Below are 72,089 nucleotides of genomic sequence, written 5' to 3'. Positions count from 1 at the left end.
TAAAGCTGCGACAAGGGTCTCTAACCTCTTTTATGGTTCTGCTATCTGCACTAGTGAAAGACAAAAGCTATTTTGGACTGAACATGATTTATGGTTGGCTTGATTTTCTTTTTTACCGAATCGAAACATGACTCGTCTGGTTGTATAAACAGTCCAGCGATCATTTTTCTCGGTTGAATCAAGCCAGTTCGTATCAGTTCATCAATATTTCTGAACCTTTATTTTGACCAAACCAGTTTACATAGTCAGTTCACAATCCGGGTTTTGTGACTTTGCTTGGTAATGGCTTTCATAAAACACTCATTTATGTAATAGTTAAATCCAACGGTACATATATGCACCATAACATAAATAAGGTGTATAGTGGTAGCACTCAGCATGTATGAATCGCATTCTGTAGAAGATAAATCGTCTCCGTCCACAATCAAGACACAAAAATATGATCTAGCGGTTCACCTTAAGCAGTTGGAAGATATTATTACTACGCGTGATATAAGTAGTTGGAAAATATCGCGAAGGGGAAGATATTTTAGCAAAGAATGGCAACAAAATGCCCAAGGTAAACATGAGTGAATAAACATATTTTCCTCATATAGAGCCCACTAGACCCTTCTCTGTTAGTCCTATTCTAAGTTGAGATCATGTCCCCTCGAGATTTTTAACCTCAAACAGCATTGATTTACTTTGACGTGGTTATGAACAATTAGCAGGAAAAGTTCAGAGGAAGACAGGGTACATCAAACAATAACAAGCAGTTCATTATATTCTTTTAAATCAACAACTGTATCACTTGCCTTTATCTTCCCAAATGACAATGGATGCAAATAAAATGTCATCTGCTTGCTGCCAAGGAAATCAAATCGTGTCAAAACTCATACAGAAGTCTTCAGATTGGACTGGATACGCTCAGTTGCACCATGAAGAGGCCAAAAAATGCTATAAGCAAACATGAAAAAGTTTGCAACATAGATACACCAATCATAAATCATATAAAAGCTAGTCATCCTTATCCTCTGCAAAACAATACATGCATGCTAACATGCGGTGGTTTCCAATCCATCCAATCTAGAAATCCAGGACAAGTTGAAACAATTCTGAGCACTTGTGCAGTAGGCTAGGGGATGTGAATATTAATCAAGACAAAATTCAATAGAGTAAGACTGTTTAAAAGATACAAACGAGCCACTGCATATGATTGAGTTTTTATATTCCTACTTTTTAAACAGTATAGTATTACCCTGTATGTATATGAGTATGATATGATATTGCCCTGGATGAGCAAGTGGACAAGTAATGAGTATACCAAACAAGTATAGAGCAAGAGCACCATCTACAATTGTAAAGAGAAAGGAAAAAAATGCGATTGTCAATTGCAACCGTGAAGCTTCAATTCCAAAGGCAATAAACATCACACGGCATAAATTTCAAATTTAAGTACAAGAAATATAAAAATCAAATGATACGACAACCAAAAACAATGAAAAATGGTCAAAGACTCAGGTTTTGCTTTGGCCCTGTCCCTAACCATGGCGTGCACTAGTGCTACCACCAGACCATCTCCTAAAAGTGCTAGCCGCTGAAATCCTCGTAGGCAAAAGCCCTAACCTCGACGAACCAGACCGAGTGCTCCTCAATGCAGCCGCTGAAATCCTCGCAGACATAAGCGCAAACCTCGACGAACTAGACCGAGTGCTGCTCGATGCAGCAGCGATTTGGGCAGGCATTTGAGGGAACTCTACACCATTGTCCTGTGCCCCTCCATCACTAGCACTGGCTTCCTGAAGCTCTGCCTCACCAGTATCTAAATTAACAGCAACTGACCCTCTAGTCCTCCTCAACCAATCACCACCCTCAGGGGTAACCCCTTTACACTTCTTAACCTTCACTTTCACCAAATTCGGACACCCATTCCCCAATGCCTCCATCCCTTGATCGGAAACGGGACAACTCTTAATACACAGTTTCTTCAAAGCCACACACTTTGCAGCAATGCAAGATATCTCAGGATCACCAACCGAATCACTTCCACACAAAGCCAACCGCTCGAGATTCTGGCAATTAGACGCCAACATTTCCAAACTCGCCTTAGTAGGGTTAACCCCAATTAGCACTAATTCAAGCAAATTAGGGCAACCTTTTGCAACAGCTATCAAACCTTCGTCCCCAATTCGATTCGCCTTCCATCCATCAATATGAAGCTTCCTCAAAAGCTTGCACCTGTCTGCAATAGCAACAAGTCCAATATCAGAACATTCAGGTGTCTTAACAAGATGCAAAATCTCCAAACTCGAATAATTCGCTATCGCTTGCAATCCAACGTCGCTAATCTGAAGCCTTTCGAGGTGAACCTCAACAATTTTCGTGACTCGATCCACCAATAATTGAAAGAGCCGGTCCCAATCGCCGGAGCACCGGAAAAGCTTCAAGGTTTTCAGATTCTTCGCGCCGAGAATCAGCGTTCCGAAACACTGTCCGTTGTATAGCTCCTTCAGGCAAACAGTTTTGAGCGACGCCGCAGCCACGCCGGGACCGATCGGCTCCGCCGCTGCAGTGTCAGCGATTCCACGGAGGCGCTTCACGGAGAGCTCCTCCAGCGCGGCGCAGTTGTCGAGCACCGCGTTCATGCCTTTGGATCCAAACGTGCACGATCCACACGAGAGCTTCTTCAATCCCTTGCAGTTCTTCGCGAACGCTTCCATTCCTGCGTCGGTGAGCTCGCGACACGCGCGAAGCTTCAGGCGCGTGAGGTTAGGGCACCGCTGCGAGATCAGCACGAGCGCGTCGTCGCGTATGCTCACGGATCTGCGGTCGCACTTCAGCGCGAGCTTCGTCACCGAATCGAACCGAGAGAACAGCGACGGAATCGCCGGAAACAGATCCAGTTCGGCGTTCAGAGAAAGCCTGTGGCGGCTCTGTCCTTCGATCTGGAGCCACCGCCGGCAAACGAGCGAACAGCGGCTCCGATCGGCGGAGCTGAGAAACTGAAACACCGAAGCCAGGCACTCGTTCGGGAGATCGGAGATGTAGTCGGTGGATTCATCGGCAACGGCCTCCACGCGATGGTTTTCGCCTTCTTCGGCGGCGCCGGAGGAATAACCGGCCATCGGCGAAACCGAGGCGGTGAATCTGGTCTTGGAAGAGTTGACGGAGCGGTGGCCTTGGTCCCTCTCGCGACGGCTAGCGACGGCGGCGGAGGAAACAGATTGTCCCATCCACGGCGGTTAGGGGAACGAAAGAGAAAACGAACGGTTGAGAACTTGAGAAATTGAAGGTCCTCACCGTTCCTCAGAGGAACCACTAACTCACTCACTCACTCAGAAGTAACTAACCCTCTTCTTCGAGGTTCATCTTCTTCGTTGGAATGGTTTTTTGGTTTCGAAATTCAGTGGCGGAATTGAAATCGATATTCATTTCACCTATTTTATTTTCTGCGCTCTGTTTGGTGTGACCCAATAAAGTGGACAAATTTTTTAAACGGTACTGCCGCGACCAGCCATATATGATTCAATACGGTATGGGCGACCCCACCGTGTTACCGTGGGGTCTCGCTCGTTTTTTGCGGCACGTGTGAAGAGACGAAGCGTGTTTGTGCTCTCAAGGTTTGCAGGTGAGTGATGGAGACTTATATAGCACGGAACGCATGTCACTAATCAGTAATCACTAAACAAAAAGCTTCTGGTTGCACGCATTTTAAGAAAATTAAAGTTATTTTATTTTGAGGGATTTTTTTAGTAACGACTAATAAGAAAGGATTATTTGTTTTTTGAAAGGATAAGGAAACATTATTATAGTACACTAAAACAGTGCATCTGAAATTAGGTCACGAATGACCAATAAATACAAACCAAATCAAAGAAAATTTTGAGTTAGTTTAAAATCATCATTCTTTCAATTTGGATCTTAAAGTTAGGAATTCAATAGGATCGGTTGGGTATCAAACCAACCTAAACTCTTACTAGTATTACTTAAAAAAAATGTTGTACAATTTTAGAATTGTAGAATTTTTTATGTTGTGTGATTCTATAATTATTACTTTTAATATTATTCATTAGTTTTTTTATTTTATTTTTATTATTATTACTATTTTATTAGGTGATCCATTGACTAAAAATAGGTAAAACATTAATTAATTTTTAAGAATACAAATAAAACTAAAGATTAAAAATGGAAAAAAAATTAAAAAGATTAAAAACACTAGTAAAAATTGATGAGAAATTAGAAGTTATCCGAAGAAATTAAGAGATTCAAAATTAAATTTAAAAAACTGAGATTAAAAATTTAATTAATCCAAAGAGTATATCAATGGAGCTAGGTACCACAGATACCCCCAACCCATATCGTAAAAAAACAAGACAGTGTTCATCAACGTGAAAAATCCTGTATAAGCAAACTTGTAATATAAATACTACTCCACCTACGTGACAGAACCAAATTAACTGAATATCAGTTGTAACTTTTGTGTCCATGTGCAGTTCTATCAGTATACCTTCTTGCCACTTCCTACAATCACTTCACAGCAAAAACTCCACCTACATGACAGAACCAAATTAGCTGAATATCAGCAACCCTCTAACCTGAGAATGATCATTGAATCTCCCCATTTCCTTTTAAAAACAAAGTTATTGATTGTGTAGGCAGTTTAATTTATTTTTCCAAAAAAGAATTTCATGTGGTTATCTTTTTTTAGATGTACATGTGGTTATCTAATGCATGAGGTATTTAAATAATTATTATGAAGAATATTTTTTTAAAATTTAATAAATTCTTCTCTTGACAGAGTTACAAACTCAAACTCATGATTACTAGTTAAGGTAGGATAACTTTGCGTCAATTAATTTACCTAAAAAAATATAATAATATTATTCATAATTGGATCAATGAGTATTTTCTTTCACCAACGAGAATGAGTTACAATGTTAATAGTTTAATAAATACATGTATTTTCATGATAAATAGCATATATCTCATTAATAAACTTCACATAGGAGTATGAAAAGAAATTAAAACTTAAAATATTTGAAAGTGATGATATGCTTCTTATAATTTAAAATAAAAATTATTATTATTGTTTTTTATACAAAATAATAGAGGTAGTATCTAATAATTATTCATTTAATAGTTTAAAATATTAAAATATTTAGATTAAAATATAATTTTTCTTCTTCAATTTTCTCAAATTTGCATTTTTAGTCCCTCTATTTTTTAATTGAAACGTCTCATTTTTTACTTTTAAAAAGTTTATAATTTTAATCATCTTATTTTTTAATTGAGGTATTTCATCTCTCACTTTTAAAAAGTTGATCTTATTTTTTAATTGAGACATTTTATTTTCTGTTTTTTAAAAAAATATATAATTTTAGTCGTTATGATCAATGCCAAACATTAGTCTATGTATTTTTGTAAATATTTACTTACAACTACTTGTTTATTATATACATAATAAATATTTTTCTAAAACTATTCAATTGTTAACAAGCTTAAATTATTAAAAAAGAATTAAAAAGTACATAATTAACAAGTTTAAAATTAGTCACAAAGATTAAAATGGTATATTTTTTAAAAGTGAGAGGTGAAATGTGTCAATTAAAAAATAAAAGATTAAAATTGTAATTTTTTTAAAAGTAAAAGACAAATATTTTAATTAAAAAACAGGAGGACTAAAATGGAGAATTTAAAAAAATAAATGGATGAAAATTACATTTTAACATTAAATACATTTGGATTTATTTATTTTTAATTAAACTGGTTAAACACATGCTTTAGTCCTTGTACACGTTGCGGATTTTCAATTTAATCCTTGTACATAAACATTTATTAAAGTTTATGCATTCTTAATTTGACTTTTATATGTGAAACACTTTCTTAATTTAATATCTATTACCGTATAATACTCCCTTGTTATCTTTTATAAAGGAAAAAACACAATTTTTTTTCTTTTATAAACAAATTTTGATTACTTTTATTTTATTTAATGAGATTATATTAAAAATATTTTTCATTAAATAGGAAATTTGTGCTTAATGTTGAGTTTGAATGAATGATAGTTTTAAAAAAATATTGTTTTTAATTAAAAATAAAATAATTTAATAAAATTAATTAATTTTCTTAATAATAAAGGGAGAACCGATGAAAAATGTGTTATATGTATAAAAACCAAAATAAAAATATGTTACATATATATGAATTAAATTAAGAATGCACAAATAGCGTCATAATAGCATATAGCATAAACCTTCTGTAAAAAAAAGCATAAACCAAATCATAATCGATAATATTTACATATACAATTATTGATTTAATAATTTTTTAACTACAATAACTAAATTGAGAATTCAAAGCATGTACATGACTAAATTATGCAATTAGCCTTAAGTTAAATACAGTACTGTCTTCCAACATAAATGGGTGGAGTAATTAAGGGGTAAGCAGGCGCCGGCGAGTGGTGCTAATAAATTTCGAATAACAATGGAAGATTGCAACCCTTGGGCCAGAACAAACGAGAAAGTGAGATTTTAAGTTTCAAATTTCAAATTTTAAATATAAACATTAATTCAGTCTTTTGCAGAAATTTAATAGAGCATGGACTGGACCGTGCCTACGTTGACTACTGAGTAGACTTGGGATTTGTTTGATTTCTTTTTTATTTTTTAAAATAATTCAATGTTATTTAGCAATTAAATTTTTAAAATTAACTGTTACTTAAAAAAAATAAAATATTTGAAATATAGTGTGTAGTATCTAATATCCACGAAATACATATGAAATCTTATTGACACCTTGAGGCACATGTCAATCCTTTGGGTGAATCCTAACACATTTTATCTATAAGGTACAAATTATCTATTGATTTTTATCTTTAAACTATATATTATTTCTAACTTTATCTATACACTACCACTTATTATCTACAAGTCCATAATTATTTGTAAGGATTGTAACAATCTCTACAAATAAGGACTTTAGTTCCATTTCGTTCCTCTAAGTACCAAGTTCCTTTGAATCTTTAAGACACATCTCAAATATCAGTTTCCATACTCATATATTCATATTTTTTTTCTCTTATTTTCCTAACTCATATATTTACTTGAGTGTCAGAGTTCTTTATTTTATAAGTCTTTCTTATTCTCTTAACAAACGTGACTTTCAATCAACTTGTAAAATTCATGAATCTACCTTAGCTAAGTTCATCCTCAATTTTAGATTTTAATAAATACATAGTGCTTTGTTCTATTCTTTTTTTTTTCAAGTACCTGTGAGACAAACTTCTTGAACATGAACATATCTTTAAGATACTATTTGCTTTTAAAAATGTTAAAGAAACAAATAGATTTTTTTTTAAAAAAAAACTAGTTAAAAAAAAAATAAACTAACAAGTCTCCGTTTTTCTTTTCCAACTTCCTCTGTTCACTATGTTGACTAACATAGAATGATAGAATACTCTCCAAGTAAGTAAAACACGGAACCATGTAGAAATTGCATATTGTTTTTTTCTTCGTAATAAGATCATTGATAGAAAGAATATTTTTTTAATCAGAATTAGTATTTTAACATGTGTAATATATATTATAAATGTTTATTTTTAATTTAACTAAAACTTGTATTTTATCCATATCATAATAATCGTCGTAAAAAAATAAATCTTAAAATAATTATTATTTTAATTTTTCAATTTAATATTAATTTTAAAAATCAATTAATTGTTATATCAAATTAAATTTGATTATGATATAAGACATAGACAAATATCATCCATACATAGTACCTCAAGCATCAAGTCTAAAATACATAGATTATTTTAACGATCGGTCTCTATAAGGCAAATGGTCCTCGATACAAAAATATGGGTATTACATTACGACTAGATTATGGGTACCACATAGTGTATAACCACTAAAAAACACGTATTTATTAAAATCAACAGTTCGATTTTAGAAATGTCAAACAAAATCTGAAGTAAATCGATCAACTATACAAAAAATGGTTCCAAGAAAATCTAAAGAAATTCGTCAAATTTCAATGATTTTTGGTTCCATTTGTTATTTGTCTTTTAATTTATCAGATTTGAACACCTGTAATACATAGTGAGTGAAAATAAAATCAAAAAGGTCATTACTGTGTTTATTTTGGATTATTTGAAACGGAGAGATTTAGAAAGGAAAAATTTAGGAAAGTGTTGTATATTTCGTTTTTTGTTTGGAAGAGGAATCAGGAAGGAGAAGTTGTAAAAATTAAATAATTTATATAATATTTTTAAAATTAATAAAAAATGTTAAAAAATAATAGTGAATTTTTTAATGATATAAAAATATTTGTATGTAATTTTTCTCTTTCTTTTTATTCATCCAAATAAATAGAGATTTTTTTCTTACTTATATCCATCTAAACAACACATTTTTTCTAAACTATTTTTTTTTATTTTAACATTTTCATTTCTTTATTTCCTAATTTTTTTTTATCTCTATTATTCTTAATGGAAACAAACCATACGTGATAATGTGCATATGATTTGAGGTGCACAAAAATTAGTTTCTTTCTTTGAGTTGTGAGTCATGGACGAATGGTAATGCGTTGAATGATAATGGTAAACTTTAGAAAAATCAAATGGTGCGTTTTAACTGTATTTTTTGGGTTGTGACTCAGTCATGGACTAATAATAATAGAATGAATGATAATAGAGAACCTAGAAAAATCAAATGGTGCTGTGTTGATCCCAACTGCCATTTCATTCATAATAATCTTTGGGACAACTATTCACCTTCTTTGTAGATTGTTCTCTAGTAAGCATGATACGTGGATCCATTGACAATGGACCCATTGTTACATCTTCTCTGTGGTTTGCTTGTGAAGAGAAAAATAATACGAGTTATTAAAAAAAATTTCTAATTTTAGTCAATAAAAAATAATTTTAAAGTAACTATTATAAAATTCATAAACTTATTAGGGGTAGCAGTAGAAAAATATTATTAGGAGTATATACAATAGTTTGTAATTAAATAATAGTGAATATATACAAATTAACTTAAAAAATAAAATGGGAAATATATTATTTTTTAATAAAACTATTAATTTAGTCTTTTATATTCTGAGTTTTAGTTTTGTTTTTAAAATATAAAATTAACTTTTCTTTTCATAAAAACTAAATTATTTTAAATTGAATTGTGAATACTTTTGTTAGGTGATTAAAAAATAGAGAAAACTTAAATAAGATGATTTTGATTTATTAGTACTATTTCATAATTAAAATTATATGTTATATCAATTATATTAATTGTTGTTTTGATGTCGATAACATAAGCACTAGTTTTTTAAAATTAAATATCAATTTTTGTTAATAGATAACATTGCCAATACTTATGGTGTTACATCTAGATTTTGTCCTAACAATCTTGATAACAAAAAATGTTGCAATTTTTTTCCCGATATTGTTGCAATCTTCTATGTTTATATAGAATAGTTATTTTGAATGAGAATATTTTTAAATGTTATATTTTAATGATATTTTTTTGGAACTTTTTTAAACAATAACGTTTTTAGATATATTTTTTAATTTTTTTAATCCACCACTTTAATATTTAATTTAAATTAAATTTGAATATAGTATTTTTAAAATTTTCAATAATTAAAAATAACTTTATATCACAATATAAATTTTTTATGCCATATCTAGAATATAAATTTTATGATAACAAATATTTACTTATGATAAATTTTTTAAATAAAATATTTTATATATTTAAAAAGTATTTATTTATTAAAAGTTATAATTATATAATTTATTGTGTGTTGCAATGCTAAAATACTTGTTAAAAAATTAAAATTCACATTAACAAAAGAAAGTTATAAAACAATTTATAAAGAATATTTAAAAATAAAGAGAGTGATAAAAAAATGAAATTGAGATTTGAGACTTTGAATAACCATACAAGACTAAGCATATATATTTTTATCTAAAATTATAAAGAATATTTTAAAAATTGAATTGTAGAGATAAAGTTGATATAATTTGGTATATAGTGCCAGGAATTAAAAATTATAAATTTCAGACTCAAACTTCTAAAATTATATAACTATCACTTAATTTTACACAAACTTTTTACACGAGTTGTGATATAACATAATAATCAACATGAGACCACTTTATTTATACAATAATTAAATGGATTGTTCAATATTAATGACTTTTCACTTACTTCCAGCTCTTATATTTGTAGATTTTTTTTCAACAGTCTGATATTTATAGATGAATATGCCAAATTAGGAGTTTGGTCCGATAGATACCTCTAATCTCTGACTTGCTAAATATTAACTCATAACATAAAAATATTCATGTAACTTTCATGTAAATAGAGTTGGCTTACTTGGTAAGATTTTCACTCTAAGAAAGTCAAAACATGAATTCAATCTCATTAAGATGGTAATATTTTCTCAACTTTACGTGGGAGCAAGTCTTCCCTTATTATATTGATGAATCGTCCTAAAAAAATATTAATAGTTATGTATTATCAATTTAAAAGAAATTTATATAATCTATTAATTATAAATCATTAGTAGGACTTTTAATGTAGTTAATTCATTATTGTAAAACATAATAAACTTATTTATACATGTGATTTATGATTAAATGTCGATATAAAATTATTTTACATTATGAAGATATAAATTTTTTTAAAGTCATTTTTCATTATCATTGATCTTTTCACATGTCAAGTTTTATATTTGCAACCCACCACAGGGCTCTTTTTATCTCTTGTTTTTTGGTTAGGTTACTCATTATATTTATTACTTTCCCTTTATTTTTCTCTTACCTCTCTTTTTCCTCTCAAAGTATGCATGACACTACTTCAACAAAAATTAATCATGAAATATGATTTAAATTGAAGTTGACTGGTTTAAATGAACTTTAATTGTAATAAATGGTAGTCTAAATTTTACTAAAAACACTTACACTTTATTTTTTAAATATATTTTATCAAGAAAGAAGTTGGACCAATAAAAATAGAGGAGAAAAATGCAATTATATCACTAGGAAAATAGAAGAAATATGTGTAAAAGGAAGAAAAAAAACATGTGCAATTCCTCGTCATGGTGAAAATTTGGGAAAAAGTACTTTGGGATCAAGTTTTCATGTTTTTTTAGGAGAAGTTTTCATGTTATGTTAGACTTATTTGGTATAATTATATTCACTTTTTTATATTTATTTTTATTTATTTGAAATAAATAAGCTTAATTGCATAAAATAAATAATTAATATATTATTTAAACAAGTCAAGAATTTATTGATATTGATAATGATATTGATATAAGAAAATATACTTGTACAATGAAATATACAACTAAAAGAAAAAAAAGATAAATTTAAATTGAAAATGTAATAAATGATAGGACGGGGGAAAGAGATATACAGAAAACATATTATTGTATAAATTTGTGCACATATATCACTTCTCTATTGAAATAGGTTGACACCTAGACATTGATAATTGATATAATAATTTGTGAAAGGGTTGTTTGATATTCAGAAAGAAAAAAAAAAGTTGTTTGATATACGTTTATTGGTGAAGGGAGTATTTGAAATTTACTATACATTTTTTTGTTGTGTATGGTGAATTCACAGCCCCAGTTTTCGTTTATAACACAACGAAAGCAAATTTTCATCAAAAGTATTTTTGTAAACAAGAGATAAATAAAAGATAAGGACGTGAAGTTAGCAAAAAGGAGAGTGAGAACAACAAAAGTCGTTATTCGGCTGCAATAACTTGTCTCTATATGGACTTTTTTCATTTGCACCTTCCAATTCAGTAAGTACACCTATTACTCTCTCTTTTTTTAATAATTTTTTTTATCACCAAACATAAATTTTGTATAAAAATAATAAAAATCTTAGTTCTGTATCTGTATTGTTATTCTTTAAATCCCATTTTCGCAACCTCCATTTTAATTATTTTTTAAACTCTAATTTTGCACATCCATTTCATTATTCTCTAAAATCTAATTTTGCACCTCATTTTCATTATTCCTTAAACCTTTTACACGTATTTTTTGCATTATTTTCTTCTCTATAAAACATAATAAATTTTCATCATAATTTCATTCCTTACATTGAATACGATATTATTCACCAAGCTCAATATTAATACCATGCGGTTTCCATCAATGTTATGTTGTGCACATTTCATAAATCCCGTAGTAGTACTATTGCATTTTTTCACAAGTCACTGTAACAATTACTTCATTCAAAGGAATGCACTGCATTGTATTTGTTCGACAATATTGTAAAAATGACCACGCTGCAATGCTATAAAAATTTGCTCTCTAGAAATATATATATACCTAGTTTAAAAACTAATTCACGAAACTATACATTACCAAATTTTTTCTAGAAAAATACTAACTAGTGTCCTTAAAACATTAACAAAAAAATTTAAAAGTAAATATATATATATATATATATATATATATATATATATATATATATATATATATATATATATATATGAATACATTACCACGTTTCTAGAAGAAAAGGACGTGAAAGAATAAAGGGGATTAACAACATTCATGTAAGAACTAGGGGAGTAACAAATGAAGTAAATGAAATTAGTAAATTGAAAGGTGTAATTAGTAAAAGGCTTTCATTGTATAATCGAACAGGGCTCTATTCCAAAAATAGGGAGTTGAACCCGCTGTTCGCCGAGCATCACAACCAGCAATGGCCGCTAGGCATTTTCTGCTTCACCGCCTTCGGTTGCGTAGCTTCCAAGGGTTCACCGTCGCGGCGCCCAAGGGCCACCGTCTCTGGTGCAGTGCCACGTCAGCACCGGAGGAAGCAGCTTCCAACGCGGAGGTGGATGACCCCGAGTGGAGGAAGAAAGAAGAGAAGATCGTGAGGGACGTTGAGCCAATCGTTTCGTTAACCATGCAAATTCTCTACTCATCAAGGTATTGTCAGATTATTAAATCAATTCATTATTGTTAAGATTGCAAGTCTCTGAAACGACGACTTGTCTCTTTGCCAGGTACATGAATGGGGAGATACTGACTATGGAGGATGAAAGAGCCGTGGTAGAGAACATTCTCATTTACCATCCGGATTATGAAGATAAGATAGGAAGTGGGCTGAACTCCATTATGGTAAGTGAAGTTAATAATTGCATGTTTATTTGATTTGTAGGTCTTAAGTGAAATTTTAGATACAAATGAAGGAAATTACTCAAATAATTTAGATAAAAAAGTATAGTCTTACAATCTTTTGCAGCCTTTGTCACATTGGCAACAATTCACCAAGTCAAAGTATTATCATAAAAAACCAGCTTGTCATCATCAGCTTCTCCATCTCCACCTATTTCTCCTACCACCAACTCATTACTGTCATCAATGTCATATAGGAGAATGAGATTAATTCATATCACAAGTATCAAAATGCTTTTAAGAGCTTGGTTAACTTAATAGAAACCGAGTCCGGCAACTTTTGTTGCTCAAGAATCAAGCCTCCTCTTCTTAGTGTGCATGTTTATGTATGTAATAAGGTTATTCTCACCAAAGTTATCCAAATCTTATGATTTGATACAATTTGGCTACCTACCTATTTGTATCCATAAGATGAATCTTAAACGAGTGTGTGTATCTTACGATACATTAATGAATCTATTCAACGATTCACTTTTTTTTTTTTTTTTTTTTACTTTCCTTTCACTGATTCTCATGAAAAAATTGAAAAGTCATATAAACTTAAATTGTTAAATAAAAAGGAATTGAAGCAACATTTTTAAGCTTATCTTATTTGATTATTTCACTGCTTTATTTGTCACTCACCTGTTACTTTATCTAGCTATTGAATTGCTTTCTTTCCATCCTTCTAAATTAAAATCTTCACAAACTCATGTATAACTAATGTTAAGTTGTTTTATCTATTTCTAGTTTAAATTTTTTACAATGAACACAAAATATCATCTATCATCTATATGATATATTTGAAGTAATTTTTCATTGATTCAATCATCAATCATCAATTTGATAACCTTGATTTTCACAATCACTGTATGAAACTCTTTAAAATTTGTCATTTAACATTCTATTGATGACAGCAAAAATGTCTTTGTACTTTACTTTATTTCCATTCAAAGTTTTTTGAATAGCTTCCTTGGCCATATCCATTGCTTCATGTGTAACATTTTGCTGACTTTTTTAAATTATAAACAAGACTAAGAACATTCCAAAGGTTCCATAGCCTTAAAAAAGTATATAACATCATTCCATTAGGGTTATTAGATTTCTTAGACTTTAACAACTCATTCGAAGTGAACATCTTTTCAAAGTTTCTCCAATGCCAGTGTGCCATGCCATGTCAAGGTTATGACCTGTAGTTTTACTTGTGCACAAGAGTCTGAGGCAAAAGTGCTCTGTGAAGTTGTTTTGTTCCCTGTGGCTTAGTAGATGATATCACTGACTGGTGGTGACTGATGAGAAGTTAAGCTCACTCTGAACACATTAAAAAAAAAAAGGGCAACAAAATAGAACAGAGACTTTTGCTGCAACTCACAGGAATACAGGATGTCTACTAAATACACCAAAATGAAAGGCAAGACTGCAACTCAAAGGAAATTGATAGGGACTAAGGTATTATTGGGTGCCTAAGTTCCACATCGAGTGGTATGAGATGCTCAGTTTTAAGTGCTTGGTTCTCCCCCCTTGACAGCTAGCTTTTAAGGGAGGGTTTCCCAAGTGTTCGGGTGCTTATCACCTTCACACTGGGCTCAGACTGCAAATATGCAAAATGCTAGTTCTCCTTTTGTTCTTAATACCATATGCTTTTAAAAGTTGTACATTATGTGTCTTTCTGATAACTCTTCAAATTGGTGTTCAAATATTGTTGGAAAAAATGTTGGGCTCAATTATAGTTTTAATTGCAACATTGTTTTCCATGTAGGTTTCTAATTGATGAAATAAGTTCCTGTTGTCAGATATACATGAACCTTGAACCATGAACCTGATGCTCTTTTTGCTTATGTGGCATTGTGCCCCATCATTTTTGTGTAAGCAAAATCAGCAAGAAGATCTATGCATCCTAAAGAAGGATTGTTTTATAAGAAATAACAGAATACACCACCATCAAACTGACAAGGATGCTTGATTTAATCAAGTAGATGTTGATGGATTGATAAGTGTACCGATTCGTTCCAAGTAATAAAGTTAAAACGGAAGATCAAGTATCGTATCTACAAGAACTTTGTTTGTACTTAGGTAGATAAATATTTGATTAGTAAAAGAAGTTAAAGAAAAATTGATTTAAAAAAGGTATGAAAAAAACAGTAATTTAAGTTGGTAGAAAATTAAATTAAACAAAAGAAAAAATTAAACAAAAATTTAAATTAATTATTTAAAAACAAAAAGGAAAAGAAATACCAATTATTATAGAAGTTAAATTTAGAAGATGAGAATATTGGAAACTTAACTTACCAGAGCTATTCCTTGATGTAATGTTAATGATTTTTTTTTCTATACATAATTATTCCAATTTACTATACTCTAGCTTTGGTCCCCCGCATGAAAGAGTCGAATTTATCTATTTTGTCTCCTAAATCCCTTTGCAGAGCTAAAATAGTAAATTGCATTAAGAATAGAGATGTATAACAGCCTAAACAAATATCAACCTATCCATAGTGATGACTTTATCTAGATACCATTTTCTAGTTCTATTAGAAAATAACGTTTCCCAACCCTATCCCTAAAACTTACCATGCAAATGGGTGATCAAGACACAAGCAATAATATTAAGCACAAAAAAAATAATGCAAATGTAATATTCATAAATAGATAGGAAGACAAATTACATCAAGAGTAGTTGACTGTCAAGTTTCCAACAAAGGAGGTTTAGTCTCTCATAGTTATAGGAGGCTTTACAATTGAAGGGAAATATTTAGTGAAGGGAAAAAGATAAGAAAAGGGGAGGAAAAGAAGGAATGACTCCTAATGATTACTTCTCATTCTTTTGGTATTTATCTTCTATAAGGAATTATATTCTCTTGAAATTTATGTGTTTTTCCTTTTTCTCTCTTCTTCTTTTATAGGTGTAAATTAGCTTAGCTAACCGAGCTTTTCGCGCTAAACCCGCTTTTACTTTCCTGAATTAGTATGCTTTCTTTAATTAATCATGTTTTTCTTAATTAGACTGTTTTTCTTAATTAAGCATGTTTTCCTTAATTATCCTATTATTTTTTTTACTTTATTTTACTCACAAAGTATCATAAATTCATCACTTTTAATATTTTGTGCACAAAAACTTAAATGATGTTAATTTAACAATTATTTGCTCAAAAAGAAAAAATTAGGAGAAAAAAATTACAAATTTCTATATAATTTAACCTCAAAATATACTCATAATTAGCAATTATTAATAGATGACAATGTAGCAATTAAAACCTGAGACAAAAATCAAACAGTGAAAGTAGAGGAGTTCGTGTGTAATTAAGCTGAAATGTTACACATAAAAAATTGATTATCACCTACTCTTAGAGGAATTCGAGTGCATTGGTTTTCTACTCTCTTGCTTCCTGAAACGGTAATAACCACATTTTCTTCTTTGATGTAATGCATTTTAAAGGAGCACCTATCATGTATTATCATCTAGGTTATCACTGCAATCAGATAAAATGTACTAGTATATTGTGCTGCTGATAACATTAGGTGTGCATAAGTATTGCGCTGGAAGCTTATGAATATGTAGTTATGCTCAATTAAATTTATACACTTTTAATCTCCTATGCATTTGTTGGCTTGTCAATACAATTTATTGGTCAGATAGCATTTTGCTAATTGGTACGATGACATGAGAACAAGATAAACACCTTTGCTTTCATGATACTCAAAAGTTTGTCTCCCAAGTTCCAACTATCAAGGAATGGAGGCCCTCTAAAATTAGATGTCAATTTATCCTTCGTTACTTGACTTCGAATATTGATACTGTATTTGATAAGCTAAAGCCTGAAATCCAATTGAATGTTCTTGCATTCTCATTCACCATTTTTTTAATTGTAAGCTTCTATGTTTTTCAAATGCATTTCCTATTAAACGTAGATTTACATGATTGGCACCTAGAGTATTAAGCTTCAGCCACTATTGTTTATATATTTGATCTATTCTATCTCAAAGCTGGCAGTAAGTGCAGATTGTGTGACTTTATTTTCTTGTAGGTTGATCAACATCCCCTATATCTATTCCCAAGATGCCTTTTTGTTGTAAGAACTGATGGTAGCTGGATCGACTTCTCCTATCGGGTGTGCATTGAGGAATACATTAAAAATAAGTACCAAGTAAGTGCAGAAAGGTTTGTTAAGAGAAGGTTTCTTAGAGATCTTATTAAACGTTGGGGTATTTGATATGTATGTATTGGAACTTACAATTTGTGTAGTTAATGGTAGTAGATGACAATTGACCGGGATGCCTAGCTTGTTTGTCAAGGGAACATAGAAAATGATTGAAGTTAACTTGCAGTTTGTTAACTAGCGGAACACTTTGTGTTGTGGAGAAATTCATGATTAGGTAACTTGCAGACAGTAAGTAATGATGTTTTGTTGATTGGCAGCCTTTAGTATAGTTGAAAATTTGCTTGTATTTAGCCTCTGTCTTACATCATTTTTTAAAGAGGGGCTAGGAATGCACTCTCTTACACACTTCTTTTAACACTTATATTAATGGTTTAAATTTATCAAAAACTATAAAATTATGTGAGACTCATTAATTAAGAAGTGAGGTTCACAAAATTATGTTTTTCAATAAGTCAGTTAACAGTGTGTGTTGTTAGGATTTATCTTTTTTAAATGTTGCACTGCATTTAGCATGGAATGTTGAACTGCTAAGATGTTTGGAGGATATTTTCACCATATATGAAACTATGGAGGACATAAATATAGTGCTACCACATCTCTCATTTCAAGTCACCACTTCATTTTCTGCTCATGTACAGATTCCGTCACATACTCTTACGAGACATGGGATGTGCAACTAGACCTTTTTGGTGGACTAAAGATAAATAGCAAGAATTTATAAAATTTCCTGAAAATGAGTGGGAAATGGGAAGCCTAGGATTGTACTGATTCTTGTTTGTGTCCAGCTATTGTTCACGGGTTATTTTAGGAGTGATTGAGGACAGACAAATAGGAGTCAAAAGGGTCTATATCATCTGGGGCCTGGGGCAACTAGGTTCATTGTTACATTGCACAAGTCAAAATTGGGGAGAAATTTTACTTGTTTTTTAGATGTTTAGTTGCATGTGTTTCTAAATCCGAAGACAGAGTCACCTTTCTTTCCATATATTGGTTTGATGATTGCTGACAAGTCTTTGCCATCATTGCATCATCATCATTTTCTTGTGGCAAGGTGTGATAGATTAAAACTTAAACGAGTATTTTCTATTACTACTTTTAATCTTCCATTTCCTTTTAGTTGAATTTAATTATTTTTTTAATTTACAGGATGCAGAAATAGAAATCTGTCTTTCCTAAAAGAGAGGTTGATTCTCTCTCTTTTTTTGGAACGACGATTCTTTCTTTATTCTGTCAATGGCACTGCATCTTTTTTTTCACTTTTGGTTCCATTTTTCTTTTTCCCATGGTCCAACTATTGGTTCTTCAGCTCACGGTAAGTTTCATAGATTGCTTTAGTTAAGAGAGTGTGTTAGATTTGGACAATCTCTTAAGGACAGTGTTAAAGAGAAAAAGACAAAATATTGAGCCAATGAAGCCTTAAGTAATGATGGGTTCCCGTAAATATAGTTTTTATATTTTTTATGGGCATTCGATGACTCAAGAAAATCCTCAATAACGTGATAGTGTGCTGTCTTCTCCAGAAAAAAGGACTATTCCATCGAGTTTTTATTGATATTCAAAACTGATGAGTGTCAATGCCGTAACGACTAAGGTTGATTTAAAATAGGGGACAACCTAATGGTTGACAAAATTTTGGGACCCATTTTGGTGCAAAAATCTCGGCCTCTTGAATAATTTCCTAACTTATGTTTAGCTGTGTTTCATTTAAGAACCACAAACAATTTATACCATCCGAATCTACATAACGAGGAACATCATTTAATTGAAACTACACTCCCAACTTAGGAGGCAAGTTTTTGAATTGACCTTGACTTTCATTCTGTGGTTTTAGTGCCATCTTTTCTGTTTTTAAAGAAATGATTATGCACCAGAAATTATCAGTTATGAAGTTGGGATGTCTTGTCTTACGAATTAATATTACGAATGAACAATAGAGAATTGTATTATTCCCGTTCAGAAGTTTTCATTCCATGACAAATGCTGTACATACTTTTAAATATATTTTTATTGTTGAATATATGTGGATCTCACTACAAAAGTTTTGAATTCATCGGCTCAGTATTAAAAACACGTAAAAAAATATATATTGTTAGTCTTTAATTTACCTAATCCTTGTACATAATTCATTGTCATATCAAAATTTTGTTGTTCTCCCTAATATGCGTGAATGTCAGTTCTTTTAGCACATGTAGATGTTTAACTGTAAAATAACTTTATTTATAATTTAAGATTATATATATATATTAAATAACAATTACATGTATATATAATCTTTTTTTCTTAAAACCGTTAAGTTTATGTACACATGCTTATGTTTAGCAACTATAATTATTATTTTTGTTATTATGTTATTGATGCAAAATATTTATTTGTGATCATGGAAGATTTTCTCATATTATATTAGGGTTGTGGTGTCTTTAGTATAGAAGAGAGAAATAAAATGAATGAAAAATTAAAAATAAAAAACATCAATAACAATAGCTGAGAAATAAAATAAAAATTTAAAGTATTTTATTAAAAAAATAGAGAAAAAAGATAATGATTTGAATAAAAATAAGTTAAAAATAAAATAAAAAAGTATTAATGACCCTATTCTATTACTACTCAACCAAATAACCAAAAACATTTTCTAAATAGTTTGTAAAAAAAGTCCTAGATCGATCAATCACGCCAATAACTTTTTGTATCTTAACTTTGTCTCTGTAAAGGAAAATGAATTCTCTATGTTACTTTATTATTCAAACATCCAATCCAATTGGATTAGCAGAGTTTACTCTCCTTTGATCCCTTTTTTCTTCTTCTAAAAACCTTCAAAAAACAGCACGGTGAAAAGTGGGTAAATAAAAAATAAAAAAGAGTAAGAACAAAAGTAGAAGTAGAAGGTAAGTGGAGATGAGTGATGAGACAGAGTTGAGAAAGGTAAACCCAATGGCTATTATGTACTGTCATGTTATTTTATGATTAGGGCAAAAACATTATGATTAACCTCTGACTATGTGTTGTGGGGCTATCTGAGTGGTCTCGTGGACCGGACCCTACTGGAAGACGATCCATGTGGGACAGTATACCACAAATCATATTTTGATCATCATCATACAGTTCGGCTGATGGTGAATTCTTGTTTTTTAAGAGTCAGCTGATCTTTGCAATTCCACCACTTTACCTTTTTAGTAAAAGTAGCCAACATCTGTCATCACACTTATATCAATCGTAATACTAGTATTGTACAAGTGTACAACAACAAAATCAATAAAAATACATGAAATTATATGCATGGGGTGCTGGTGTACAAAAATTTATTTTTTAATGTCAATGCCTTACCAGGTTATAATTAAATATTATCTTATAATATATAAATAATATTATTTGTTAATGTATTCATAATTAAAAATATGAATATGTATACATTTATTTTTTTAATACCAGAATGTTATCAATTTTTTTATGAGATATTATCTGGTTATAATTAAAAATTGTTTTAAAGTATATAAATTGTATGACTTGTTAAGACAATTTTTATTTAAATTTATATGCTTTAGTTAATGAGTCTTTTTCATGAATTATTTGATAAAATAATATTATCATGATTAAAGACTATCAACCATGCAAATAGAGTGTGAATTTAGATTATATTAAGTTATCCATGTTTCATTTAAGTTTTACCTCAAATTTAATGAAAAGCAACTAATTATTGTTTATCCAACTTAATTATACAGTGTGTGGACAAGAAATCCAAACACACTTAAAATAAAATTAGAGAATTTTAGTTATGAATATTCAACTAAAAACAATAATCAAATGATTAAAAATAAGTGATTAATGTGTTAAAGTTAAAATTGAATTATTTGAGTACTATTCAAGTTTAATATTTGACAAAAACAATTGTTGATTAGGATTTACTTATCTCTCGGTTAAATTTCGAATTAATCAGAACATCTTTCTCTTGATAAATCGAAGGATTAAGATAAAAAAATTAAAAAATAAAAACTTATATTGAGATAATTGCTTAACCCTATGTGTTTGGTAGAAAGAAAATGAAAATGGAAACTTTAAGTGCAAGACTTACTAGCTTTGTCATATTTTTTATTTTCTTTTTAAACCAAACACCTTTTATTTTTTCACTTATTTTTTGTTCACCTTTCTTATTTTTATCTATTCTAATTGTCATCTATTATTTTCTATCCTATCAAATAGACTCTAAACAACTTTTAGATGAAATAATATTCTTTGATAAGATATCATTATTGGAGAAGCAATAAATTAATTAATAAAAACAAAAATTTAATAATGCTTTGAAAAATTACTTTCATTTTCTTAACTAAGATGTTAATTGGTATATTTGCCTAAAAATATGTATGTCAAAGACTTTTTCCATAACGTGCATGAAGTTGTTCTAATTTAAACCGTAATCACAAACTTGAGTTAATTACGTTAAAGTTGGGTAAAGAAAATCACATATTACCTTTGTTTCTAAATATATATTTTTTCCCGATTTTATTTGTTTCTTATTATAAGATTTTTTTTAAGTTGTTTTTTTTACATTAATTGTTTTTTTTCTAAAATACTTTTGATTACTTTAAAATAAATGTTACTCCTTCCTGTCTTGATTATAAGAAAAAAAAACCATACTTATTAAGAAAATAAACTAATTTTAGTAAATTATGTCATTTTCGATTAAAAACAAATACTTTTTCTAAATTATGATTCATTGGAACTTGATATCAAACATAAAAAAAATGTTTAAATCACTAAATGAAGAATATTTTGGTGAGAATCTCATTAAATAAAACGTATTTAATTGAAATTTGTTTGTATTTGAGACAAAAAGAAATATAAAATAGTAAAAAGATAAATACATTCTCTCTAATAAAGATTAGAAAACAAGATTAATACACATTAATTGATTAGGTTGAAAGTAACTAATTGGAAAGAAAAAGATGATGAATTTCAATAATTTAAGGGTTATTCTGGAAAATAATAAAAATTCCAAATAAATTTAATGTCATGAGCTAAATTAACCAACTTTCTTGGAAGAATATAAATTAGTTAAAAGAGTATTGTATTCATTAACAAAGATAACGGTATTCCCTGGGATCTTAAATACAAGAGAAAAGAAATATTTTTCTTGATGTCAAATATAATTTTTTTAAACTAATTTTATCTTATTTATTGTTAGTATATCTAAAATATTTTTTATTTAATTGAGGTGTTAGTTTAAATGATGATTCTTCTTATTCTTAATATCAAGTTTTAATAAGGAATAAGTTGGGAAAAAATATTTTTTTAATTGAAATTGATTTAATTAAATGTGAGTAAATATCTATATCATTTTTTTTTCTTATATTTCATATAAGAAGGAGTATATATTTTATCTGATCTCAAATATAAGAAAAAAAAAACATTTTTCTTGATCCCAAATATAAGAAAATTTCAATTAAATTTATTTGATTTAATGTTATTATCTTTAAAACATATTTCATTTAATTGAGGTGTTAGTTTCACTGATTATTTCTTATTTTTAATATTAAGTTCTCACGAAGAAAAAGTCAAAAAAAATATTTTTTAATTTAAATTGATACAATTAAATGTGATAAATTAATTTTCTTAATTAGTATATCATATTTTTTTTCTTATATTTGAAACCAATCAACTCATGTAAGATTCTCTATATAAAAATACTTGTTATGTGAGAGTGAGTTAGATAAATTAATAGTGAACAAAAAGTGGGTAACTTATTTTTTCTCTCTCTTAAATATAAGAAGAAGAAAAAACATGACATATTAACTAAGAAAAAGTTAATTAATTGTATTTAATTACACTAATTTTAATTATAAAATAATTTTTATTAACTTATTTTTCATTAGAACTTGATACTAAAGATAAAAAAGAATCATTAAAACTAATACTACAATTAAATAAAAAAATATTTTAAGAATCATTACATTTAATATAAGATAAAATTAATTTAAAAAATTATATTTACAATAAAAAAGAATCTATATTTTTTTCTTCTAAGAATAGAAAAAATACGCATTTTGCTATTGGTTGGCCGTACAACTAACAGAGTAACAGTGCTGTGCTGTTATATTGCAAATTGGTAACTAGAGGAGAGATGACAAAGATATTCCAGTTGTTGAGTTCCCCGATTACTACAATCTCTCTTTAGCTGTGTGAGTAGCCACTAGCCAGCTAAATCCACTGCATTCTGCATTGTACTACCTGCACCCTGCAGCAGCAGAAAGGATTTATGAGTCTCAATAAAGACTTTTTCTTTTTCTTTTTCATTTTTTTCCTGCATTAATAAGGAAATCATCAACCACTTTCTGATTCTTCAGACAGTGGGGGCTTGTCTGACTTTGACCACAGTGAAGTGGGAGTTGCTGTTTTTTGTCTTTATAAAATCTGAAATATACTAGACAACTAATACCTCATTTTTTTTTAATAATAACTCATACTAGTACCTCTTTAGACATAGGAAAAACAAAGAAAATTAATTCTTATCTTGTCATAAGAAGAGAAAATAAATGCTTAGTACTGGAGAGTTATATTTGATTTGGCAACTCACTGAAAAGCTATACTAAAATAGTGACAACCTTGGATTATTATAAATTGGACACGAAAATATCATGGGTGGAGAATGAAGTAAAAGATAGTTTTATTCGACGGCTGTAACAATTGTCTGCTAGTTAAAAACTAAAAATATGTAATGATTAAAATTTTATTTTGGTATTTAACTCCTATTTATGTGTTAAATATTTTTCATCTTGACTAGATATTTAAAAATTACAACATTTTCAACTCAAATGATATACTTAGAAATAAAAATACTGTCAACTACCCTGATGATCAAACTGCAAATTTAGAGATAATAATGCATATTTGAAGGATAATTGGGGAGGCACCAAAGTTATAATTGGATAGGGCATCAATCACCGGTCAAGAAAGGTTTGTCTAAAAGATTGTTCTACAAACTTGGACCATAAACAGTTCCATATTAAACCATAATTGCATTACACTTATACATAACTTTAGGTTGCACGCCATGCATGATTTTAGTGATATTGATTTATAATTTTTGTATACAACTAATAAAATTAATGAAACTGAAAAACCTACCACAATAAGTAAAAATTGAAGACCATATTTCATACTGAAAACAAGTTGGTCCATGTTAGAATGAGGCGACAACCTTGGTTAGGTGGTAAAAATGTGTAAGACAAATGAGAAAAAGTAGTTTGTTGCTTGGTGTTGGCTGGAAATCACGACACAAATAGCTTAGCTTAGGTTCCAAAATCCACAACCACCGCAATATACTAAGTATCATCTACCATTTCATACCCCATCACTTGCCATCATCGATCCCTGTCGCATTGCATGCACTTGTTTGCTATAGTCACTTCTTCTCTGTGCATTTCTTTCTCTTTGTTTCCCCACCACGCCCCCACTTCGTTTATTGGAGATTGAGCCTATAAAAAGACGCATGTAATAGAATTGGAAAAAAAAAGAAAAAAAAAGAGAAAGTAACTTATCTGCGCAGAAAATTAACTACACGCACGCCTTTGTCTCAGTTAATAGACTTGACGCACGCTTCTGAATTTCCACTCTGCTGCAAACACTGTTTTTTTGAGAAATTCTGATATATTATGTTATTTGGCTTGGCAGAAAATATTTTTTATTGAACCCGCTATTTTTAAAAAAAAAATTTCTCTTAATCATTCAATCGAATATAATAAGTTGTTTTTTTTATTTATAAAAGTTGTTGGAAGAAATTTCAATTTTGATTATTTAAGTAGATTCATTGACGTACTCGACTTGAATTAATTGAAATTCAAGAGAGTAACTTCTAAATATCAAGAATTTAGGTGATGTTTGGTTCTTTCCCCCAACATACAATGATATTTGTTTCTGTAAACAACTAACTGCTTATTAAATAAGTATAATATAGTAGGGGGTTCTTTGAGCCTAATAGGGGTCAGATGCCAACTTAGTTAAGATTTGGTCTCCTATCCTGGCCTTTCCTTCCTTCACTTCATTAAAAAAAAAGAGTATAATATAGATATTTATGATTATGATGATATTTATGTATAAAGTTAAACTGTTTTCACATAAGTTATAACTTATTTTTATAAGTTCGTTATCTTAAAATGTTTATTGAAATAAATTGAAAATATATCTTATGAGAAATTATAAGCTATTTTTATAAGTACACTCATGCTTACACAAGTTCAAATAAGTTTTAAATAAACTCTTCCAAAAACAAAGAAAAATTAGAAATCAGTATAATTATTTTACTAATTAACTCATATATAATTATATTTAATGATGAATACTTTTTATAGAAGAAGTAATTTTTATTTTGACAGGTGATGGTAAGTGATTTTTTATGGATGTATGTATAAAATATTTTATTTTGACAGTATATATCAATTAATTCTTCTAAAAGAAAATGTTTCATTAAACACGTTAAAGTTTGTTTTAATTTATCCTTCAAATACAATTTATTCTTCTAAAAGTTACTTTTGAAACACAATTTTCCATTACATTAAATTCAATCATTTTAAAATTAATTTTATTAAAATCTAAAACAATGGATATAAATCGTTTTTAATGTTATGAATTTGAGTTTTTAACTGAATAAGTTATTTCCTCTAAAAAAAGCTGAATAAGTATTTAATATAGTCTTGATTTAACTTGTCTGCAGGACAAAATTTAATGTACAACAACTTTTAAGTGTTCATGTCGACCTTCATGTGCTGTCTGTATTCTCCTTCCGTGGGAGATACAGAAGTTTATTGTATCGATTCCATACCCATACCAATACCCATTTTATTGCACGAAAATGTTTTATGGATATCAAATGAATTGAATTGAAAATACTGATACATCTGAACATGCACCGCATGCATGCCAGCTGGGTATTTTTTCATATTAGAAAATTATTTTATTGCATGTCATAGAAAGAAAATTCACAGATAAGACGGAATTTTCGAGTACGTAATTACACGAAAAACATCATCCCTGTACCCTTTTTGTGCTGCTTCAATATTCTGCTCAGTTTGCAACGTTATTATTGTATTGTAATGGGGTGATCACAGAGACAACTCTTTATCGTACGAAAAAGAAAAATTGAATCGTCCTTGACTTCAATTCTTAGGTATTGCGTTATATATTAGTGGCAAATTAATTAGTTTTTTAAATAGGATAAATAGTGATTTATGTTACTATCTGATGTTGATAAATTTATTTTTAAAAGATAAAAAAATAAATTTTAGTTTTTGAAAATATAAAGTGAAACAAATCCATCACACCGTTAACTTTTATCCGTTAACGTTAGACAATTTGCCTACGTGTGACACGTAAGAATAAAAATGTCACGAAATTGATGCTTAGTAGACATATGAGCTAAAATTATAGACAAATATGTTCCTAAATTTAACAACTTATTAATAGTTTTGTCCTTCAATTATATAACTCACTGAAAAATATATCTACTTATGCCGGATAAAGTATACAGTTAGGCCTAAGGGACATCTAGCACACCTAAACAACACATCCTTTGATCACATATCCATACAGTATGTCTCGACCTTCAGTATGCAAGAACAACAAACACCATTCAGTTGCAATTATCACCACTAAATCTGCTTAAGTGTAATCACTCAATTAGCGATACCTAAACATGATTAGAAGAAGTATTATACAACTGGTAATCATGATGTGACAGACCCAAAGGCCCTGAGTCCAACAAGGTTAGTATAAAAAGAGGTGAACCCTCAAGTAACTAGTATAATTATCAAATTACATTGGTATAATTTTAATCAACTATTACAACATCCAATAACTTTCAATTCGATAGTGTTTTCTTAAAATTCATCATTAGATTGAAGATTCCTTCCAGATAGATTATATATAGAAAATTTTATATTAATGCAAAATTATTTTTTACCTCATTCGTACAAAATAAAATCTATATAATATAAAATTTTCAAAATATACTAAAATATGAATCATTTGATAATATTACCTTGTTCAATTTTGATAAAATTTGACACAAATAATTTTAACAGTATTTAAAAATAATTTAATAGTCAGATCGATAAAAATTATATTTTATATCAAATTATAAAATAATATAATAATTATTTAAGTTATACCTGTGTAATTTATTCTCTCGTTGTATATATCGCACAAAATCTCTTTACTGTAATCAACTATAAAATTCACAAATTAAAATTGATAGGAATTATTTAAATAAAAAATGAACATTTATGAAAACTATGGATATCATTTGAAAATGGACACTTCAGATAGAATCTAGGGGTGAGGGTTGGCGGGGCGTGAACAACAAATGATGGGCTCAGATATATTCTAATGTGGGATTACTTTAGTTGATGTAAGATTTGGGTATTTTCTAACAATTATAAAGATCCAAATTTCTCCTTGTGTTAAATCTTTTTCTGAGGCTGGAATGTCATAACAATTTACTACTTTCATACTTACGTGAGTCCATATTTACATGTGATTCAATCCCTCTAAAACCTAACTTTTTTTAGAAAAAGAAATAAAGATATTAATATATTAGGTTGCAATTTATTTTCATCTCTGAAGCCATAAAATGATTCTTCCCACGGATGAATCCAAATCAAGTGAGGTGAAAAACTTTTCGTTCTGCTTGTACTCACGAGGATCACAAAACCAGCTATTTGCTAAACTCTATTAAGTGAGAATTTTTTTATTGTACGAAATGAAAAATATACATCTGGGTTATATAATTACATATAAATGTTTAAGATTGATAGTTCCTTAGTGTTCATATGACTATTTAAAAATTTACACATTTTCCTTTTAATTTTGATCATTTAAAAAAGATCTATCAGTCTAAATTTTTAATTCACATTTTTTTGCTGTATATATTTTTTATGTATAATTGTATGATCCAAAAATATAATTCTCACATTTTTAAAATGATAATTGTTTTCAGTAGAGTCATCCTATAGGAAATTACTCAAGCAAAAAACACTTACATTTAACATGAGAACATGAATTTAAACCATTAGATATATTTTCTTAACATACCAATGGATATTATTTAAATGATCAATATTAAAAGATTGATACATATGTCTTTTTTAAGTAATCACCTAACCACTAAATAACTTTTTTTTTATGCGTGGTTGTGTCATTACATTTTTAAACTTAAGCCAGTTAGTAAAAAAGGTTAAAACTGTAAAAATTTACGTACTATTCAAAGGAGTTTTATGACACACCAAAGAGAGTTCGTTTTGTACATTTTTTTGAAGGATTTTGACGCAAAGAAAAACGCACGATGCTTCTAAGCTTTTGGTTTCTTCTCCAATTGATTCTTCTTCCCCAACGATAATGTATAGCTAATTTCATCCTTTCATCAGGGTTTAATGTAATTATGCTTTTTATTTTTCAATTAGGGATGATTGTTGTTTCTCTTTCATGTTTAATGTTTATTCTTGGCTTAATCACTCTTTTTACATGATTATCTTATTTCAATTATAATTGAGTAATTTGATTGAATTACAAATTGAAGAAAACACCTAACAATTTTTATGTCTAGGAATATCATAAAAAAGATTGAACATGGTGAAAACCTTCATTCTTAATATAAGTATTTTAATTACACTAATTCAAGAGATTGATGATAGAGTTAGGTTTTCTCACTTAAGTGATTAAAGTTTGAATAAATTTGTAGATTGATGATAGTATAATCTTGATTGAATTATAACAATAATGGTTGTACAATGATTTAATGAAGTTAAATCTCCACGGATTTCTTTCATTAATTTAGACACGTTTATTACACATTACACATGTTAACTATTTGTGAAAATTCTCAAACTAAAGTGTCTTTCTTAATTCTTATTTTAATTTCTTTTATTTTGTCCCTTAATTTCTTTATCTTCATGCAAATTATTATTTAGTTACTTTAATTTAATTCTCTCAATATTCATAGTTTAAAAATTATACTATTAATTACCCAATTGTGCACAAGCATTGACGAATTTAGGGGGGCAAGGCCTCAAGATCCTTTTTATATACTTGAGAGAAAAAAAGAAAAAAATATTGATGAAAAAACAGAGTATTGAGTTAATCTTTGTTTAATTTTCTTTTTAATAGTAGATTTTATCTTTAATTTATTCATAAAATTAACAATAAAAATTTTTATTTATTAGAAGTTACGTATTTAAATAATTGTGCATTTTTTTTTCCAATCCTCCTTTGATGCCTTCTTGGATCCGTTCTTACGCACGAGTCTACACGAAGACCATGCTTACTTATCCCTTTGTTACTTATGCAATTTGATATTTTCACCAAAATCCCAACATGCATCATTGTTCAATTACAAATTATTAGGCGTGATAATTTTTTTAAGGAAAAAAGTAGCAAGCAAAGGCATCAATATAGCATATATTGAATAATTGTATCAACCAACTGAATATGACCATGACAGATTGCAAACGACCTTTCCAATTGGCATGGTTGGATTTGATACGATGAACATTCAACAATAGGTTGGTGGTGCACTTTACGTGATTTACATTTAAAAATAATGACTCCCAATTAGTTATAGGGAACACTACAGCTGGGAATTCAAGAAGATTAGCCAAAGAGGACAGCATCTCTGCTCCTGAATAGTATAGAACCTGTGAGAAAAAATGATTTGTCATTACTCACTATTTGGCCAAAAGCTTGCTCAATACTTACAAAGTTAAAATCAAAATATTACCTCCATTCATATATATATCAAATTCTTTCGATTAATTCACATTCTTTAAAATAAATAATTAATTATATTATATTTATCAATCACCTATACTATTTTTTTTCAAAATTATTGTGTATTTCTCTCTCCATCTAATTGTTTCTCACTAAAAAATAACTAATATTTATGGAGAGAATACTCTAATTAATTATTGATATTTTAGGATAAAAATAATTAATACAACAAATTTTTAGAATAAAGTCTCACAAAAATAAACAAATAATAAAGTAAAAATTATCTTATATATAAAAATGGAAAATTGTCAAGGCAACCATAACTTAAATACTATTGGTAGCTTCCCAACTTAGATTTTGGTCACTTTACCTTGACTTAATGACTTAATTATTATAGTTTACCTTGGTGATGAGTTTGATATCTACTATCTTTTTTTTTTTTTTGGGTAAGAAAACATAGAAAAGACTACAATCTAGGAAAAGAGACTCTTAAGGCATCAATAAATAAAGGAGAATTAAGCTGATGTGGGAGAGTATCCCACTTAACTAGGGTGTTGTTGAAGACGACCCAATCTTTGGAAGCAAATTGGCGCAGCTATTACCCTCCCGGAGAGTGTGAGAAAACAGGATATTCCAACTATGGACTTTGAATTCCTTGATAGCAGCATAAGGATGAAAATGAGAGTTATCTTGAGCAATTAGACGAATGAGCTCCATAGAGTCTATCTCACAAATAACATCCTTAAGACCAGACTCACAAACAAGTTTGAGACCTTGCAGCATAGTTGTTAGCTCCGCAAATAAATTCGTGGCATAACCACAAGAACCAGAAAATCCCAAAAGCTTTTCTCCTAAATTATTGCTTAGGCTGATAAAATTATAATTCCAGCCTTCCTCGAATTTTTTATTTATGCCTTTCTCTTTCTTTTTTTAATGTTTTTCTTTATAGTTTATTATGTTACGATAATCTCCTATCTATATAATCTATGTATAGGACACATACCAATACTTGGTTAAAAAAAATTTTCTCCAATTTTTTTTCTTTCAATTTTTTCTCTCTCTTTCTTTGCATTTTTTTATCTTTTTTTTTTCTTTCATATTTTTACTTATAAGACAAAAAATATATACCATTGGCCAAAAATATTTATTATTATTATTATTATTATTATTATTATTATTATTATTATACATGTGTAATAATATATTTATAATTTATCATATTGGTTTAATATTTTATATTATTTATGCGTTATATTAAAATTTATTTTTGTAATATTATATTATAATTTCTATTATAAGGTTGATATTTTTATACTAAAAAATAATTTAAAATGTATACAAATATATTATTTTAAAATAGTAACCTTTTATAGTGAATAAAGATAGAGACCAGAGGTATATACTTTATCCCGAACGAGGACAAAAGTGGATACAAATTAATTATAATTCAATTAACTAACTTTATTTTTACTTTAAAATTTATAAAAAAAAATTATTTAGAATTCGTATAAAATAGATATAAATAATTCATAAAAAACTATTTTGTTGTTTAATATTTATATTATAAGGTTGAGATTTTTATACAAAAATTAATTTAAATTTAATTTAAAATATCTAAAAAAATATTGTTTTAAATTAGTAACAATTTTTAGTTGATAGAGATGGAGCCAGATAGATATACTCGACCCCAAATAATAGAGATGGGCTTACCAAATTTTATAATCTACACTAAAATTACTTTAAATTCAATTAGTTAGCAAAAGAAATTATATTCCATTAATATTTGTCTAACATTATTAGGAGTGAAATCATGTTTGATTTTCTCCGTCCATAAAATTTTATGAGCAAACAACGATCACACATTATGAGGGGAGATTAGTCCTTGAGCTAATGAGTTAGGGAACACCAACCCGTAGTCTTTGATCCAGAAAAGAAAAACATATAATAAAATTTTTAAAATTAATTTATTAAACATATTTTTATGATAAAATTGTTTTAATTTACTTATTCAATAATATCATAAATTAATTACTTTAAATTTTTTTATAAAGTAAACCAAAAAATTATTCATGAGAAACAATCGTATTTAACACCATTACGAATGACAACTTTTTTTTCGGTGAGTATAAACACAATTATATTTCAAAGACTCTACAATATATCGTTTACTATTACAAAATAGTTTATTGACTTAATACATGTAAATTATATTTATTAATATTTATATAATAATATTAATTGTTTTTTCATAAATATATTATACATATATCAAAATTAATTTAACAAAATATTTTTATGTTTTAAATCAATTACTAAATAATATCATGAATTAAATTAGTTTTAATTTCTTTACGATAAATACTATAAGTATCATTTAAGTGACATAATCTTACTTACACCATAGGCAAAATGATTATGGACTTTAAATTTTTTTGTGAGTATTTAACATAGGTACTTATTAAAGATTTCACTATACTTATTTATGAATCACGTTTAATTTTTTAAAGAAAAAGAATACTTCAAAAACGTATAAAATAGCTTTTATATATATATATATATATATATATATATATATATATATATATATATATATATATATTGATAAATAATATTTAAATTATGTGGTTGGAATTTTTATACTGAAAAATTAATTTAAATCTATTTAGGTAATATTTCTATTACATAATAGTTTTTGACTTTGTCTAAAAAAAATTTATATACTAAAATTTTATTGATTAATATTTATATAACAATGTTAAACTTTTTATATAAATATATTTTAAATATATTTAAATTAATTTCTGAAATATATTAATAAAAATACATTTAAATTATTTAAATAACTTGATTATCTTAATTCAAATTATGTTTTATTACCTTTATTATTTTTTGTTTTTTTCTGGATTGAAGTGTGACTTTTTATTTTGTTGATCATTTCAGTACTAAATTAATTATGATAATTAAATAAGAAATATATACAACACCATAATCCAACATGCTCGTAGTATTGCCATTGGTTCAAAAAAAATTTATACATGGTGAAATTAAATATAATCCTCTTGTTAAATAAATTATTTTTCATTCATGTGAACATAACAACACCTTATACCAATTAGGTTAACCCCTTTAGGGCCTTTGGGTCATATATGTTCTCTATTTAAATACTTTCTCCCATTCTTTTTGTTTGTCTCGTTAAAAATATTTAATTTTATAATTTGATGTATTTCGAACAAACGTGAAAACGAGAATCAGCTCAGAGAATAAGTCGAAGTATATTTTTTCACACAGAAAGAAAATAATATTAAACACATACAACAACAAATCTTAAGTAGGTTCTAATTAATAAAATATAATTTATTGTTTTAGATTAAAATAATACTTTATTGTAAGTAATTATGGTTTCAATATTTTGTATCTAATTACATTAAATTTTCATTTTAAATTATAAAAAAAATATAAACGGTAATATTATAAAATTAATAATTTTTTATATACAACATAGTTACAAAATAATCAAATCCTTTTACCATTCAATATTTTAAAATTAAAAAAATGAAATTCAAAAAAGTTAAATCTTTTTTAAGTTTATATATTTAATAAATTTTCCATAGAATTTTATAATATATTACCTTAATTACAAATTTTACCACTGAACTTTGATTATTTCACAAATTTTAGTTCTAAACTTTTATTTTTACAAATATTATCATCCAACTATTTAATTTTTACGAATTTTACGATTCCACTAATCTTATGTTTAATGTGTATAGGAAAATGATGGACCATGCATGAGTTGGAGCCTGGCTGTCACGTTGGAATACTAAAAATTATAAATTACAATTATTTTTTTATAAAAGAATAAACAAACAATGAAAAATATAATTTAAAAAACTAAAAATTATAAATTTTAATTATTTTGTTTTTTAAACCTAGAAATGTGTGTCTGAATTTGGAACAGAAACATTTGCAGTAAAAAACTGGACAACATAAAAGTTGGAATAGTTCATTGACAAATACTTGGGCACCAACTCATTCACAGGACATCATTATTTTGTTAGACATTATAAACATAACATTAGTGAAAGGGTAAAATTTGCAAAAATTAAATAGTTAGATGGTAAAATTTGTAAAAATAAAAATTCAACAGTAAAATTCTCAAAATAACCAAAGTTCAATGAAAAAGTCTGCAATTAAGTCATATATATTTTAAATAAAATTAAAAATGTGTGAGACTCTAAATATTTTTTTTCTTCTTCAATACTTTCTCAATCTTTCTAGTATTTTGGAACTTGATTAACTACAAATATTTATCCTAATAAAAATATTTAATTTTATAAATAGATGTATTTTAAACATGTGTCAAAATGGGAATAATTTGATAAATATTTGGGTGTGAACTCATTCACAGCACTTCATTATTTCATTAGACATTGAACAGAAGATTAGTGGAATGGTAAAGTTTGCAAAAATTAATTAGTTATATGATAAAATTTGTAAAAATAAAAATTCGGTGATAAAATTTTCAAAATAACCAAAGTTCAATAAAAAAAAAATGTGCAATTAAGTCATATATATTTTAAATAAAATAAAAATATGCGTGAGACTCTAAATATATTTCTTCTTCTTCAATACTTTTAGTATTTTGGGAACTTGATTAACTACAAATATTTTTCGTAATAAAAATATTTAATTTTATAAATAGATGTATTTCAAATATGTGTCAAAATGGAAATAATTTGTTCGAATGCACGGAAATCTATATACATGCCAAATTGGCTGAATGCTACCATAGAATTGGAGGACTAGTTCAATATGTTATGTGAAGTCAAACTCAATCTTCATTTTGTTTGAATCAAGTATCATTCAAGATATTATTCCTATAAATATTTAACACATTTGCATATTAAATAGTCAATAATTTATTTATTTTGATCCATGAATGTGTAAAGTATTAATAAATTTGTATCCAAAAAATGAAAATTTAAATTTTAGTTTATGAAAGTAAAAAAGTGAGATAAATCTATCAATTTATTAACTTTCATTCGTTATCATTAACGAAAGAGTTTATATGACACATTTAAATATGGATTTGTCAGCACTTTTGGATGAAAATAACTATTTATCTAAATTATAAATTAAATTTTATCTTTTCCCTTTTTTTTAATCATTGCAAGTATAACATTCTAATAAACACTTAAAAAATAGGAAAACAAATATAAGTTAAAACAAACACAATAATAAACATAATATTAATTAATAAACATGATCTATTGAAATTTTTAATGTGACAACATTAGGGAGTGACAAAATCAAGTTGAGTCTCATTTTTTTATAAGAATTAACTTAATGACTGTGTATTTTCGTTTGAGTTTCATATTTTGGGTAAGGTACTGTCAAAATAGAAATTTCAGACCAACAAAGAGATTATGTTTATTATTTTTTGTTCTAACTTATACTTACTTTCCTATTTTTTTTTCGGTGCTTATTGTAATGTTATGCTTGCAGCGATTAAAAAAGGTAAAAAGATGAAGATTAAATTATATTTTGGATAAATAATCATTTTCGTCCTTAAATATGTAAAACACTGACAAATTTGTCACTAATTGTGTCAGATAGACTTTTCATTAATAGTAACAGACAAAAGTTAACAAATAAATAGATTTATTACATTTTTTTTTCACTTTTGGAAACTAAAATTTGAATTTTCATTCTAAAGAAACGGATTTATTAGTCTTTTACACATCTTGAGACAAAAGGGAACTATCTACCATTTATTTTACTTTAAATTCCAAAAAATAATTTTAAATAATTTCATAGACAATTTTTTAATAATATTTCTATTACATAATCAGAATACTCATACTAAAAATTTGTTTAAACCTAATTATTTATTATATATTTACAAAATAATATTTTAACTTTATGTTTAATAAATTCATATACGAAATTTTTGTTGATTAATATTTATATAATAATGTTAATTTTATTTTTACATAAGTATGTAATAAATATATTAAAATTATAAAATAATTTTAAATTATTTACTCAATAATATTATAAATTAATTTAGTTTTACTTGACATCATTTTGGAGAAAATATTGTGGGTGATAAAACTTTTTTCTCTGAATATTTAACAAAGATTCAATAATATTTTAAAATTACAAAATTAAATAAATTTAATAAAACATAAATCCTTTTTAAAGTTTTATACATGATCGACACTTATAATGTTTTATATATATATATATATATATATATATATATATATATATATATATATATAATTAAATAAGAAATCAAATACATGTTGTCTATTTAAACACTCTCTCATTCTTTTTGCTTGTCTCAATGAAAGTATTTAGTTTTACGAACATATATATTTGGAATAAGCATAAAAATGGGATATAACTCATGCAAATGTACGAAAGTATTTTTCTCATAGAACAAAAATAATATTAAACATATGTAATGAGGGACGGATCCAAAATTCTATTAAAGGGAGATTGGATTTTTTAAATTTTTTTTAAATGTCTAACTTTTAATATGTAAGATTTTTTAAAAAATATTTACTATTTTACACATAAAATTGAAACTATTTTTATTTTAAATGATAATAATTTTAATGTAATCATAACAAAAACTAATTTTATATTAGTTATCATATTAATCATTATCATAATAAAAACAAATAATTTTTTTTTTTATAATTACCAACATAAAAATACATATACGCATATGCATGTAAAATACTAGGGGGACCCTTGCCTACTCCCTCCGAATCCGTCACTGCACTTAACAACAAATCTTACCTGGGTGCCGATTAAGAGAATTTTATTTTTATTTTTGAGATTAAAATAATAATTTATTATAATTTATATTAGTTTCAAATTTTGTATCTAATTAAATTAATTTTACATTTTAAATTATTCAAAAAATGTTTATAAGCTGTAATATTATAATATCAGTAATTTTTATATACAACATAGTTACAAAATAATCAAATTATTTTATCATTTGATATTTTAAAATTAAAAAATAAATTTAACAAAGTTAAATCTTTTTTAGGTTTTTATATTTAATGAATTTTCATATAAATTTATAAATATATTAAATAAAATTAAAAATATATGTGAGACTCTAAATATATGTTTTTCGGCTTCAATACTCTTTCAATCTTTCTACTATTTTGGAGAACTTGATTAACTAAAAAGATTTAATTTTATAAATAGATATATTTAAAACATATATCAAAATAAAAATAACTCGTGCGAATGTACAAAAATTTATATATCAACCTTTAAATCGGGGGACAAGTTTAATATGTTTTGCGAAGTCAAACTAAATTTCCATCTACTATCTGTCGTTTGCATGATGATTTATGAATCTCATTATGTTCAATTAATTATCTATTCTTTGAACTCCGTCTATGACTGATGCTCTTTGGTATGATATCATATTTTCTAATACTTAAATTTACATCGTATTTATTCATATTCAAAACTCATGTTTACTATTATGCTCTTAATTTACAAAATATTTTATAAACCAAATCTTATACTATTTACACATTGATAAATACACGCAACCAATTGAGTGGTCTGTGAGTAAACATGGGTAATATGCTAATATATATTTGAATAAATAGTTAAATTTGTTATGGGAAGTGTGATAAAGTGACAATTTGATTTTTAAAAAATGAAAATAAAATTTTAGTATTTAAATATATAAAAATATAACAAATTAATCATGCTTTTTAAGTAATTTTGAAATATTTAAAAATTAATTTAATAAAAATTATATTTTTTGAGGATCAATTTATCATTAAATTATTTACAGGATTATTTTATCACACTTTTTATACATTTAAAAATTAAATTTAAATTTTTCATTTTTTAAAAACTAATTTATAAACACCTCATACTTTCATCTACAAATTTAACTATTTATCCTACTCCAAATTTATATATATATATATATATATATATATATATATATATATATATATATATATATATATTTTGAAGGAAAGAATCTCTCCCCAAAACGGTGCAGTTTGGGAAAGCCCATCATCAATAAATAACAAGGCCCTTTAGTTCATGGTCACTGCTCACTCACTTCCTCCTTTACTTTCTATTATTTTCTCTTCTCAAACAGAGTAACCTCTCCAATGTCCAATCCATCAAAGCAATTTATAACCAAGTCTTTCTCTACCCTATAATGAAGAAAGATCTATGCCACTACACCATCACCTCTTCTTAGAAGAAACTAAAATGGCACATCGTTACCCAAAACCCCTTCTAGACACCCTCTACTGCTTAGAAGATCACATTCATTGGGAGGAAGAAGAACAACAAGTAGACTATAATGAGTACAGTAACACAACAACCACAAACACTAATTCCTCCAATGTGGTCTTGTTAGAACACGACCTCTTCTGGGACCACGAGGAGCTACCTTCTCTTCTCGCCAAAGAACACCAAAACCAACTCTCGAATACTCTTCTCCAAAACAACCTCGTTTTAGCCTCATCTCGAGAAGAAGCAGTGGAGTGGATTCTGAAAGTAAATGCTCGTTATTCCTTTTCTACCCTCACTGCGGTTCTCGCTGTTAACTACCTCGATAGGTTCCTCTTCAGCTTCAGATTCCAAAACGACAACAACGACAACAACAACAACAACAATCCTTGGCTCACACAACTATCCGCAGTGGCTTGCCTCTCTCTCGCTGCCAAATTTGAAGAGACCCACGTGCCCCTTTTTATAGACCTCCAAGTATGTCACTCTAAAACTCTATTATATACATTGTTGTGACCATATTACTGATCAATGTGGAATCTTTGACACAAGTAAATGGATTTTGATCAATGGTTTGTATGTGTTGTTTATGTGGTGTTTGTGAAGGTGGAGGAGAGTAAGTACTTGTTTGAAGCGAAAACCGTTAAGAGAATGGAAATCTTGGTTCTTTCCACACTTGGGTGGAAGATGAACCCTGTAACACCTCTTTCATTTCTTGATTACATCACAAGGAAACTGGGGTTAAAGGGCTATCTCTGTTGGGAGTTTCTCAGAAGGTGTGAAACCGTTCTTCTCTCTGTCTTTGCAGGTAACTAGTACTTACCAGATCTTATGCTTTCTTCCTTGTTTTATTGTTCTTTCACATTATTGTTATTGCTGTCGTTTAATCTCTTATCTAACATTGCAGATTCTAGATTTATGGGTTATCTACCATCTGTGTTGGCTACTGCCACAGTGATGCGCGTGGTCAATACAGTGGAGCCTCGTCTAGGAGTGGAATACCAAGATCAGCTCTTGGGTATTCTTGGAATCGACAAGGTTGTTCGCGTTTTCTTGAATCAATGTGTTGTTCTAATTAAATCATGGAAAAGGAGCTGTTTAAACTTTTCATGTCTGAATAGTCAAAGACATAACAGCATCGACATGCTGCTTAACTCATTTATTGTGGGCCCTAGTAAAATTTAAGAACTTCAATAATTCCCTTTAATAGTTTCACAATTCTTAAAAATGGTTAACAATTGATACTTAAATAAATATCAGATTTATATTAGAGAGAAATACTAATAATGTATTTTATATAATTCTTATTTTTTATTTAATAAATCTTTCTTGGTTTTATAATTTTTAATAAATTTTAACTAATAATAATAAAATGCATGTAATAAAAGATGTATTGAATAATGGATTCCTAATACTATTATCTAAAAATTATCACGTCAATTACTCTAAGAATAAAATTATACAGGATGATGATATTTGAACACCTTATTTTTAACATTCTATTAACATCTTTTATTTTTGATTATTTTTTTCTTCCTATCACATGATACTATGTATGCTGAATAAGAGTATTTATTTGTTAATTAGCTAAATGTGGAATTGATATATATGTTGCAGGAGAAGGTGGAAGAATGCTACAATCTGATGATGGAGGTTGTGTCAGGGTACGATGAGGAAGGAAAACGAACCAAGTTGAAGAAACGCAAGTTAGAGTCGATTATTCCTTGTAGTAGCCAAAACGGCGTAATGGAAGGGTCGTTTAGCTGTGATAGTAGTTCGAATGAGTCTTGGGAGTTAGGTGCATCTTCTGTTTCATCCTCCAGCAAGAAGACTAGAACTCAAGATCAGCTTCTATTGAACCATTCAAACTCATCAGATTTTATAAGCATTCCTCGCTAGTTATTAATTCCAATTTTCACTTTCTCTGCCTCTTTCATCTTTAAATTAATTGTTTTTTTTTTGTGGAAAGAAACTTATATTTTATTCTCTATATATTTATAATATTTATAATAAAAGCTTAAATATGTTTTATCCTCATATTTTTTTTTTAATTTTGATTCCAATAAAATTAGTTTCTAGAAGTTTTGTTTTTTTTTAATTTTAATCTTAATAAGATATTTTATTTGTTGTTAGTTACCATAAGTTTACATTTTTCATTGTTTAAAAAATAGTTTATATTTTTCCAATTTTTATTCATATGAAAAATATACATGAAGAAATTAAAATCTTAAAAGAACGATTAAAATTTAAAAAACATGAACTTCCAAAGAATAAAATAATAAAAATTTACAAGAACAAAAATTTTTTTAAAAAAATATCTATAATAAATAACCACGTTCTTTGGGATGGGCAAGTTCAATAGCTCCAAAATCTAAATAGTGTCTTAGTTAAAAAATTGCGTATTTCCATTTACGAGTCATTAATACACCTTCCTCAGACCTGAGATGAGATGGATGGGAAGGATTTTGGACAGAGGTTGTTGGTACTTGGTACATAAAAAAGAGAATACGAGTGTATATCAATGAACTGAGCTACATATTTTATTTTAGAATAAATTATATTCAGAACACTCTTCTGAGATTTTTTAGATTGTAATGATTTTTTATATACATGCCAAAATAATAATTGAAAAGATAGAGATTCATATTGATTTTCTCAATTTACTTTGAATCATTTTAATAACCTTTTTTTTAAGAAAAAACAATTTTGCTTCATTTTATTTTAAGTAATATACCAATAAATGTCAAATACAAATATAATTAAGAATAGTAATGTTATTTTAAAATTCTAAAAAGACAAATGTAAATAATTTTCTTTTTGCAGAAAACTGAGACAATCTCTAATGCTTTCAATTTAAGATAATTTTTTTTTTTATAAATTGAGAGGATGAAGCTAGTGGCGAAAAAGGAAATTTCAACTTGGTTGATACCCCAAAGAAACTGCAACCATGCAACACTCCACTACTAGTATATTAGAAAGGAACAAATTAAAATAAGAATCAAAACAAAGTTGGGGGGGGACTAGACCAAAACCCAACAAAAAAGTAAGCAAAACCTACGACTAAGAAGATTGTCTATTTTCTAAGGAACTCCTCTTTGACAAAGGAAAGTATGGAGTCCAACCAAAAAGTTGTAGTCCTAGATGAAACACCAAAAGAAACAAGTTTGTATGCATAAGAATTAGCTTCTCTAAAGATATGAGAGAGAAAAAAAAAACTATATGTTTACAAAAAGACAAACAATTTTTCCATCTATATCTAACCTGCCAAGGAACAATAGAAGGTTTTTTGAAAGCATGAATCACCAAAGTAAAATCACACTCAAGCCAGGTGCGGTTCCAACCCTTCTCCTTAGTCATTTCAAGAGCAATAATAGCCCCAAAAATCTCAACAAAAAAAGCTTATTGAATACCAACATAATAAGAGAAGCATGCCAACACGCCACCAAGATGATTACGAAAAATACCTCCAGCAGCAGCATGCCCAGGAGAACCCCTCGCCAACCATCCATATTGCATTTAATAGTACCAAACAATGGAGGGATCCAAGACACTTTTTTTTTTAAAGAAATTTTTCGTGTCACATAACATGTTTCAATGAAAAAAAAAAAAGCAACCTTATTTTAGAATAAGAATTCCAACAAGCAACTAAGGTTAAAGATGCTCCAATTAAAAGTTAAGCTTGCAACAGTTTTTCTATTAATTGAAAATATAGTAATATTTGCTTCTTCTTTTTTTTACTCTTATCCCTAGATATTATTATTAAATTTACTAATAACTGCATAAATATCAATTTTTGAAGTATCTCTAAAAATAAAATTGTTTCCATATTATATTAATTAATTTCATATAATGAAAGAATAAACTTAGTATATAGGATGTACCAATAAATATAAAAGTGATTGTTAATAAAAAAAATTAATGGAGTGCAAAATATAGTTAAAATAAAAGGATAAAATATGTTTGGAATCCTATAAAATTTTAAAAATATTAATTTTTTCCTCATAAATTTTGTCATATTAATTTAGTCTATGTAAAAATAAAATATATTTTTATTGATCCTCACTTGTAGTTCTATGAAACGGTAATCTACCATAACTAACAAATTTATACATGCAATTTTGTTACAAATAAATTAAATAATTTATGACAGTTAAATTTCTCAAAATAAATTAAACAATTTCTGAAAACTAAAACTTCCAAAAAATTACAATTTTTCATCTCTTGTGTGATTTTCTCACACTTACTAGTAAGATCAAGGGGAAAAAAATGAAGTAACAATAACTTTTGGTGTTTTTTGAATGTACTTGAAAAGATAAAAAGAAAAAATAAATTTGTTAGTCATGTCATAGAATCGTTTAATAGAAGTAGTGCTGATGATTAATAAAATATGTTTTATTTTTATTGGAATTAAATTAACACAAAAAGATTTATGAGGACAAAATTAATACTTTTCAAAATTTTATATCAACTTCAAACATAATTTATTCTAATAAAAATGTGAAATTTAGGTGGATCTAGAATTTAAAAATCATGGCACTGTTTATACACATGCATGAACTAATTATTTTACCAACACATCTATGACTATAAGAGTGAAAATTAAACTAAATTTTTTAAGTAAAGTCTGGAGTTGAAATCTTATAAATCTTATAAATGAAAAAAATATAATTAATAAGAAAAATCAAACTAAAAATAATTAATTAATTTTTTTTGGTAAAAACCCATCATTAATAAAATTGAAAGCTACTTTGTACTAATTATAAAGGCACAAGTTTTATAAAATTAGCTTTTTTTATTACAACCAACAAGTTTATTTTATTTATTTACCTGTTTTCTTAATTTGTGTACGGAACCTAAAACCTCAATTGGTAAAAGAAATGAAGGAAAAAGCAACCAAAAAGGAAAGGTATTACAGCTGGATGGCTGATTGTACAGCTTGCTTTGTTACCACAATTTATGAATTATGATGCATCACATGAACTCTTCCTGCAAGAGTGCAAGGTCAACACTCCCGTTAATAGTCGATCCATTTAAATCTGATTTCAAAATGTATCATTGACCGACATGTTTCATACCTCCTTCGAAGACATATGAAAGCAATGCATGCATACATTTTCCACGTTATATTCTTTTTTGTCCACATTATGTGTTTTTTGTGGAAGATAATTTCATTTGAATTAAAAACATTAATAATTAACAATATAATGAAATTTGTTTAGCTATCGGCAATATTTGTTTTCATGTATAAATCTCAAATTTCAGATCATATTCATAAAGAATTAAATAAATATCACTTGAATCAAAATTTGAAATTGGGGGTCAAGAACAAATTTGTTTTCCACAAAAGTTTCAATAGTGCGCGTCTTATTTTGTATTAAAGAGTTTTCAATAAAGGTTTGAAAATCTCCTTTAAAATGAAAAAGAATAGTTCTTTTGAAAAAAAAAATCCAAAACTTGTTACCATTATCGCTTTAGCCTTTAGGTGGAGTGCTTTCCTAACATGCTAGATTTTTAAGAGGTAGATACTGAAGGCTGCAATAGTGCAATTTTCAACACAAAAAGTAAAAAAAGTTGAAAGACAATGATAGACTCGTATGGAAATTGCATAAAGGAGAACATAAGTAATAGGTTGCTTGTTTTTCTCTTTAGTTTGTGGACACTTGAATTGAATCTATTACCTTTCACCCTTTTGACCCCTTTAAGATCAAAGCCATAATGATTACGACAATATTGGAAGCAGTACTAGGTGCGGCGACCACTATACACCCCTAAATACAAAAAAAAAGTATCACGTTTTTTCCAGTCAAAGAGATATTCATCAACACCACCATAATGTTGGCATTTTTTTACGTTATTAGTTTATGTTCCTTAAGTCGGGTTTAGTATATTAACAGTTTGATTTTTACAGTACTATCTCCGTTTTTATATATAAAAAATAAATACCTAATTGTAGTAACCAGTAGTAGTAACATATTTTCAATTATGCATATGGCTGAAATAGGGCGATTCTTTGTTCCCCCCTCATTGTAGTTGAAGGTCTCAATAGCCTTATGAGAAAGGCAACTGAAGTTGAAAGATTTTCTTATATTATCGGTGCAAATTTTAAGGTGCTACCCACATTGTACTAGTGGCATTATCATGCTTAGAAGGACTAATGTTACAAAATTGAGCCATCAAAGCTCCTTTGAGGAGTTTTGAGTTGATTTCTGGTCTCAAGGTCAACTTTGTTACGAGTTGCCCCTATGGAGTTAATATTGAATATATTTTTTTTATCAATTATCTCATGCCTCTTGTGTTGTAATTCTAGTTGTCTTCCTTAATTTTATTTACTTCACATGATATAGTTGGGGGCAAACCTAATAAATTCTCTACCTTGCAACCAGTCATTAACTTTGGAGAGGAAAATTGTCCTCTTGGAAAGGAAAACATCTCTCTATGGCCTATGGGTGATAGTAATGTTCTCTTTAATTAATTCAGTGTTTTAAGCATTTCTCTCTATTATTTTTTTCCTTTTTAATTAGGATGTTTAAGGTCATAAGTCATTCATATTCTCATTAGTATTAAGAGATCCTTTTTGTGGGAGGTTCTAATGAACAAAGGAAAATTAGCTGGGTTAACTGATATTCAATCTAGTTTTCATGCTATCAAACACATACAATTTTTTATCTCTTCTATTTTTACTTTCTTCTCTATTTCTAGTTGATTTTTCATGCACACAATGAAGCATAAGTAATTAATCATTACAAATTCATTACAAAAATATCAGTAAATTTCAATTAATTAAAAATGAATTTTGTTAATTAATATTCTTAAAACTGTAAAAATACTGTTATAGGAGTAATAAAAAATGTGTCAAAAACAATGTCTAGTATTACTGGCATACGCCATTCAATAATGATTAGTACTAGACATCAACATTTCTCATGCTTATGGCTACTCAAAATTTATAAAGTCGGTCCAATAGAAAATAAGACTTAAAATAAAAAACTGAGAGAAACTTTGTCTAATTTTAAAAAAATAATAAAATATAAAACCTTTTAATTAATATGTGTGACTTGTTTTACTTTTAAAAAAATTAATAATAAATATTAATAAATCTGAAGTTTAATCTTTAATTATTTCATTTTTGGACCAAATCTGTAAAGTCTTTGAGTCATTCTTGCAATTACAAGTCACTATATAACAGCCTTTCCAATCAAATTCAGATTCTATGACCTGTCCCTCATACTAAATTAGTATTTACTACTCGCGCGTACATTGTTTTCTTTCTTTATTGGTTATTGTTGTTTTGATCTTCTTTCATGCGTTTCTTGAATCTTTGACACAAGTTAGAGGAGGACCCAAGAATCCAAGACTACTTCAAAATTCAAATGCCATGCTTCTACTTCCACTATTCAAATCCTCGGCATTTCACCGTACATATATAAATGCAACTAACAATACATAGGTGTATAGTGTGTTGGATAACACAAAAATCAATTCTAATCCTGTGTTGGATAACACAAAAATCAATTCTAATCCTCAAAATCCTTGTGGAGCTAGTAAAAAGTAAAAGTAACTATTTCTTGCTTTATCTTTCTCATGAAAAAATAATTAATTATTTCTCATCATGAATCTAATCCAAACACACTAGTAATATGATTGGATTTGAAGAAATTATTTATCATAAGAAGCTCCTCTTGAGTATAATTGAAAAACCCAGATCAGAATTTCAGATCATCATTTAAATAATTATACTATAGTATATAAAGGACTTAGACATTGAATTAATACCCAAAGAAATTAAGCAGAGGAAATGTAAGAGTAGGAGTATAAATTGGTTGGAACTTGGAATGGAAGTGGCCCCGTTCACAGGGATTTGAGATTGGAATCCGATTGAGAAGAGAATTGAAGGGACGGGGCAGTTTGATTAATCCATTAGCCAGAAGATACACATTCCTTGCGTGATTGTTATTATAGTGGAGGACCCCTCCCCTATCCTCTGATGGCAGTGCCATTGATACATTCAACTATAATACAAAAGGGAAATGATTCATATATGTACATTTCATTTTTTAGTGTAAGGGATGGAGAAAAAAAAAATAAAGAATTTTGCAAATGCAGTTGAGCTACTATGACAGGGTTGATCACATGCATGCGCGCAGGATGAATATGTGCAAGAAAATATATATTTCTTTCTATTTCATTTCATTAGATAAAAGAGACAATAAGTATGGATGAAAATCCTAATCATATAAAATTTAGTGTATCGTTTCAAAATGTTAGTAATAAACCAACAATGATTGGTTAATGAGGTTGAAGTTTGGACTTTTAAGCATGCATGTAGTTAGGAATTCAAATCCTAACAGGTGTGTATAAAGAAATTATTGTTAGAAGAATACAATTCATCTATGATTACATGTAGATTCTTCAAAGAAATTTCAAAATCTGGACGATCCACTAGAATATTCCTTTATAATCATATCTGCAGAAAACAAAAATGTTAATAATTGAAATAAAAATACTAAGTAACTTTTGTAATTTTATCCTAATCTTGACTTAAACAAATTAAAGGAGGAAGTCAAATTTGTTATTAATGGATTGTATAATTTATCTGACAGCATAGCTGGAATGGTGTCTGCATTATTGGGTGTCAAGTCACATACTTGTATGTAGTGAGAAACACTGGTGCTAGTCAGAAGGTGAAGACATTCTGTTCCCCGTCGACAGATTCAACCTTCTTCCAGCAACCATGATATGATACATGCATATAGAAATCTGGGAACAAATTATGAGACATTTATTTGGGCAATCAAGATTGAACTTGTACACGTGACCCACCCTCACACTTCTGTTTTTATATTTCTATTATGTGGAAGATAAATATTTATTGTTACATATTTAAAATTTTAAATAGATAAATATTTTGAATATATAATATATTATAATTAATAATTTTTTAATATATAAATTATGTTTTAGAATTATAATTAATAATTTAAATTATATTATAAGGTTGCTTTTTTTTTAATTATTAATAAATTTTGAAATGATTGAAATTTAACTTAAATAAAGAAAAAGAGTTAATTGAAAGAGATAAACATTAAGCAGATCAAATATCAAATATATAATTAAAGATAAAGGAGTGATAATTTGTGACGGTTGAAAGAACTTTTTTAACTACATATTTAAAAAATAGAAAATAAAGATTATTAAAAATATATTGAGGGTGTGAGAGTTTAATTGTTTAAATTGTGTATTTTAATTTAAAATAAAGAAATATATTTATTTTAAGTACAACATGTTCCTTGTATTACTTTTTTTACGATTAAAAAAAATGATAACTAATATTTTTTAATATACTTATTAAATATTTAAATAAGTATATTTTTTTATGAAAATTATATTATTTTATGTTATTAATGATTTTTTATTGCGATTAATAAAAGAATTTACTAAATAACGCTCTTAAGATTCTCACTAATAAGTGGACCATTTCACTCAAGCCGTGTCAGTTGTCACATTATCCAGCGCTATATTTAGATCAATTGTGAGGAGTGTTAAAAACATAATTTCTTGCATATTTTTAATAGATATTTTATTATGAAAAAAATTATATATTAATGATGTAAAATTTTACACAGTTACCTATCATGATAAGTATAAATTTATTAACTTTTAAAATAATTATATTAAAGTAATTAAAATTCTATGATTAAATAACAGTATAAAATTATTTTACACTGTCAATACATAAATATTAAATACTTTTATTATTGGTTTAAATTTAGTATAAAATATAAAATAGTGCTAGAAACTTTAATAAGAAGTAGAACCCAATTTTTTGTTATAATTTTTAATAAATTCAACGAAAATATTAAAAAGAGTACATTAAAGAATATATAATACTGGCATTTATCTTAGGGGTATTGGTCAATGCAAGGTTAAGGAATCAGCCTAACCCTTTTGAACTTATGGTGTTGCTCGTACTATATGCTGATTATAATTGTTTGGCAAGAGTTACATTTATGACGAAAATGCAACCATTAATCTATTCTTTTGATTACATAATCAGTTACCATAGATTATTAAAGGATCCCTGAATTTCCTCCATTAATTACCGGATACTTAAATAGGCACAGGGTTTCAAAACCTTAGGCAAATTACACGGTTTGGAGGCATAAGATTTGCTCTTGATGCTCTGTGAGCCGAAGGATTGATTTAACTACTCAAAGATGGTATAGCTTGACTACCTTTTTGTAAGTCGAGCCCATTTCAATATCCCTCAAAGGCAAATTAACAATAAACTTTGAAATGGCAAGTCCATAAAAATTGCTGTTCCTCAGTGTTTTCACTGAAACATGGAAAAACACTGATTGCACCTTTTAGGTAAACAAAACTAAATGAGGGAGTATTATATATACTATCAGAAAAAGGATTATGCACCGCTCCTTATGCACCGATTCGTTAAAAAAATTATACACTCATTTAATTACAATTCATTATATATAATAAATTTATTTGACATTTAAAATAATTATTTTAAAAAATTCAAATAATAATTTATAAGTGTGACTTCAGTGAATTAGGTGGGTGGAATGTGTCTCTCACTTTGTCATAAATCATAATGATCCCAGCTAAAAGAGGCCACTAATGATTTGACATTTGTGGACTATGAAATGAAATGTAAAATGGATAAAGATAAGTTAATATGTACGAGTCTTATGGATTAGCTGATCCGTATGAGTCCAATCTGTAAGTTTTTTTTTTTTTTAAAAAAAGTATGTTTTAAAAATTAATTTAAAATTAATGACTTAAATAGGAGTCAAATTTGTGATTTTCAAGTTATTAGTAAGACTCTAATTAATTAAACTAATAGTTCAATTATGTTATAAAATAAATAATATTGTTATATATAATATTAAAATTTTTAATGTATATTTAATGTGCATGTAAATTTAAATAATAAATTTTGTAATAATTAATTTTGATATAACTTATACGTGTATATTTTTTTTATAAATAAAAAAATATTTACTATTAAAAAAACTTAATTATTAAAAAATTAAAAAAAATACTTACGAATCATGTAAACTGAATGAGCTATACGGATTGTAATATGTAAAAACAAAAAACACTTAAGGATATTTTTTGAATTTTGTTTTAATGCTGGGTGCATAGACAATATGTCTGGTGCACCTAGCAAAGCCCCCAGCTTAATGGAGGAGGAAAATTCAAAACCAGACAAGCATACCGAGGCACATGAAATGAAGCTAGGCCCATGATTTTTTCAACCCACTTTTTGATCTTTCCATCCCCCACTCTTTCTTTTCTGAAATTCATAGATCTACGCTTTTTACACATCCCCCCATCCCCTTTTATTCGCATGTTGCCAATTTGGATAAAACTAGTTTCAAATATGTTAAGATACACAATGAAAATTAGTTTTTGTTAAATATTTTGATATGAAACAACTTTTGTTGTGTATCTTGACATGCTTCTATCAGGTTATTGATACACAAGAAAAACTAATTTTCGACAAGTATTTTGACAAGATCTTGGTAAGACACTCAACTGAAACTAATTTTCGTCAAAGATATTTTTGTGAAAAAGTATTACCCAAAAAAACATGGAGAGTGAAAAGATAAAAAAAGGAAGTATGTTGAAGTCATGGGCCAGTAAGCTATCCCTCGTTAGTAGGCCTGCGAATACTTTGGCCCATAACCTTGCAAGCTTTAGCGAAGACATGTTTATGATAATGTTTGGTATGTTATGTTAAGCCACCCCATGATGCGCTCCTTACTCAGTACGAATAGTCATCTACCAATGTGTTTGTCTTAATAAATTATAATTTTGTCCTAGAAAAAGGGTTTGAAACATTTTTTGAGGTAAAACTAAGTAAAAATTTGCTGCGTCAAAGAAATGGAATTTCGAGAAATAATAAATAATAAGTGACCTAATTTATTATGACTTAATAGATTTTTGAAACATGATAAACCTTTTTCCTAAAAATATATTATTAGCATAAATATGAATGATTATTAATTATTATAAATTTATGAAGTTTTTTTGTCACGTGACATCAAAATTGACATTTATAATCTTATTTTTTAAAAAATATTTTTTGTTCTCCATAGCTATCCTCTCTTAAAAGTAATCTTATTTGAGGTGTTGTTAAACATTAAATATGTGGACACCTTTCGATCCTTGTTGGTATTTTTTTTTTAAATGATTTAATTTGTCTTCCATATAAATATTTTTTAGACTAATAATAATGCAATTAATGTTTTAAAATATAAAATTATAAATAATTTGTGGCATATACATTTATTGAATGAACTTTAGTGTGTATGATTGGCCCCTCTACAAATAGTTTTTGGAACTATGTTGCCACAAACATTGCCACTTTGAAGGTTTCGGGAGTAATAAGCATAATGCAAGTCAATATTTGGTGAGGGGATAGCCTGATCATAGTGATGCACATACGCACGCATAAAAAACACTTGAATATTTTGTCTAAAAACAGGAAACAAATGACACACGGATGTAGTTATCTTAACAATTACAGTGTAATTAGTTTCTGTCTCCATGTCTAATGGTGATGGAACTCCAAATTGGTCTCCATAAAAGCTCAACTTTTTCTTAACTTTAATAAAGTTGGCAATTACTCTACTTAATACTTTTGTAACTTTTAGACGTTTGAGTGTATAAAACCGTCGTACCAAGAACGAAGGTAAAAGTTTTTTTTTTTTTTATCTTCAAATATTAATTAATTTTTGATATGTTAGTTTTTATTAGAAAGAAAAATTGAATCTATGATTTTTTTTCTCATTTTATTTCTTCTTAATCATTTAATTAATCTTATATTTTCAAGTGTTGATGCTCAATCTCTATTGTGCCTAGTCTTTTTTTGTTTGATTGAAAATCATCTATTCCTTTTTTTTTTTTGTTCCGGATAAGAATAACATACCTGTCCGAATTAGCATAAAAAAGTGGAGAGATGATGGAACGAAAGCACGGATTTTTCACTGCTACAAGTTGGTTCAGTCGGGTACTACCAAGTGTCCAATGGTGAGGCAGTATTTTGTTTTCCTTTTTATTTCACCAGGACAATTAATCTAATTAACGGTTTTTACAAAAAAAAAAAAAAACGAAAAAAACTAATTAACGGTAAAAACAAGTCACTGGTTTAATTGGAGAATTAATCTAATTAGAGGTAAAAAAAAAAAAAAAGTTCATAGTGATAAAATGTTTAGATTAGCCCCATTTTGGTATTTAGCTTATAAAAGTATTTCAATTCGGTCAATCAACCCTAATAGTAGTTGTTAGGGACGTGTAATGGCTTATTTGGCTTACCCAACCAAAAGCTAGGAAGGTGGGTGTCTCCAAGTTCGTGTGCTACCTGTTCCTTTCCCTTTATTTCATTATCTGTTTTTATTTTTTTTATGTTGCTGTGATTTTCCTTTTAGTTTTCCGTTAGTATTCATTCTCCTTTAAAAGGTAATATGTTTGAAGCACCATATAACATTAAATATAGATACTTCTTTCAACAACAATTTCAACTTGCCATGATTTTCTTAATAACCATTAAGCATAGGAGAAATGTTGTTTGATACGAAAAACAATTGCACAAAGTCATATACGAATATTATTCTTTTGATTTCAAACAAAAAAACAATTTATTAATTTCTTTTGAAAAAATGCTAACATGTGAATCGAGGAGATTTTTTTTTTATTGAGATACAGAAAAATATGCTACCATGTAATTTTTAAATAAACTGCTATAAAAAATAATTTATCTGTTAATTTCTTAGGACACAGGGGTTAACAAGGTTTTTTTTTATTTGTTAAATAATTAATGAAATATGTACATGTCTTTATCAGGAAATTTTGTGATGTATCTTTTTGTAAGAAATAGCTTAGTTGTAAACATTAACAAGCTAATCAACCGTACATTTTTTTATGGAGATATTGGTGTGGTATATCAGTTATTGATGATCTATTTTTGTTTAAAAATTTGACTGATTATTTTTAACTTAATTTTTCCTCCCCTTTTGATGATATTTTTTTTTATCAATAAAATTTTTTACTTTAGGAGATTGAATTAAATTTCACTTAGAACCAACAATTTGTAGGTAACTAGTATATTAGTTTTGTTCATTTTTTATTTTTAAAAACTGTTTGTATGCAGATAAAACAGAATATGCATTATTTTAAATTATTATTTAATCACAATTCATAATTATGATAAATTTATTGATTTTTATGATAATTAATTTAAATGTCTTATAAATAATAATTATTTATAATTGGATGACACTATAAAATTATTTTATATTATCAATATATTATTATTAAACTCCTGTAAATACAGTCAACCTGGTCTCCCTTCTATATTTGGTTTTAGTCTTAACATGGGGTTCATTAGTTTTCAACTTCAGCAAATTACTATCCTGATATTTCCATCCTTAGAAATTGGAATAATAAATTAATTACTTTTTTTTAAAGATTTTAACTAGTCTATTTCTTACAACTAAGCTATTTCTTACAAAAAGATACATCACAAAATTTCCTGATAAAGACAAGTACTACCATCCATAGTTTTTCCTACTTGCTTTCTTGTAATCTAGTCCCTACTAGTACCAGCTCTTGTAAGAATCAAATAATCTAGTCCTACTTGCTTTCTCATCTCATTTTATTAAAGATTAAACTCGCTCATAGTAAGAATCAAATATCGATTCTTTCACAAAATAGATCATATTCTCACTCAATTTGAATATTTCTCTTTGAGAATCAAACTTTGAAAATATAATGACTCTAATAATATTAACAAATTAGAGATCAAAACATTTTTAAAATAAAAATATTACAATAAGTGTATAAAAAATCATATTCTACTAAAAGTTTTACATTACATTAAAATATTCTATTTTAAAAAATATATGCATTATTTTAAAATATTATTGGCAATACATATAACTATTGTTATAGTTTAAAATACATTTTTAAAATTAAAATTATTCAAATCTTATACAAAATCACCTATATCAAAGAATAAATTGATTAAATTTGTCATTTTATATCTTAAGAGTAAAATGTTAAAAATGCTTAACTATAAAATTTTGATAAATAATTTTATAGTTGATGAAAAAATAAGAAAAAAGAACGAGTCATTTGAATTAGAATTTAAATATAAAATTTTGTTTTATACATTATCTCATAATTTCTAGACACAACTTTATTAAAAGTGTGTGTAAAAAATAAACTTTATTAAAAGTGAAAGTAATGTAGCGATTAAAAATTTGCAAATTATTTGCCGCAGCCCCCTGCTTTACATAGCTTCCACAAAGTAGGCCACCTTGACCAATACATTTTGGTCGTGAAACATGATTCAGACTTTTTCTTTCTCTTTCTCTTTCTTATTTCTGGCCCATTTTCTCACTGCTTTGCTCTCCAATCTGCAAACATAATTGTCCCACTTTCTCACTGCTTTTCATAGAAACATAATTTACAACCAGATTCCTGGAAATTAATTCATTGACTCTCCTAATGCATGAACTTATTTGTACTAATATGTCTTCAACGCAATATTGTTTTTATATTCAATAGTAGCACGGTAAAATTAAATTAAAGATAGGTAAACAAAAATTAAATAATTTTAAAATTAATTTTCATTTAATGGAGAAAATGCTATTATAAGAAAAATCCTATGAAACATAAGATATATAAAAACATATTTTAGTGAGTAATAAAATATTACATGTCTATTTTTTTCTATTTTTTTTATGTTGTTCTTTTCTCTCCAGCCCAATTTCGGGTAGACCGTGGCGTGGACCTTTGTCAATGCTATTTCCTTGTGATGAGCTTCATATATATAATTTCATAAAAAACAAAAAAAGTTTCACGTGTCTTCAAAGTCCAAAATGATCAGCACCACTACATCATTTATTTGTAGACGTAACTTTATATCCTGTAGTTTAAAATGACTCAAAATTGACTTCACAAACTTTTAATTTAATCGTCATCCAACTTAATAAGGAGAAAGGCCTACATATAGCGTCAAAATCAGTGTCCACATATAGTTACCGAATTTGCAATACTACACTTTTATAGTATATGGAATGAGTATAGGTACTTGATTTTATAAAATAAATATCAGTACGTGAGAGGTATTAATTCATAACCTTTTACATATAAAAGTGTTGCAACAACTCCTTGGTAAAAATCCATTCCATTAATGTCAATTTTCTTAGCCTAGTCAGTACCCTGCCTTACATCTGCGCAAATCGAACTTGTAAACCTTTGCTTCACTATTTTCAACCCATCTCTTAAGTTTCACTGCCAGCAATCTCTCCGGTTCTTTACCTTCACGAATTCAACCACTAATTTCGATGACTGAACTCGTAAAGAACACCGAACAGGTACGTACGAATCAATTCATGGTTTCGAATTATATTGATATGTGGTTAATATCTTTTTAACTTCTAATTAGTATTTTCATTTTCTTAGTTTCAAACCATGGGCGAGGACGCCAACTTGAAGAGATGGAGGGAAACAACGAAATCACTGTTAGATGCTGTAGACAATTTATACTGTCAACCCTACAGCATTTGCGTGGTTCCGGAGGAACTCCGGAAACAGAACGAGAGTGCTTACGAGCCAAAGGTGGTGTCAATTGGACCCCGGTTCAAGGGCAAAAGGGAGCTACAACAAATGGAAGAGATCAAGTGGCGTTGCATGTTGTGTCTCCTTTCGCGAACCAAAGGAGACGGAACGAAAATCCTCGAAACCTGCATGCGCGAAATGTTGGAGCTAGACGCAACAGTTCGCGCATGCTACGGGGAGGAAATCAAGCTCAACAGGTATGATCTGGCCACAATTATGGTGTATGACGGCTGTTTTCTCTTAGAGCTCGCCATTTCAAAAGAAAAAGACTGGAGCGCGGTGTTCCCGCAACAGTCTGTTTCTGTCTCAGTGAGCGATCTAGGGACTAAAGTCGGGGAAATGGAAGCAGTATTGACTGACCTCACGCTGTTAGAAAATCAAATACCCTTTTTCATTCTGGATAAGTTGTTTCAAATTCTTTTCCCCGGTAGCAATCTCAGCAGCAGTATAGAAATTATGGTTTTGCTCCTTTGGCAACAACAATTGCCCAAGCGAATTTACCCTGCTCATGTTGTTGAACTTGTTCATTCCACTTTTCTATGGATGCATGATATTCCAATCCGAGATGCTTCTTCTGTTGTTGTAGATGTTGATGATTATAGTGTTATTATCAAACAAGTAAAACTGAATCGCTGTGCTGCTAGGCTCATAGCTGCTGGTGTTACGATCAGACTTCACCCTGGTTCTGACAATTCAATAATGTTTAGAATTCATGATTTTAGTGTTCAATTCAGCTACAACAACGGGGTGCTGCTAATTCCGCACCTTCGTATCACTCAAACAACGGAACCAAAGTGGAGGAGTTTCATTGCGTGGGAGCATCATAGAAACAAGTCCAAAAATGAAGAGTTTGGAAACAGCACTGAACAGGATGGTATAGAGTATGCAAACGTGTTCACTTTTCTGGCCTTGCTCTTCAATGATTTGATATGTTGCGCCAGCGATGTTCAAATTCTTAAGAACAAGGGAATCATCAAAGATGAGTTGGGTATGAGTAATCACGAGGTGGTGGATTTCTTTGGTTCCGTCGCTAATGGAATTGACCGGGGCCACGTTGGTTCGGGTTACAGCAACATCATTGATGCCTTGAACACATTTTCGGCAACAAATTTTGTCACGAGGTTTCCCATAATTGCGTGTCATGATTTGAGCCGAATAACAGAATGGATTTACGGCCTTCAAAAGTTTTTGAGGCGCGGTTACAACTTCGCTGCAGCGTTGATAACTCTTCTCACTGTTGTTCAGACTTGTTATGCAGTCCTCGCTTATCATTATCCACACGAGGATGACAACAAAAACCTGTTTAACACCACCCAGATTCATGCTAAAATAAATTGAGTTATGTAGACGAACATTTGTTGGCTGATGATTCTCCGGTTCTATTGAAATATTTATAATAGTGTGTTTGAATTAGTTGTTTGGTGAGAATAATTTATTGTTTTCTTGATGGTGGTGACAAAATTATGAACATTTTTTAATGGTATATATTATTGTGATGTTATGGAAAAATTGGTAGGTAGTCTTGGATCGTTACATTTTTATGGTCCAAATCAATCTATATATATATATATATATATATATATATATATATTTGATTTTTCCAATTTACAACAAATAATTATGACTGATGTTTATATGTCATGCAAAAATTAACAGGGATTTCATTTAATAATTTCTTGATTTTGTGAAGTGCAATTGATTATTGTGTTTTTGAAAGTCGAACCACATTGAGCATGAATCCTTTCAAGTTATACAAAAACTAGTTCAAATTAACTAAAAGAGAGTTATAATTGAATCATTGATCTTGTAGTTTTTTTTAAAAGTGAATCCAGCGAATTTTTAAAAGTGTCACAAGTTATTTTTTGACGGTTTGAAGCCACCATAAAATTAACTATAGAGATGTAATTACAAAATTTTTACAATATCAAAGATTCAATAATAATTTTATTTGCTTAGGGTCCTATCTAAAAATTTCTTAATAATTTAAGGACCTTTTGATTAATTTAACCCTTGCAATAAGAACTTCGGTACTTCACATATAAATGCGCCATGTGATAAAAAAAACATATAAATGCGTGAACTGGAAATATGGATTTAAAATCATGACTATAAACATGCACAAAGAAAAAAATGATATCTCTAAGGTCCTATTTTTTTTCTAGACCTATTAAGCTATTACAAAAAACATATAGTCGGTATTTTAATAATCTTACCTTACCATATCTAATGTGGGAACTTTTTCTCTTTATTATATTGTAGAATAATAGGTCTGACTTTTCTTTTCTACTAACATTGTATTGGTTTTCTCTGGTCTTCTTTCACGTATTAAATCCATCTCACAATAAATCCTTGGGATCTGAGGTAAGTTTCCTTCATTTGGACCCTACTCCACGATTCCTTCGTTTATTTTACACAATCTATGTTCTTAGTTGCCCGTTCACGTTTAGAGCATTTTTTTTACCCAGCGTTTTTCTGATGCATCTAACATTTTTTCATTTTTTTTAAAATTATCCCTACTAATAAACAGAATCATAATCTGTAAGAGGCCTACTTGTAATCTGTATATAGATTGGCAAGTACAATACTCTAACTAATTGAGCTAATAGGTTAATTATATTATAAAATAATTAGTGATGCTATATAACACTAAAACTTCTAATGTATATTTAATGTACATGTAAATTTACATAACAAATTTTGTGATAATTAATTTTGATCTAATAACTAATTTGTTTACATAAAGCTATGTTTCATAAAAATTTATATATGTAAACAAATGAATTGTTAGATCAAAATTAATTGTTACAAAATTTATTATGTAAATTTGCATATGCATTAAATATAAATTAGAAACTTTAGTGTTATATGCAATGACATTGATTATTTTATAACATAATTGGTCTTTTAGTTTAGTTGGTTAAAATGTCATGTTAATAACCTGAAAATCACAGATTTGAATCTTGCATGGGTCATTAATTTTAAATTAATTTGTAAAATATTTTTAAAAAAATAATTATAATCCGTACATATGGGTTACGAATCCGTTTATTAGAAGGGGTAATTTTGGAAAAAGTGAAAATGTGTTGGGTGTACAAGTAAAAAGATGGTTTCACAAAGATATTCCTGCCTGATGGCAACCTCAAATAAAACAATTCCAAAGGCCAGGAACAATACTCGGTTGGGCTTGGGCTAGCTAAACGCTGAAGCCCATCCCTCCTAGATAAATTAATAATAATAATAATACTAAACTACCAAATACCAATGTTTGTGAATCGTTTTCCACCATTTGATTAGGAACCAAATACTGTATAATTGCCTTATTCTTGGACACGTATTTAAAGCCATCCAACGACTGGGAAACATTTGATGGTGCACGCTGGTGCTTTGGAATGACTGATAAGGATAACTACTGGGTCGTATTTTATTATATTCAAAAGATAATATTTTTTAAAAACAAATACTTATATATAATAAAAATTATATAAAAATGTATGAATATAAAATTATTTCAATATATATCAATATTTGTAGTTATTTGTATATATTTTTTAAAAATTTATATACATATTTACTAACATATATTTTTGTATAAAATGAAAAATAGATTAAATAACACGATACCATGAAAATTTATAAACTATAAACACTTTTTTTCTAAGAAAACTATAAACTTAAAAAGCAGAAGTTATTACCTAGGATATATTGTAAAATATATACTACTTATTGTGGCTGTATGATTCTTTAATTTCATGATATAACTACATGTAACATTAAGATTGATATATTATCGAATTGATAAAAAATTTATTCAATACATTATCAGATTTTAATAACATCATATCCATATCCAAATTCAAATTCAAATAAAGAACTCTATTAAAATTTTAAATCACATAAAATACCAATAAACTTGATTGAATCCGTCCTAAAAACATCCTAGCTAGCATTTGGACCTACTTTTAATCTAGTATTATATCATTTTCAACGTGTGCCGAACCTATCACGAGGGATCGTGGAATCGGAATCCCCTAGGATTCCTAGGTAGCATAACATTAACACATGGTATGGTAGTACCGTTCTCTACTTTTTCTTGGTCCAACAAGTTGTTTCTTCCACATGCGTATGAGACCCTGATTTGATTCTCTTTCCTAATCAATAGCCATGCTAGTTTTTCAATATTTAATTTTTTTTCTTGCCGCAGTACGTAGATTCGTAACAAGATTCATCTACTATTTTGGAACAAGTCACGGGTTGGCGTGATTGATGAGTACGGCTTAATAAGGCCAGACATGAATCAAGTTGGTCAAATCGAATGCTAGATCTCTGATTTCTTGATAAGTTATAAAAGGCTCGATCGATATCATAAGCAGCAGTTAATTTGTCCTTCCAACTTTTTCTTTTTTTTTTTTGCATTTTAATGGGTGTTTTTTCCTCTTGCAGGATATGTTTGTATTTAGATTCTTGTCATTAACAAAAAAATAAAAGTCAATTTAAGAACAAAAGAAACTAAATACAAGCTATTTTAATAATAATGGGGACATTTGATTAGCAATTTAAAAATAAGTAACTAAACCAAAAGTTATTGGTAGTAGCTGAACACTTGTGTTCCTTAATTAAGAATTGGAAATGATCATAACTCAGAAAATGAAATAGTCACTAGAGGTACCCTTTTATCTTAAAATGAACTGATTTAGTAGATAAAAAGTTAGTTAAACAAAAGTTTTGGGTACCTTTGGTTATATATAAAAATAAATAACATAATGCAATATAATTGACAAATATCCATGCACTTAAACATGTGATAAGGAATTTGATTCTCATGTTTTTATGTATGAAAAAATATTTGATGTGGTAAAAGATTAATTTCTTAAATAAGTTTTCATACCTTTGATAAATTAATCTTTTGATTCTCGGGTCAAAGAAGATACTAGACACCCAAAGAAAAAAAAGGCAACAATATATTTTAAAATGTATGTTTGGAGATGATTTCATATTTTCTTAGGTAAATTCAGGAACAGCAAATAATAATTAAATAAAAAAAATTGATACAGAAAAAGGGGCCGGGGACACAAGAGGGTAGGTGTGGACAAGAAACAGAGACAGAGCGAAAGACACAGAACACGTGACGAGAATCATTTGGTGACGCATGAAAACAAATGTTGTTTTGGAGTGGTGGGTGAGAAAGCTAGGTCAAGAATCTTGCAAGATTCTTAGCTATCCGAGTTTTGTAGGTGCTTGTGTGACCAAGTGCCTGTAGTCGATGCGACATCTGCCAAATCCACATGCATGCCGTTGCTTTCTTAGTCCCTCTTGACTCTTATTATAGCACTCTACATTGGCCTCAAAATGAAGCTCAATTTTCACACAAACACAGTTCACTCGTGTACGTTGTGGCCCTTGCATTGCCCCAGCTAGCAGCTTCTAATATGGAAGTATATATACTGCACCAATCTTTGTTCTTCAAAACCTGCACATCCTTTTCATCACTTCTTTTTCTCTCCCTCAAAATATTGTACTGCTCCCACACCTTTAATTTTAGATAATTATATTTATTGTGGTGATTTTTCTGGTGAACATTTAGTTCAAATGGTTTTGAATTTGATGTCCCTTTTATTATTACTTAGTTTCTGTTTTGGATAAATTTATGCAAAAAAAAAAACTTTAAGAAAGATGATAACATGAACAAAATGAATTGAATTTCTCTCGTGATTAAAAATCAATTTACGCTCTTAACTTAGAAGTTTTCTCGTTTCATTTTTCAAAAATTCATAAGTTGATTTTAATTTATTATAAAAAACTCAATTTATTTTATTTTCTTATCCTATAAATATTTACAGACAAGTTTATCAATTAGTAAAGGATGATAGTTAAGAAAATTATGATAAGTGTTTGTATTGTCACATGAAATCTAGTTCATTAAGTGGTTTTAATAATTTGAATTTGTAGTTAAATCCTAAGACCTTATTTGCATAATTTATTGGATGAATTATTCATACAATATTTTCTACATTATTTTTTATCTCAATTACATCAATTAATATTATTTTATCACGCGGTCTCTCTATTTGTCCTACCTTATTCCTTTTCGTATGAATTATTGTATTATTGTATATAATTTATGCAGAAATACAATTTCTCTCGCTTTGATTAGACTTTTTGGTCTAATGATGGTACCATTACTATACATAACACTTTTCTCACTTTCGTAACCGGCTTTAGGGAAGTGCATTCTTACTTTCTTAGGTTATTTTTCCATGCTTGAAAGCGAAGGGGGGAGCTACATTTTACTGCACTTTTTTTTTTTTTTTGTTTCTTGTTCGATGCACTAAAGAGTTTTGAATTTTATTTCGTATTCATTCTATATAATTAGATGCCTTTTCTTAGGGAGTTACTTACTATTTAATAATTAAATAATTACTTTACATATCTGATATATATGTACATAATGCAAGTACTTAACGAAGGTCAATGTGCTTATCTGATAAATAGCTACGTATCTGGCCGGCTTGTGAGTTGTAACCATGCACCTTTGCAGGTATCTTTGTTTGAAATCTAATGGGTTTTGATGTAGCACTCCACTACGTACGTGTTTTTGTGCTTGACAATGCTACATAGCTTTGGAAAGCAATTCCATTCAGTTTTTTGCTACAATATTTGTTGTGCTCAACTGCTCATGCACTGGCCAGAGCAGGGAATTGAAGTGATAGATTTTGCTGAGCTACACTACATATATACCAAGTGGTGAAGGCGATTTAATCAATTGGTACTTTTCATTCATTTGAAATATTTGCTATTTTTATTACATTCCTTTTTGCATATCGATCGTATATTTCTTTAAAATCAAAATGTACCTTCCTTTCCAAATGAGAAATAAATGCACCATATTTTCAACCTCAAGCTTTGTGTTTATATTTTTAAGCCGGCCTGATTCTTCTTATGGAAGGGTGCTACCAAAAGTTCTCCCTGAAACCTGCCAAAATTCAGTATAGTTAGGGCGGGCAACGAAACAAATCTTAAATTTGCTGATATTAGCCAAACCAGATGAATGATCAGCAACTCACAATAGATTGAAGGAGAACGTAGCTTTTTCATTAATTTTTATTACAATCTCCCTTAAGGGTATAAGGTGTAATGTTTTTCAAAAGAATTAAAGATGTTAGGTGCCAGCATAATAACTTTAAAGTAATTAACGAGTTAGTATAAGAGTAAAAACATGAGGAGCATTGAGAGAAATTTGATGAAATCACAGAATGTGTTAGAGTTTCATTTTAATTCTTTACATATGTTTATAACCTACAGTTTTTTTTTATCATATTAGTAATTAAATGGATTATGTTGCAAAATTTGTTTGGAATTACATTACTTTGTATATCATGTTTGTCTTTTTTTTTTTATCACATTTAGAAAACATTGCATATCAATGAATTGTTTCAATTCTAAAATTGAATCATTTTAAACAAGCTGAATGACCTTGGAGACAAAAAAAATCACTATGTTATTTATTTTTAAGGCATAATTGCAATTTTAGTTTCTCTTGTATTTTTTTTATGAGGAAAGAAATGAAAAACAAACAGAAAGAAGCAAACGGCATAAGGCCGAGAAAACTGGATGCCCATGGCATCTGCTAACAAAAGCTGAGAAGTCTGAGGAGGTTGAGACTGCCTAATGTGAAGGCAATTTTTGTTCCTCTAGTTTTGTGTGTGAGCAATTTTAGTTCCCATTATTTTGATTGCTCAATTTTGATCCATACATTTGAAAAATGGACAATTTTAGTCTTCTCATTAACTTACAATCCATTTTTTAACAATGTGATGAGATGATAAATCCAGTAAGCTAATTTGTATCACATAAGCATCTATGTGACATTAATAATTAATTTTTACAAGTTCAATCAATTAATATAAATATTAAATAATTTAATATTAAATTAATTATATGAAATATGTTAAAAAGATAAAGTAAAATCAGGAAAAGCCACTACGTACTGTAAAAAAAGAAGAAGAAGAAGAACTGTCCAACTTGAAACAATTTAACTAATTGGATTGTTCCCTCGTCAAAATCATTAAAAATTGAATGGAAAATTAAGAGGGAATAAAATTGTCCATTTTTCAAATGTGTGAATCAAAATCAAGCAATTACAGCACTGGGGACCAAAATTACCTGCTCACTAAATTAGAGACAAAAATATAACAAGTCAATATATAACTATATAACTATAATCTAATTCAGTAAAAAAAAAAAAACTATAGTCTAACTCCACCTATATTTTTCATAATTAGTCTCAATGCAAATTCGGATTAAAGAGGAGGTTGTGTTTAACACTCGAGAGCCAATATAAAATTAACCATTATATATATGTACCCACATGAATAAGCGTTGGAGGAGTTTCAGCCTAAACGAGGGTAAGACAAGGTGATTTTGTCTGGCCTTACCTTTTTGTTTTATGCCTAGAGAGATTTATCCATATGGTTAATCTAGCTGTGGGGAAAAAGCTGTGGAAGCCTATTCAGATCTCTAGAGGTGACCTGACCTTTTCACACCTTGCCTTCACATACAACCTCATTTTGTTTGCAAAGGCATCTGTTGACCAGGTGGATGTTATAAACTTTGCCATAAGGAACTTTTGTGAGAGTTCAGGAGCAAAAGTGAATGAGGAAAAAATGAGAATCTTCTTTTTCAAAAATGTAAATTGACAGATTAAGGAGAAGATTTCAGCAGACTTTGGCTTTCAATGCACTGACAACTTGGGAAAATACCTTGATGTGCCCATCTTTCACTAAACTGTCAGTTCCCAAACCTTCAATTATGTGATTGAAAAGGTTGATAAAAGACTTAGCAGTTGGATATCTAATCTTCTGTCTATGGCTGGAAGGGTCTCCTTGGTCTTGTCGGTGATTCAAATGTTGCCAACTTATGTGATACACACAACTTCCCTGCCAGCTGAGCTGTGTGACTCCATCAACAAGAAGTGAAGGTCTTTTATATGGAGCGATACTAATGAAGCCCGTAAAATTCACACGATTTCTTGGGAGAATTTGTGTAGGCCTAAGGAACAAGGTGGGTTGAGGATAGATATAAGCTACAAGTGGTGCTCCTATTAAGTGTTTGTAATTCCATTTGGGATATTGTTCCTCCTAGACCAGCAAATGAAAATGATGTTCCCGCTTGGAATCCTAAGCCAAGAAGAGATTTCTCGCCAAAGACAACTTATTCCTTGGTTATTGTAACATATTTGTTTTTTAACTTCTCAACGGTTCTCACATTATAACACTTTATGTAGTGACACTTCACTCAACATTTTTATTGATCAGAATTCTCTATCAATCAGAATCCTCTATCAATCAGAATCCTCTGTAGGTAACTCTTTCTGAAACCTCAAAAATTAGTTTTGCTTGCTTATAGGATCAATGACTGATCCCACAACCTAGCATAGATTTTTCAGTGTGTTTTGTCTTCACTCACATGCTTTCTGAAAACTTCCTAAAAGATCATCCATCCCATAATTACTCTAAGTCAAATACGCTTAACTGTAGAGTTCTTAAATGATGGACTACTGAAAAGTATATGTATCTTGTTTGTATAGGTAATACCAAGTTATTCCTTTAATTCATTCTTAATTGTATAGTCTCATACCTGTATAGTCTTTGAATTCTTTTTTTTTTCGGTGTGATTTGTTCGGGGTGTTAGATGCACACTACCTTTCGCCTAATTCGTCCTCAAATCACACAATACTGGAAAAGAGATTTTCTCTGATACCATTTGTAGCATTTTTGATTTTCAACTTATCGACGACTCTCACATTATGACACTTCACACAGTAACACTTTACTTAACATTTTTGTTTGTCAGAACCCTTCATAAGTAGTCTTTTCTAAGATCTCGAATATCAGTTTTGCCCCCACAAACTAAGAATAAAAGTTTTAGTATGTTTTGTCCTCACTTACATGTTTTTTGAAAAACTTTCTAGAAGATCACTCATCACATAATTACTCTAACTTAAGCACGTTTAACTGTGTAATTCTTAAGTGATGGGTTACTAAAACATAGATACATCTTGTTTGTATAAGTAATACCGATTACTAAAACATAGATACATCTTGATTCGTCCAAGATGTTACATTATTGGCCATGAAAATAATCAGGATCCTCTATTCAAGGCAATTTGGTGACGGAAGGGACCCCAAAGGGTTAGGCTTCACCTGTGGAAAGTTGCTCGGGGTGCTACTCATGAACAACAATAGACACGGAAGGGTTATATCTAATTCTGCTTTATGTCCGATGTGTAATGTGGAATCTGAATCTATCCTTCATTGCTTGAGGGATTGTGTGATTGCTAAGGATGTTTGGAGTAAAATATCAGATAATTGGTTGAATGAGGACTTTTTTCTGATGAGCTTAAAAGAATGGCTATTGTTCAACTTTGCCAACCAGAAGGAGATAAATAATGCAGCGTGGAGTACAATTTTTGGAGTGGTAGTCTCGATGTTATGTCAAAATAGAAATAATATGGTTTTCTCTAGCCAGTCTGCAATCTGGGGTCTTGTTTAGTTTTACAGGCTGAATTATGGATTGTGGTTTTAGTGGCAAAGTTAATTGTTGCTTGAGGTTTCAATAATTTTTTGGTAGATTCTGAGTTCCTAATGGTTGTTAATTTGTTAAAGAATGGGTGTCCATGTTCCCATAATTGTTACTACCAACTGGTGAAAGCCATTCATGATGTATCTTCCGAATGTGTTATCTTAGGTTGTAGGCATATTTATGGGAAAGCCAATCAAATGGCCGATGTGCTTTCAAAGCATGGCTTAACGCTGATGGGTAGCAGAATTTTCGAGTGGGTTCCTGACTTTCTATCTGTTTGTGTTTTAGCTAATGTAATATCGACAAGCTTCCCTAGTGGATTCTAAATAAAGGTTATTTCTTTTGGGTCTCAAGCCCCTCTTGCTAAAATATATAGATTTTTAGAGGAATATATATATTTGATTGCTGGTGATATATACTTAGGATGGGACATTTTCAAAATGCTTGCTCCAGCAACAAGACCAGCAGAAACACCAGATAAACTGTAAGAAGTTGTATAATGAGACACTACTTGAGATCACAACAAAGCAAAATAGAAAATACTAGTTGTTACTGACGTGTCATGGTCCTGAGCTCCTGGCTTATTGGCTATTCGGCTTACGTTCCCAAAAGCTAGGAAGTGGGTGTATACTATCTAGCTGTTCCTTTCCTTTTATTTCATTTTTTGTTATTTTTCTTTTTGGATGCTCATGTGATCTTCTTAATAACCATTAAACATAACTGACAGTCTTATAAACTAGTAAGACTATCTTTAGATAAATATCTAAATAAGTGCTTGTAAGGGGGAAAATAAAAATAAATTAAGTTTTTCCGTAAATTAAAATTAACTTACGAGTTTCTTTATTAAATTTCTCCAAAAATTGTTTTTAACTTGTTAGAGGAGTTTAGTTTATTTTATCATCTTAATTGTTTTATTCTATTATAGGTGTTTATTGAAAAATTTATTCAAAAATATCTGAATGGGTTTTATTTATTATTATTCTTAGAATACTAATTAAAGAATTAAAAACGTTTTATTTGTTGATTCTTTAGCAAAACCGTTTGCAAATATAGCCATCCTGGTTTCCCTTTTTCCATTTGGTTTGGTCTTAACTAGTTTGGTAGCCGTTGGGTCCATGTATGCATATATCTTATCTAAAAGCTTTGGAGGTTCATTGGTCCAATTACAATCTTTATTTTTTTTTTCATCATTAGCATAATTAATCAACTCCTAAATAAAGATTTTGATTAGTCTAATCCCATCTGTTAGCATTAGCTGCGAGCTTTCTTGGTGATTAATCACCAACCCAGCCGGTCTCAGTCCCTACTACCTCTTTAATTATCTTATGGAATATGGAATATGGAAAAATATTTGCGACACACTTATTATACAAGTGTCGAATTAAATTGTAAATGTGCAGAAAATAAGAGGGGATTAATTATAAATAAATTAATAATACCTCTATTGTTTAAGGTATTATTCGGTCGAAAATTAAAAATTAATCTTTTAAGATATTAATATCTATTTAAAAAATTGATATCTTTCTACATATATTTTTCATACTTACAAAATCACATACTGAATAAAATTATCTATTAATTATATTATATGATGCTTGTATATCCCTATATTAATACACATAAACTAATTGATGGTGAAAGTAGTGTATGAGTGTATCCATTAATTGAAAATTTGCAAATTGCTCGCCGCCAGCCCCTTTGGTCTACGGAGCTACCACAAAATGGGGCCAGCTTGACCATTTTAATTTGGTCATAAGAGAGACTCCAACTTCTCTTCTCTTTCTTTGGTCTGGCCCACTTTCTCACTGTTCTTCCCTCGACCATGGAAACAGAATTAACAATACAGTTCCACAGATTCATGAATCTGGGGATTAATTCAAAGTGTGACTGTCGATTCCAAGAACTTATTTTACTAATATCAATATGGTCGGCAAAGCAAACCTATTGTTTGTATACTAGTGTACCACGGTAAAATTTAATTAAACATGACTAAATCATTGAGCAGGTCAAGTGGAAGGGTTTGGATCATTTATGAGGTTTTAATTTCTGATCTCAATATATATTAACATGACTAAAAACATAAAATGTGCTAACATATATCGTCATTTAAATTGTCTAATCTAATGTTAATATGAGGAGAGTAAGAGTCTCATTATTAGGTAAGAGTCTCATTCTTTAAATTGTCTAATCTAATTTTAAATGTAGTAGATTTTTTTATTAAGGTATAATCTAAAATATTTACTACATTAATTATTTTTTATAAAAATATATTTAATTAAAGTTAGTTCTAAAATGATGTGATATTGAAAAAAATATAACCCACTAATACATGGTTGTCAGAATCAAATCGAACCAGCCGGTTCAATCAGGAATCGATGCCTATCCAGTTAGTTTAAACCTCAAAATTAACAGGTGTGCATTTGAACGGGTCAAGAACAAGCAAAATTACTAAAAATCAACAGATGGACCAATTTTGGCGATTTGATGAAAATCATATTTTTTTTAACTGATTTTATTTGCTATTGTTGAACTTAAAATAATATGATGTATTAGATTTACCAATAATAGATAGAGTAAATCTATGCTAACAAATGCAAGGAACGGTGGATCTAGTAAACCGCAGATTTTTATGTATAATTGTTAAAAGAAAAAAAAGAAGGAAAGTGTTGAAGATCCATGGATAACGCTCAAGTTGATACAATATCTATTCATCCTTAATTATCGTGGTATAACAAGAAAAAATAAGTTCAAAATAATTATAATTTTTTTAATGTAATATTAATTATTTATTTTACTTATATTACTTATATATAATATTAATGATAAGTAAAAAAATATTAATGATAAAATTAATTTTGTAAAATTATTATAATTTGTTTCTTTTAATACGTTATTGTTTAATGTTTATGCATCGACGGTGTAAACAATAATTTTATATTATAATCTAATCTTAAATTATCGCTTGAATTACTTTAAGATAATTATTTAAAAAATTAATAAATTTATTATATAATATGAATTGTACTTAACACAAGGTGTATAATGTTAAAATTGTAATTATGGTTGTTATTTTTGGTTTAAAATACATCCGTTTAGCTTAGGGAATGCAAACCTCAATTTCATTACCGAGATTCCTTGCTTAAAATATGAATATACTGTATGATATGATACTACTTGCTAGATTCTTCTTCAATTGAATTTTATAAGAAAGGTAAAATAAAAAATAAATAAAAAAAGAGGAAAAGTTCGAATTATACATTTTGGCTCTAGCAACATTTGTTTTTAGAAAATTGATTTAATTATTAAACCGCGGTACTACTATGGTAGGACCAATTAAAGAAATTAATTGATCATGTCGAGGGACTAAATAAATGTTTTAATTCAGACCATCGCAAAGCACGAGATCACATCACGTAAATGTTAGAATGATGATCGTGCAATTTGGAGTTTGACTCATTGTGCCACTGATGTCTCTGCTTAGAAACGGCGATTCTTTTACTTGAAAAATAAATAAAGAAATAATTAAACAATGCACGATTCCTTCAGAGGTGAATCTTTCAAATATAAACAGAAAACAAATAATTCAAGCAACTAATAAATTATTTTTCCCTGTAGTTACGGAGAATCGCAAGAAACGAAAGACACCCTCTTAAGATCCGGCGGCGAGACCTCAAAAGCAAATTCAATTCCAACACATAAAATTTCAAGTCCGAGGTTGCCTATAAAAACCACATTCGACCACCTCTCTCTCATCGCAGTTTCAAGAATCCATAAAACACACAAAAACTCAGGGTAGGGCAGAGAGAGAGAGAGAAATGGGAGGTTGGGCTATCGCGGTGCATGGTGGCGCTGGTGTGGACCCTAATCTTCCACTCGAGCGTCAAGAAGAAGCGAAACAACTTCTCACGCACTGTCTCAATCTTGGAATCTCTGCTCTAAATTCTAATCTTCCCGCCATAGATGTCGTTGAACTTGTGGTAATCTCATCGTAACCTTCACGCATTTTAATTTTATCTCCAAAACTAAAAATAAACAAAAAAGACAATACTACTACCCGTTACCATGCATGGCTCGTTTCGTGTGAATGTGTTTCGTGAATCATCCGTGTTTCTTTCGTTGATAATAAGAATAATAATTTAATCGTTCCCAGGAGATGGGGGTTTTGTTTATTAATAATTTTCTTAGATTTGACAAGTGTTTGTGACAGGTGAGGGAATTGGAAACGGATCCGCTGTTCAATTCGGGCCGTGGATCTGCCCTGACAGAAAAAGGAACGGTGGAGATGGAGGCTAGCATCATGGATGGTCCAAAACGACGATGCGGCGCCGTTTCGGGTCTTACCACCGTTAAGAACCCGATCTCGCTCGCTCGTTTGGTTATGGACAAATCCCCACATTCCTATCTCGCCTTCTCCGGAGCCGAAGAATTTGCTAGGCAACAGGTTTACAATTGTGATTCTAATTCCAACCTGGTTTTTTACTTTCTTCTAAATGGCGTAAACCAAAACAAACTTTGATTTTGCCTTTCTTCTCATTCGCCAACGAGGCGAATGCTACAATGGTTGGAACTTGGAAATATGGATATCTTAATGACAATGGTATTAAACAATTAAAAGTAATGGCATTATTCGTGAACGTGTGCAAATCTATGAATTTAATAGTAGCATTTTAATCCCTAGCAAGTAGTAAATTATAGCGGTTGGATTGTTTTCCAGGGTGTGGAGGTTGTGGACAACGAGTACTTTATCACACCTGATAATGTTGGCATGCTCAAGCTGGCCAAGGAAGCAAACACAATCCTGGTACGTAATTACAGATCTTTTGTGAAACTGGATTAATTACTCAGCAATAACGTTAACTAATGTGCCACGTTTGTTTGATGATGATGATGATGCAGTTTGATTACCGAATCCCAACATCGGGGTACGAGACGTGCGGATCCAATGTGGAGAGTCCACTGCAAATGAATGGACTCCCAATAAGCGTGTACGCGCCCGAAACCGTTGGATGCGTGGTGGTCGACCGGGAGGGCCGGTGCGCGGCAGCGACATCCACAGGGGGGCTGATGAACAAAATGACCGGTCGCATCGGTGACTCGCCGCTGATAGGCGCTGGGACCTACGCGTGCGACGTGTGCGGTGTATCGTGCACGGGCGAGGGCGAGGCCATCATACGTGGCACGCTGGCGCGTGAGGTGGCAGCGGTGATGGAATACAAAGGGTTGAAGCTTCAAGAAGCTGTGGATTTTGTTATCAAGCACCGTCTCGATGAAGGGATGGCTGGTCTCATTGCTGTGTCAAATGCTGGGGAAGTGGCTTATGGGTTCAATTGCAATGGCATGTTTAGGGGCTGTGCCACTGAAAATGGCTTCATGGAGGTTGGAATCTGGGAATAGGTTCATTTATTTGGTTCCTGGTTGTTTCGATTCAACTATTGAATTTGTGTATCATGTTGGAGTTTAGTAGGGTCTTGCTGGGTGCTGGATTGAGTTCATTATTATTAGTCTAATAGTCTTGTTTCTAAGAATTAGAAAACAAAAAAATTGTGAAATAATAGTGGTAACTTTGGTTGTCTTTTTCTTGAATAAAGACTTTTGGTAGACCCTCGACACACCCGTGTAGCTTTTTTCTTCGTAGCAACTATGACTTAATTAATTTCTATCTTTCCTTATTTTATTTGCAAGAACTTTTAATTTGTACATATTATTATTGAGACCTGAGAGGTTCTTATATGTGATGTGTCATGTGTGGTTCTAGCTCTCACCAGAAGCACCCCCTCTATGAATGGAGGCTTGAAATGGGTTGTTACTTGCCACTAGTCCACTTCCTTGGCAACATTATCATAAGAAATCTGAGTGGACCCATTGGTCTTGGAAGTGTTCTTTTATTCCATTTGAATTTGGTTTAGCATCAGTACACTAAACAGCAAATTCGCTTTGCAAAAGTGGAAATGGAAAATGATGCATTGAGAGTATTTGACGACAATGCAAATTATTTTCTTAACCATTCTATTGCTATGAAGATGCGACAACTATTTTGATAAATTTTTGTCAAACACTTTGAACGTATATAAAATAGATGATTTCTTTTTAATATATTTTATTTTATATTTAAGAGTTAAATAAGATTCATCAAATATTGGATCGAATATTGAATTATTTTCTTAAGAGACATAAGTTATTATCACTTATTCAATTGTTATTGGTGACGATAATATAAATTGATAACAAAAAGAGAAAAAAATGAAAGATAAATTGATGAAAATATAATAAATGATGTGATGCGATAAAATTAGAGAAATACAACAAGTTTTTTGTTTAGAGAAAAAATACAAAAAATTAAATGATGTCAAATTATTATTTGTAATAAAAAATATTATTAATACATTTATAATATACTTCATCTGTTTTTATATATAAGACCTAATTATTTAATTTGTCAATGTTAAGAATATCAATAAGCTTATCTTAAATTTATTAAAAAAATCAAAACTCTCATGAAAA

General features: G+C 29.0%; 5 protein-coding genes across 5 annotated transcripts; 4 read left to right on the top strand and 1 right to left on the bottom strand.

Annotated features, from left to right (window-relative positions):
* Positions 1-1,313: 1,313 nt before the first annotated feature.
* Positions 1,314-3,554, bottom strand: LOC114393102 (F-box protein At1g47056-like). The gene has a single exon (XM_028354362.1). The coding sequence runs from the start codon at positions 3,210-3,212 to the stop codon at positions 1,521-1,523; it is 1,692 nt and encodes a 563-aa protein (XP_028210163.1). The 5' UTR covers positions 3,213-3,554; the 3' UTR covers positions 1,314-1,520.
* Positions 3,555-12,660: 9,106 nt separating this feature from the next.
* Positions 12,661-17,614, top strand: LOC114392477 (protein DCL homolog, chloroplastic-like). The gene is made up of 3 exons (XM_028353625.1): positions 12,661-12,939; positions 13,017-13,131; positions 17,190-17,614. Exons 1-3 carry the CDS (start codon positions 12,710-12,712, stop codon positions 17,373-17,375), a joined length of 531 nt encoding a protein of 176 aa, XP_028209426.1. The 5' UTR covers positions 12,661-12,709; the 3' UTR covers positions 17,376-17,614.
* Positions 17,615-38,137: 20,523 nt separating this feature from the next.
* LOC114392733 (cyclin-D3-1-like) lies at positions 38,138-40,327 on the top strand. Its single transcript, XM_028353960.1, has 4 exons — positions 38,138-38,843; positions 38,973-39,174; positions 39,274-39,404; positions 39,984-40,327. Exons 1-4 carry the CDS (start codon positions 38,304-38,306, stop codon positions 40,263-40,265), a joined length of 1,155 nt encoding a protein of 384 aa, XP_028209761.1. The 5' UTR covers positions 38,138-38,303; the 3' UTR covers positions 40,266-40,327.
* Positions 40,328-54,418: 14,091 nt separating this feature from the next.
* LOC114391785 (UPF0481 protein At3g47200-like) lies at positions 54,419-56,519 on the top strand. Its single transcript, XM_028352741.1, has 2 exons — positions 54,419-54,766; positions 54,855-56,519. Exons 1-2 carry the CDS (start codon positions 54,737-54,739, stop codon positions 56,346-56,348), a joined length of 1,524 nt encoding a protein of 507 aa, XP_028208542.1. The 5' UTR covers positions 54,419-54,736; the 3' UTR covers positions 56,349-56,519.
* Positions 56,520-69,323: 12,804 nt separating this feature from the next.
* Positions 69,324-71,241, top strand: LOC114394117 (probable isoaspartyl peptidase/L-asparaginase 2). The gene is made up of 4 exons (XM_028355694.1): positions 69,324-69,565; positions 69,796-70,029; positions 70,303-70,389; positions 70,485-71,241. Exons 1-4 carry the CDS (start codon positions 69,404-69,406, stop codon positions 70,980-70,982), a joined length of 981 nt encoding a protein of 326 aa, XP_028211495.1. The 5' UTR covers positions 69,324-69,403; the 3' UTR covers positions 70,983-71,241.
* Positions 71,242-72,089: the final 848 nt, after the last annotated feature.

Source organism: Glycine soja, chromosome 17, assembly GCF_004193775.1.
Source record: "Glycine soja cultivar W05 chromosome 17, ASM419377v2, whole genome shotgun sequence".
NCBI lineage: Eukaryota > Viridiplantae > Streptophyta > Magnoliopsida > Fabales > Fabaceae > Glycine > Glycine soja.
The sequence above is the reverse complement of the archived record's forward strand: the minus strand, read 5'-3'. Positions and strand labels throughout refer to the sequence as shown.

What these genes read in the sequence shown, in the direction of transcription:
- LOC114392477 (XM_028353625.1), top strand. Translation starts at nt 12,710, where the DNA reads ATGGCCGCTAGGCATTTTCTGCTTCACCGCCTTCGGTTGCGTAGCTTC. An exon ending in CAAATTCTCTACTCATCAAG is followed by an intron (nt 12,940 to 13,016) that starts GTATTGTCAGAT and finishes TCTCTTTGCCAG; the next exon opens with GTACATGAATGGGGAGATAC. An exon ending in GTGGGCTGAACTCCATTATG is followed by an intron (nt 13,132 to 17,189) that starts GTAAGTGAAGTT and finishes ATTTTCTTGTAG; the next exon opens with GTTGATCAACATCCCCTATA.
- LOC114393102 (XM_028354362.1), bottom strand. Translation starts at nt 3,212, where the DNA reads ATGGGACAATCTGTTTCCTCCGCCGCCGTCGCTAGCCGTCGCGAGAGG.
- LOC114391785 (XM_028352741.1), top strand. Translation starts at nt 54,737, where the DNA reads ATGACTGAACTCGTAAAGAACACCGAACAG. An exon ending in TCGTAAAGAACACCGAACAG is followed by an intron (nt 54,767 to 54,854) that starts GTACGTACGAAT and finishes TCATTTTCTTAG; the next exon opens with TTTCAAACCATGGGCGAGGA.
- LOC114392733 (XM_028353960.1), top strand. Translation starts at nt 38,304, where the DNA reads ATGCCACTACACCATCACCTCTTCTTAGAAGAAACTAAAATGGCACAT. An exon ending in CCCTTTTTATAGACCTCCAA is followed by an intron (nt 38,844 to 38,972) that starts GTATGTCACTCT and finishes GTGTTTGTGAAG; the next exon opens with GTGGAGGAGAGTAAGTACTT. An exon ending in GTATTCTTGGAATCGACAAG is followed by an intron (nt 39,405 to 39,983) that starts GTTGTTCGCGTT and finishes TATATGTTGCAG; the next exon opens with GAGAAGGTGGAAGAATGCTA.
- LOC114394117 (XM_028355694.1), top strand. Translation starts at nt 69,404, where the DNA reads ATGGGAGGTTGGGCTATCGCGGTGCATGGTGGCGCTGGTGTGGACCCT. An exon ending in TAGATGTCGTTGAACTTGTG is followed by an intron (nt 69,566 to 69,795) that starts GTAATCTCATCG and finishes TGTTTGTGACAG; the next exon opens with GTGAGGGAATTGGAAACGGA. An exon ending in AAGAATTTGCTAGGCAACAG is followed by an intron (nt 70,030 to 70,302) that starts GTTTACAATTGT and finishes ATTGTTTTCCAG; the next exon opens with GGTGTGGAGGTTGTGGACAA.